This window comes from Toxorhynchites rutilus, chromosome 2 (genome assembly GCF_029784135.1).
Source record: "Toxorhynchites rutilus septentrionalis strain SRP chromosome 2, ASM2978413v1, whole genome shotgun sequence".
NCBI lineage: Eukaryota > Metazoa > Arthropoda > Insecta > Diptera > Culicidae > Toxorhynchites > Toxorhynchites rutilus.
In genome coordinates, this window is record NC_073745.1 from 110,269,209 (window position 1) to 110,341,297 (window position 72,089).

The following is a 72,089-nucleotide window of genomic DNA, read 5'->3' on the forward strand; positions in this document are numbered from 1 at the left end:
GAGTATCTTCTGGTTTAAATTATATTGAAGTAGTTGTTTTTAAAGAGCAGAATAATTGTTCGCATGAGTATCTTATGTCATCTGAATAATCTAATGTAAACAAATCTTTATTTGTTAAAACTGAAAAGTGCTGTCCAATAAGTAAAAGTCCAATAATTCTAGAGTCACATCCGACTCTAGAATTATTGGACTCAAAGCTATTCATCTGATAATGATAGGGTACTGAATTAAATGATGGAAAAAAGAATGATTTTTGTTAACCAAACAAAATTTTTGAGATAATTTTTCATTGTCACTCAATTGTGACAACAATTTCTGGAATTTAAATTGCAGAAATACTTTCAAAAAGCTTCATAATACAGAAAAAATATTAACTGGCGGCTGGACGTGTCGTCCAATGTTGAGCTACACGTTCATTCGATAGCTGATCACAAGAATAAAAACATCGTTTGAATCGTCTGAATTCATTGAAGGAAGTAATTTTTTAACCACCGCTGTTTTTTTTTACTTTTCTCATCTTCCTTTATGCCTAATTTACCCTCATTGGCCGGGCCTTTCAATTCCCCTAACCACGGTTTGTTCCACTTGCCTATCGTTCAGGCATAACATTATTTTTATAAAGCAATTATCTTGTTTAGACTCTGAAAGGCTACTGAATGCAGGCATTGAGGCTGCGAGGCTCTGTCTGCCGAGTGCGACCTGCGAAGGCCCACCAGAAGAAACCTAAGGTGAAAAGAAATCTCACGAGTCATTGCCATTCACGAGAAAATTCATTCGCCAGAGAACGCGTCTTCGGGACAGGTCCCTTCAGTCGACTTGGCGGGGCAGACGTGCTGCTGTGGGCTGGTTTGTTTGCTTTCGTCATTTTCATCATCTGGTTAAGCTAAACCAAACATACATCATCATCAGTATCGTCGTAATAGTAATGGTCCAAAGCCCAATGAGGTAGGGACCATGGAGAAGACGAAAAAAATGAAGTAGAAAATCTAGCGTTTGTTCAAATTATCACGGTGATTTTATCGGTTCGTCTAGCAGCGCATTATGGCCGTTTGATTGAATTTGATGAGCCCAATCGATTGGTGGACGGCAATAAAGATTCGGCCAAGCGAAGCATGAAATTTGAGTTTGATTGGAGGGAGTCTTTATACAAACTGATTAATTGGATAATTGGAGGTGTTGCGCGGGGGATGTTCGCTGTCTTTGGCAGGCCATCCATCTGCTGCTTCTGCAAGGTGGATTGCGTTGACTTGGAGGGCTATGAATGGTCCTGTGGTGATTTAGTGTGGGAAGTCGAATTATTGAAATGTGGTTATCGGCGGATTCTCTGTAGCTGATGATTAGAGAAGATGGCAGTCACTTTTCTCGTGATTGAATAATCACTAACTGGTGAGGATGTGATGCAATTTTTATATTAATTTTAGTTTTGCAGTCAATAGTTGTGAGTGGAATAATTGATCATTTTCATTGCTCAGCAGAAATTGTAAATGCCAACTTAATTCCAATAAAACTCAAATATAACTCGACGAGCTGATCGATTTACTCGTTGAAAAGCGATTTCAACGAATGAGTTGACCCACATTCATACTGAAGCATCGTTATTGCAAATGTCTTTTGGCTAGCCACGCATATGAAATGAACAGTATATTTATATCTCCATTCACGAAAGGGGATGTAGCTCAGTGGTAGAGCGTTCGCTTTGCATGTGAAAGGCCCCGGGTTCGATCCCCGGCATCTCCAGACTTTTTTTATTTCACAATGATTTTCGTGTATGATAAAATCAAAACTTTGAGCTTTCTGAGGCACCCTTAAATCATGCCCGATTAAGCTGAAATTTGGCACATTTTTTTGGGCCAATAAACAAAATGTACATGGTTGGCCTTTGAAATTTGACATGACCATTTTCGCGGCCACCCTAATGTACATGTTATCGTGATAACCATTACCGGGTTGTTGTAAAAAATAAAGAATGGCGTTATGGAATTTTTTCTCTGATTGAACTATTTCTAAACATTATTTTTATGGAATCTAGTTTGATTTCCAGCAGAAAATATGCAAAATTGCGCGAATCAAATTAGTACATGTATTGTTCAGCGAGAAATATATTTTGACATACAAGTTGCGACTTTTGAAGAAGCATCTCTTCCACTTCTTTCCACAGTATCGAAAAAAGTCAAACAAATTAGATAGTGTCCTATCTTATCTAAAGATATCAATATATGTCGACCTTTTCAGCGATTGTTGAAATACTTATCTGATTTTTTTTGACAATTTACTTTTGCACATAGACAGGATTAATAATTTATGGTTCCGGATTCTTTCGGTCGCTAAAACTCTTATTAACGGGTTTGTTCAATCCAGTGTTCAGTTCAATTCATATAACAAAAAATGTTTCCGGGGTAACCATTCGGAGCATTGAATGAGTTCAATTTACGGATTTCTGAACAGTTACAAAAATACAATTCAAAAGTAGTTGTCCTCAAAAATCAAAATCCTACGTCAAGCTTCCGTCCGTGCCTCTAGGCTCAAATCTTTATACTTTTTTTTTTATTTATAAGCTGGCTATTTGAGCTTTATTATTTTGTTCAGGCGAGAACCTCCTCGAGCAGCTTAAAGTGCATCCACATACAACATCCACATCACGTTCACGTTCCGTCCCGTCACGTTGCGTCAATTATTCTTCCAAGCAGTTATTATGCAAACATTCACATACACCGGCAACGGCAACTTCGACTTGCCGTTGCTGGTGTATGTGAATGCTTCAATAGGAATTGCATGGAAGAATAATTGACGCAACGTGAACGTGACGTGGATGTTGTATGTGAATCGCGCTTAAATCGTTGGGCATAAAGTGCAAACTGTTGGCAGCAGTACAGCATGCAGGAAACCGTTATCAGTATGATACGCAAGAAATAATCCAGCAGAAAAGCGCACCTGTACGTAACTACCCACAAATGATTCTGAATAGAGTAGAGAGAGTAGGGACACCCCAAACATTTGTGTCTCCAAGACTAGGGCAACCTCCCCCTATTGCCGATCCGTTGGGGTCTCCAAATATCCCTACACATTCAAACCACAGACAAGACATGACAACCTGCTCCTTACTCTTCTTTTTGCATTTTCGTCGACCTAAATAACAGGGAAGGTCGATCGTGCTAGATAACAGGGAAGCCGAGCCACGCGAGATATGAAGGCTGCCAAATGTTATAAAATTTTGGAAGATTATTTTCCCATGAGAGTGTTCTCCATCTCATGTATTTTCTGAGCTGTACAGGCAATCCTGTTTTTGGACCATTTCACATTTGTGGGATTGTTTAGGTCTGATTTTATTATTTGTAGGATTGTTTTGTGTAATTCAAGACCCGATGTCAGAATAAATTCGCACAAAAAGAGTCGCATAAACGTGGAATCAAATCGCACAAAAAAGGACCAAAATGGGACCGCACAAAAATAGGTTTTCCTGTACCATTTTTTTGTATTAATCATTGAACCGAATGTCACATATTTTGAATAATGAGTATTCTCCTGTTATGTTGGTATGCAACAAAAATATATGTGGAGGATTATGATATGTTGATATGTGATATGTATGATATGATATGTTGAATTAAATTTATGGTTCATTTCACTCATCAAGTGGCTATGTGCCTTATTCCAGTATACACTTCACGATGAAAACGATATGAACGGTTCGTCATTGAACTTCGTTATACGAGTTAGTAAAGCGTCAAAGATAATAATGAGGTTTCCAGGCAGTATGAACGTTTTTAAATAAAAATTATGAACGAAAATTCACTTCACCGTAACATGTGAAGTGTAAACTTTGTTTACTTCATGTGTTGAAATAATCTCTTACAAAAATTGTATCTTAAGGTTAAATTAGGGTACGGAAAACGAGCTTTAAGCAAATAAATATATAAAAATTTTCATTCAGAATTCAAAACTGCCTTCGGGCCGGTTAGGGAGCTGATAGGGAGTAGTAAGCCTTGTTAATATGTATTTTTTTCCATATATTTTTTTTTGTAGCCTTGGTCGTTATTTATTATTTGGTCCTTATTTGATTGCAAACTACTTTACGGTTGGAAAATGATTGAATGCTATTCTCTGCTAGACCGCTGCTATTATGCTATACTAGATGGCAGGGGAATTACAAAAAGGTGTAGGGTAGAACTTGCGATGCAATGTTCCCCTATCTTCGAAACTGAATGCAGGGAATATACTGAGAATCGATAATAGACATTTCCACTAAATTGAAATGTGAATGCAACTATTATTGAATTTTGAATATACTTGGCAACACTTTAAACATTTTGGAAAACCCATTTTTGTATATTCATCTTGGTCAATTATTTTCCTCATCAACCTATCAGGAGCCGAGTTTGGTCCGGGATGACCCTTCTATTGTCATGTCTCGTCTCAAATTCAAACTCTTTCGAGATTATTCCCCTTCGACATTCTTCTGTTGTGCCACACGTTTGTCTATCTTTCAGACGCTGCAAAAACAGATTTTGCACAACCTAGTGGAAAAAAGTTCGGGCTACCGCTACTCCCAAGGCGAAAAGACTGGAATGTCAATTCAGTTTGGGTTGGCTGTACAAAAGTCGTGCGGTCTCCTGAAAGCTGTTGGAACAGGACTCGGCAAAGTCATATTCAACTGCGGAGTGTCAGGGGACTATGAAGCGATCGGTGTTCGCATTCAATTGGAAATGACTTTCTGCTCCTTTTTACAGTTCTCCGTCGACATGAATCAACAGTCATTTGCGCCTTGTCGTTGCTAACTGTTCTAACGAAGCTCCGTGCTCATTCCATTCTTCGTGTTGAAATTATTTTTGTTTTTTTGCTTACCACTACATAAAAAACGGGTAGTAATATACACTGGAGTTGCATTTTACGCGGGGAATACGTGCCGCGTAAAAACTAAAACGTAAATTTCAAAATCCGTGAAAAAACTAAAAAACACTGAATCATTAGTTCAAAATGCAACCCATATTCTAACAATTGATCAACTGATTTTTTTTGCATGCTACAATCATGATATCTGTTTCATCTTTTATTCCTCAGCTACTAACCAGTGATACAATACATACTCATTTCGTGAAAAGTTACATACCCGCCTAAATTTTTAAATCTGCGTGAATTCCGAAATCCGCGTAAAAAACGCGTAGATTCCGAAATCCGTGTTAAAATAAACCGCGTAAATGCCTAAACCCGCGTTAAAAGCGACTTCAGTGCACCTGGTATTCTATTTAGGGGTAGTGGGGGTAATGTGGTCACGTGGGGTAAAGTGGTCACCTGCTTGTTTGATAGTATAACTATTGACTATTGATACCGTATTGATAGTCATCTTATGTTTGAAGAATTTTATGACTCACCTGTACTACAGTGGAGCTGTCGCATGTCAAGAAATAAATAAAAACAAAAAACGCTCTCTCGGAGGCTGATATACCTTATCACCTTCTGCTCCTAAAGGGGTCCCTTTTGTGGTTTTGACCCAGGAAAAATATGCAACCCCAATCAAAATCAAGCCTCATTTTGAAAAACGTTATGTGTTTCCTACTACGTTTTTGTACGTATGAGAAAATTTCAATTATGATTCTAGGTGAATAGGCCTAGCTCATTTCATACATGTACCTAACATTTTTAAATCATGATTTAAACAAATTTGGTCAAGAAAATACGCATAAATCTATCTCTTCTAGCGTGATATGTGCGAGTGACCACTTTACCTTCTCACTAAAAAAATGTTCTTTTTTTCAACCTTTTTTCAAATAAGGGGCTGTTCACATACCACGTGGACAAAAAAAAATCACGATTTTAGACTCCCCCCTCCCCCTCCGTGGACAAGCGTGGATATTTCATACCCCTACCCCCCTTTGTCCACGTGGAAATTTTTCCTTTTTTAATAATTAAGGAAATAACTGAATTGCGCCTGAATTCTATTGAAGTTTATTTTATTGCAAATTTTACTAGCTGTACCCTGCTGTACCAGCTTTGCTGTGGCTCATTGTTGTACGGTACAGAAATGTGTAGCATGACAAAGCACATGTTTCGTTGAATTTTAAAATACGTTTGAGTAAACAAGATTTTTTTTGTTTTTCCATTATCAGCGGCTATATGCAGGCTATCTAGTTTGCCAACACGGAAACTCGTAATGTAAAGTTGACCAGGTGAGGAACAATCCGCATCTGAATATAAACTACACAACTTCAAAGATAGATCTTGAGCTTTACTAATTGTGATTGCACACGCCAATCGAATAAAAAATAAGTGGGTTAAAAATTATTTTCAAATACAATTATAGTCCAGGATTTTTTCAACACTTGCAATGAAATGTGTTGATATTACATATAATACTTATATACAATAATGTTAATTTGAGATCTCAGCTTCATTTCAGAAGTGTACTTATTCCATCTGGAAATCGAATGAAAAATTATTCTTTCTTTTTGGATTATACATATTTCATGACATAACGATAGCATAGCAATCGACGGGCAGTTTTGAAATGTTCTAAACAAGCCCCAGTTATTGATTCGACAAATGCATCGTTTTATTACAGAGTTACAGCGTTCCAAAACCCACTCCAAATTTTCGATGCCGCATTCTGGTCCTATATTTTTATTGTTGAGTGCAGATTAGGGTGCCAATGAAAATGGTCATCTTGAATTTCAAAAACTTACCCCGTAAAAAATGTTCACCACCTAGAAAAAACACCCTATGCAAAATATCAGCTCAATCGGGCTTAAGGTAGAGTGGCGTAAAGCAGTCAAAGTTTGAGTTTTTCGAAAATCGAAAAATCACCCAAGGGGGGACTAAGGGAAAGCGGGGTTTTCGGAAAAAAAATTTGATGCCAAATGTCTTAAAATTGCATGTCGAGATCTAGTGTCATCTCGAAAAAAAATTGTCAAAAATCGGCACTCTGGGACTTAGTTTTTTCGGAATACGAAACGAAAAGTATGGTTTTGGGTGCCAATAAAACTAGTTACCTCGATTTTTCATTCGGAACCTGCTACGAAATGTTGATTTGTACGATAATATACCCTATGCAAAATATTAGCTCATTCGGACTTCATTTACTGGTGTAAAAAACGTTAAAATTTGAGTTTTTTGAAAAAAGAAAAATCACCGAAAATCGAGGTTTTGAAAAAACAAATTTTGATGCCAAATGTCTCAAAATTGCATTACCTCGTCGAGATTTACAGTTATCTCGATTTTTTTTTGTAAAAAAAAAGTTTTTTTGGCACTTGGTCGTTTTTTTGCCTGAAAAATCGATATTTGACAAAAAAAAATTAAGATAATTTTAAATTTCGACGTTTCATGCAATTTTAAGACATTCGGCATCAACATTTTTTTTTTTAAACCCCGATTTCCGATGATTTTTCGGTTTTCCAAAAAACTCAAATTTTAACGTTTTTGACCAGTAAATGAAGTCCGTGTGTTCCTATGGCCGAGTGGTTAGCGTCACACCTAACATGCCGGGGGTTCGAATTCGATTCCCGTTCTGGTCGGGGAAATTTCTCGTCAAAGAATTTTCCTCCGACTTGCACTGTGGTCACGCGTATTCTAGAGTTTGCCACTCAGAACGCATTAGAGGCATGTTATTTGGCATAGAAATCTCAACTAAGTACTAGTAAAAAATGACGAAAGTGATACTACGTTGAGACGCCGAAGTTTCTCTAGGAACGTTAGTGACTTTCAAGAAAGAGGAGAAATGAAGTCCAAATGAGCCAATATTTTGCATAGGGTATATTATCGTGCAAATCAACATTTCGTAGCAGGCTCCGAATGAAAAATCGAGGTAACTATTTTTATTGGCACCCAAAACCATACTTTTCGTTTCGTATTCTCAGAGTGTCGATTTTTGCCAAAAAAAAATTCGGGTTGACACTAGATCTCGGCGTTTCATGCCATTTTAAGACATCTAAAAAAAATTCGAAAACACCGATTTGCTTTACTCCCCCCTTGGGTGATTTTTTGATTTTCAAAAAACTCGCTTTGCGCCATTCTCCCTTAAGTCCGATTGAGTCCGCTTAGTGTGTTTTCTCGAGATGGTGAACATTTTTTATAGGGTAACTTTTTGAATTTTATTCTTTTGAAATTGGCACCCTAGTGCAGATCTTTGATAACGGTACTCGATGTAAACAAAAGGTTATTAGCGTGGAGAGATAAGAGGATCATAGGAAATTATGACTAGTGGTGCATGGATTATCTTACGCAAATGTAAATATTAAATCCTAGGAATCGATGAAATTCCAATACTTTGAAAACTTGTAAGTTTTCGAGAAAAGTAATACAAAAAAATGATTTTACACGTTATTCTGCATGAAGACTATGCAGACACTTTTATTCTAACACTAACTGTTCTCGAGTTAGAAAAAAAACTATAGAAAATTATATTTGATGAAAAAACCATATTCGTAATATCATGAAAACTCAACCATTATGGAATTCTTGCGTAACTTTTGATATGGTCCTATGTAACAAATGTAAACAAATAGAGTTAATGGATGCACGCTATTAGTTTTCAATCATTGAATGCATTACAAAAACAATCGTTCACGTATCTATCTTCTTCATATTTTTATCGCCGGTACAAAAAATACCTAATGTATAGATTAGGATTTTAGGCACCCGGCTGTTACTTCGGACGCCACTTTCCTCCGACGCCCGAAACGTCCGAATTAACAAAGCAGTCAAAACAACACGAAGTCGTACTTCGGTCGTTTTGAGTTTTTGTCTCTTTCAGATGTTGTTATCCATTTCAGTGCAATTCAACGAGTGATAACAATGATAATCTGTCTTTAGATCAAAATGCTGATATTTGGATTGTTGTTTAGTAGTTAGTTTCAAATTTTTGTAGTGCAACGTAATAGCACCAATGTGCAAACGCGAGCAGTCAAAACGTCCAATGAAACATTTCTCGCTCCGAGGCTTAAACTTTAATATCAAATCACGGAACAACAGTTACGATTCGTTTTTCAGAGTTATTCTTGACTGCTAGTGGTGAATGTAACGATGAAGATCGATTGCTTTTAAGACAATTCTCGGAATAATGTTCGGGTCTTCTCGAGTTGACGAAAATGTTACATTGCACAATGGTCCAGGAGATGCATTCAAGTGGAAATTAGCATTTGGAGCTTGACAGTTATTCTCTAGACAGAAACTGTCTGTTGTTACTCATGAAAGAGCGTTCGTTTTTATGTTGTCAAAAATAGGGTGACCAAAATTGTCGATTAAATAAAAAATCTAACTTTCTTATCTTTATGGATAGAGGTAAACATAGCTCGACAATGTTGTAGCTCCAATTATTTGAGACATCTTTGCAGAACAAAGTTTTCCTCTATCTCTTGAAATAACCGATATAGCGTCTTTTTTCGAAGTTACGTTAGGGTCACCATGGAAAAAACTGTTTTTTTTGCTTCAACTTTTATATTTCAAATTTTACATGCAAACTGTCTTCGGAAGACTTTTAGAGCTTACTAATACAAACATTTTTCAATGCAGAACTTGTCAATATCTCAACTTAACTTAAAGTTATTGATATTTCTTTCCAAAAAACATGCTCTTTTCATTTGTTTGTCATTCTTTCTGGGGCAAACATAGAAAATGTTTGTTGACGGAATTTGAAAGAACAGATTTCACTCTATATACGAGGGTCACTATTTATATTTCGGGAATTGGCAACACTGATGTCATGTGAGTCCATCTGACGGTTCCATCGTAAAGTTTGACATTTTTGACGATATACGTACTCAGAACATTTTGTCATACGGACGCTATTTGTTTATTTTATATTTTGTTGACAGTTTGGTCTCGGCAAAAAAATGGAACTGAATCGTGAACATTTTCGTGCGATGGTTTTTTACGACTTTCGACGTGGATTATCACAACAAGAGTGCGTCAATCAACTTAATTTGACTTTTGGCGATGAAGCTCCATCAAAAACCACTGTGTATCGCTGGTATAGTGAATTCAATCGTGGTCTTAGTTCGCTGTCCGACGAGTTTCGTGAAGGTCGTCCAAAATCGACTGTAGTGCCAGAAAACATCGATGCTGTGCACGAAATGATTAAGCAAGATCGTCATGTAACCTATTGTGAGATTGAGGCATCCCTAAGCATTAGTTCCACCAGCATATATGCGATTTTACATGAACACTTAGTTGTGCGAAAATTATGTTCACGTTGGATCCCACATAATTTGACAATCGCTCAAAAAAAAGGCTCGTGTCGATTGGAATAAATGTTTTGAAAATTGGTTTAAGCGCATACAAAAGTGTATCGATCATCCTGGCGAGTACTTTGAAAAACAATAAAAATATATTCGCAGCTAAACTATTTGTTTTTGTTCCTATTCCCGAAATATAAATAGTGACCCTCGTATTATGTGATTTTAAAAACTATGTTGTTTTTTGCGTTTGAGTAAATTAAAATTGAAATCATGAATGAAAACCTATCAATAACTTTAAGCAGGGTTAAGATATTGACATGTTCTTCATCGCAAAATGTTGGTATTGATATGCTCTAGAAGTTGTACGAAGACCATTTTGATGTAGAATTTTAAATATAAAAGTTAAAGTGAAAAACCAGTTTTTTCATAGTTACCCTATTGCAATTTAGAAAAAACCGTTATATCGATTATTTTAAACGATAGAGAAAAACTTTGTTCTACAAATTTGTTCAAAATAACTGGGGCTACAACATTGTTGAACTATGTTTATCTCTATAAGAGAACTTGTCTATATCTTAATCCTACTCAAAGTTATTGATGGTTTTTTATGGTTTAATGGTTTAATTTTAATTTACTCAAACACAAAAATAACATAGTTTTGAAAATCACACATTATGTAGAGTGAAATGTGCTCTTTCAAATGCCGCCAATAAACTTTGTTTACGTTTGTCCCAGAAAGAATGAAAAAAAAGAATTGAGTAAAGTTGAGAAATTGACAAGTTCTGCATCGAAAAATGTTTGTATTAGTAAGCTCTTAAAATCTTTCGCAGTCATTTGCATGTAAAATTTGAAACATAAAAGTTAGAGCAAAAAACAGTTTTCTTAATGGTGGCCTTAGCTTAACTTAGAAAAAAAGCGCTATATCGGTTATTTCAAGAGATACAGAAAAACTTTGTTCTACAAAGATGTCTCAAATAATTGGAGCCAACAACTCCAACATTGTCGAACTATGTTTACCTCTATCTTTAAAGATAAGAAAGTTAGATTTTTTATTTCATCGAAAATTTTGGTCACCCCATTTTTGACAACACGAAAGCGAGCGCTCAATGATGAGTAACAACTTTGTCTAAGACAGTTTTTGTCTAGAGAATAACTGTCAAACTCTAAATGCTAATTTCCACTTAAATGAATCTCCTGGACCAGTTTACGTGAGTTTTTTTTTAGAATATGGATTTCAGTGAAGAAGTCTAATGGTTTAGTAAAAATATATGAAGAACTTTCAGGCAACTCAATCAGTTTATTGATGATTACGGAATACTGAGGTTGGGCGGAGTTTTAAAATTCTTGAATACGGAACAGTTTTTATTTAATTTAGAATGTATAGGTGACTATATTTGAAAAATTATTTGTTCGTCGTGTCCATGTGAACATAGTCTATAGACCCCCCCCCCCCCTCCGGTAACAAGCGTGGACATTTTGATACCCACTACCCCCCCCCTAAAGTTGTTCACGTGGTATGTGCACAGCCCCTAATGAAAAACGTACTTTTATCAATTTTCATAATAAAAACCGCTTACTACCCTGAACTACAATAAGTTGAACTACAATCGTCTTCGAAGAACGGGAATTTTAGTGTTATGTGGACACAGGAAATGGGCATGTTCCTTGGGGTGACCACATTTCCCCTAGTTCCTCTAGTTTGTGATGATTACTTTCCCACAAAAGAGACATATGTTCTTGGTATGATATATACACAGAATCTTCGCAATCGATTGAACAGAATTTTCCATATTCGCCAATAAAAAAATGCAGTTATTCATCGTCATCGAATATAGTATATAGAGCAAGTACGTTCCGTTGAATTTCATTTTTTATTATCATGGAGAAGATCAAACATAATTAGTTAGTTTGAACGATTTTAGGATTCGACCGAAGGGACCCAAAAAAATTAGTTTATTATTCAAACTAGATGAATATCACAGATGATTTACACTGAAATGGGTAAATTTGACAATGATCACTAATAAAGTTATGAAATATCGCAGCAATTTTTATCACAATGTGATGAGGTCATTATATGATAATAGAATCCGACAGAATGCTAAATACCACGCTATCTGGTTAGAGAACTATTAAATTAGAAATTTCACAAACGTATGCAATAGATTACTCATCAGCTGCAGATTAGGACGTTAGTAATCCGTATCGGTCAACTCATGTGAAAACGCGCGGTTCGATGTGAATACGTTCAGAGCAATTGCTAATTCATTCAATAAATTACCACTCAAATTGTTAATGTAAAGCTCATTATTTCAAACACGTTTCCGAAGCGTTCGAACGATCCCACAGAATGGCGTGATCCGCACCACCCAGCTGACCACTTGCTGTGCTTATGGGCGCGTTGTAAGTCTTTCCGCGTCCCGAGGAACGTCTCCAATTACCCTCACTGCCGTTCGAATCTCAGCCAATACATTTCTCCGTCGAAGCTCGTGGTATGAAACTGGAGAGGAATTAATTTCAATAACGTATGACCAGCACAGTGGTCAATCACGGCGGATAAATGCAAATTCCGCGCCAACCAAGGAACCAAGGTCCGAGTCGATGGCGAAAGATTCCAGCGAATTATTGGGCAAAGAAACGACACAAAACACGTCCGAGGGGCGATAAGTCTGCGACATCGATTGTTGCTCAAATTACTTTCCCTCATCCCTCCGCCCAACCCCCCTGTTGCTGATGGTGGAAGAAGTCATGCGATAAAAATAAGCTTCCAATGGTGTTTGAAATTCAATAAAACAATCGTAAAATATGCGTTAATTTAGATTTATTGGCAAGAGGCGCGCCAACGCCCGGTTGGTTCACCGTCGGTGGTTTGGATTACGATTCGATGAGTACCAGTGGGACCGATTCTGGAAAATTGCTGGTTCACTAAATATCACGGGCAGCAATTATTCGGCTAATGGTGATCGGATATGGTTGTTTAATTAATAACCTAATTAGTGTTATTACTTCATCCACAGCGTGATGCTTGCGGTGTAAACGGTGTGCTCCGAGGTGAGCTGTTTCGTTTCACAGCTCTGTTGTCGTCCTGTTTAATTTATAAGCCCAAAGCTATTTGAATTTTTGATCAAATTTAAGTCCATGTCTGTAGTAAATCCTTCCTCGACAACACTATGAGGAAGCGGATCCGTCGCAGTTCATTCGTTTACGAGTGTTTAGCTAACAGCTCAACATATTATTGGGGTTTTTTTTTACCACACAAACCCAAAAACATCTTCAATGAAGGGTTATCTCCTCGTGAAAGCAATCGAGGAAGATAAACATGTGAGGAGAGATCCTCGAGAGGTTGCCTCTTCAGATCTTAAATTCTGCTTGATTTCCTTAAGTGTGGCGGCTCATTCATGAGTCGGGTAAATACTTTACCTTATCCTTTCTAAAAAAACACTGTTTCTCTGCACAAAAGGAATTATACTTGGTATATTAATTGTGGAAACCCATCCTGCTACGAAAATAGGACTGAAATTCCTCTCGTATAGGGATGACCGTTATAAATTACTTAATGTTCCTAGCGAACATTCGAACATTGTTCCTGAAAGATCAAAAGTACATCGCATCCCATGTTTTCTCATACACTTTTTCATCTCGTTGCTGCGATACGAAATGGAAAGCACAAACCATGAACTTGTGAACAACGTACAACGTACAACGTTCATTCCAACAAATAAGTTTTGTCTACATTTTGTATCGTATAAGACCTATTTAATCGACAAGTAAGCAATTTTGTGATACGGTGATAAAAAAAAACTTTCGAAATAGCGAGCGTCCGGATGCTGTTTTTACAACATAATTATTCTGAAATAGTGTGATACTTTCTCGTTAGAAAACCGAATAAGATTTGGTTAGCAGCGTCCAGATAGGACTCAACGAGTGATATACAGTAGAGTGCCAATGAAAATGGCCAACTCGAATTTTCAAAGCGAAACTTGATTGAAAATGTTGATTCCCAAAATTCCAAAAATTTGACTTTTCAGACAAAAAAACGACCAAGTGCCGAAAAGTGCCGAAATTTTTTTCGAGATAACAGTAATCTCGACGTTTCATGCAATTCTTAGACATCTGGCATAAACATTTTTTTTTCAAAAACCCCGATTACCTTTACTCCCTCCTTGGGTGATTTTTCGATTTTCAGAAAACCTAAATTTTGAGATCTGCGACAATAGTAAATGAAGTCCGTATGAGCTAATATTTTGCATTTTGCAGAGGGTATTTTATCGTGCGAATCAATATTTCGTAGGGAGTCCCGTATGAAAAATCGATATGACGATTTTCATTGGCACCCAAAACGTTTTTCCTCGTACTCCGAAAAAACGATGAAGTCTCAGAGTGTCGATTTTTTACAAAAAACATTTTTCGAGATGACAGTAGATCTCGACGTTTCATGCAATTTGAAGACAATTGGCATCAAAATATTTTTTTCGAAAACCTCGATTTCCTTTACTCCCCTCTTGGGTGATTTCTCGGTTTTCAAAAAACTCAAACTTTGACCGCTGTGTGACACTAGTAAATGAAGACCGAGCTGATATTTTGCATAGGGTAGTTTTTCGTGGGAATCAACATTTTTAATCAAGTTCGCTTTGAAAATTCGAGGGTCACTCTTTTCCCACACATCCATTGGTACTCTAATATACAGTGATTGACAGAATAAAGTGCCCACTCATCTCTTCATTTGTCTAATTAAAAAACAAATAAACACATCTTGAACATCGTATTCGTAATGTTATTTATTATGTACTTTTAATGTGTCACTCATTTTGCATTAAGAAAAACAAGAGTTTATTAGATAGAAATGATAGAAAAACAAAAAAAACAGTTTGTATTCCAAATATATTTTCGATAAGTTTCCATCGAAAGACCCCTCGACTGTATATTTTTTGAATATTTTGACGTTTAGAAACTGGCTTGGCCTTGAAGTATTTTTACACGTGTTTACAATTGGTGAAGTGGAGAAAAGTGGAGAGCCCAGTTATTTGAAAATACTTTGTGATTCGAAAATTGGTCGTTCGAGTTCTTGGCGGCTGGGAAGAAGTACGACATCAGCAAGACAGCGGTCGGAAAAATTCTTAACAAGCTTAACACTTTCGGATCGGTGGTAGATTACCCAGCCACATGAAATAAACCCAAACCAGATGCCTGAACAGACAAGAATACCATTCGGGAAGTGCAAAAAAACACAGGAGGGTTGTATCCGAGACACGATCGCATAGTTGACGTAGGATTCCGTTAGGCTATCTGTTACATGCTGATTTTGGATATGTTTGAAAAATTACATTGTTAAACTCTTCGATAGGGATTGGTGGCCCTGAAATGGGCCGTTTTGTCTGGTTGTTAGGTATTGTTTGTTCACTCCACCACAATGTCCATGATAATGATAGAAAGGTGGTGATTAGTAATTTGATGGTGCGTATCACGATAGAAGATGAAGTGAAATGAGATGAAAGCCGCCCTCTGTGGTCCTGGACGAGGTGGCTCCTGTGTTATGTATGGATGAAAAAAAAAGAAAACAGAAAAAAAAACCTCATCAATGTAATATAAAATAATTATCATTATCGAACACAATTATCAAGTTTTCTCATCAGCAAAAAAAAAGTTTTATGTTTTCAATAGAGAAAATATATTTGAAATGGAAAAGGTAATTTCATTTATAATTCTTACTTTCTGAGCGTTTACTCAACCCATTTTCATTTTCGCTTTAAATTCTTATTGGAACGAAAATAAAAAGAAAACACTCATTCATCGCTCCCTACTTATTCGCCAGCACGTATGCAATCAGCAATGCCCACGCTAGTTACAATGAGCACTATCCATTTGTGCGCGTCGTTAGTTAAACTATCGACCACGAGGTTATCTACATGCTGATTTCCCCCAGACACCTTGGATTTGAAATCTCTGTTAGGGAATACATGTCGGTGGAAACAAAAGCTCCCCCTACTTTCATGTAATTGCAATGCCGATTTCCCCCAGGCAGCTTGGTTTTCATGTCTCTGTTAAGGAATACATTTCGGTGGGAACAAAAGCTCCCCCTACTTTCATGTATTTGCAATGCCGATTTCCCCCAGGCAGTTTGGTCTAGATGTCTCTGTTAGGGAATACACTTCAGTGGGAACGAAAGTTTCCTCTACTTTGATGTGCCGATTTCTCCGTATCTTCATTTTCGACCAATCAGAACGAGGTATTTCCGTTTGGGGATTTTTTTGATTGTTTGCTAGTTAGTTTCATATGATATTAATATATTATCAATTGTGATGAATTGTTATGGAGTGCTCTGATCGATTGAAGCAAATGTCTCGTAAATCCATCAGGAAATAACTGACCAATAATTGTAAGTACACGAGCCGCTGCATGTGTCGTCAATTTCGACCAATCAGAAGTGGGTATTTCCGTTGGGATAGGGGTTGAGATTTTCCAATTTTTCGTTGGTTAGTTTCATGACATATATAATTTTATTCAATGTAAAAATTGTTATGGAGCGCCGAAATAGATTGACACAAAAATCTCAACAATCCATCATGAAATGACTGAGCAATAAGCATTTGAAATTGGACAATTTTCACGATGTGCTCGATTTTCGATTTTCAATTTGTATCACAATATGTTCCCGAAAGACGTAATCCTACGTCAAAAAATCCATTCGGCAGATCCAGGAAGAGCTTCAGCTTTCGGTTTCGCATCAAACTGTCCGTCGTCGCATCGAAGCGCATGGGTTCAGCATCACGATGGCTTTGAAACGGCCTTATATTAACAAGGCGAACAAGACCAAACTGCTCTAATTCGCCTAGGAGCTCGTTGATAAGCCTTTGGATTACTGGAGAGCGATGCTGTGGACAGACGAATCCAATTTTTTTAGATGATGATGATGGTCCCACCTCATTTCCCTACCTAGGTTTGAGCGGGACGAATTATCTTATTGCTAATAATTTATTTTTGTATTTATTTTGTGTCATCACACTAACCAGTAACCAAATTAAATTATAATAAAAAACTGGTTATCTCGCAGAAATTGATTACTGATCGAAAGAACAACTTAAGCCTTTATCTAAGGTATTCATTCCATAGCATGTCGAGAGAATCTCCAACCCGGGAAGACCCTAGACCGATCGGGAATTGAACCTATGCCAGTATTAGCTAAGAATTGCAATTGCGATCGTTTCCGAGCTCTAGCAGCTGAGCAAACCCAAGCCTAATCCTATCCAATAAATCAGGCTCATTACTTATTCCAATGCATGTCAAGAAAATTTTCAACCCGAAAAATATTTGAGCGATCAGGAATTGAACCCAACACCTATGTCAGCATTAGCCTTGAACTTACAAAAGAATGCCCGCATTACTAGATGCCCTACAACGGTCTGCTAATACCATGTAAACGTATCAACCTGAATCTGAATTCGATCTTTCGAGGGGTGAAGTGGTCAGCTTGGTGAAGATTGATGGAATCAGAGTCGTAATGTAACATTCTGAGTGGAAATTTCGAGATCTCCCTCATCAAGATGGACCCTGAAGAGCGCTCCGTTTTTCAGCAGGATAGCGATCCAAAGCACACGGCAAAGCGAAAAAAGATGAGTGAGCACTTTATTTTGCTAATCACTGTATATCTAGGGGAAGTGTGGACCTAATAGTCACCCTACAGAGTATGCCTATTTTCAGCGTCCACATACCGCTTCAATCCCCCTCTGTTTCAGAATATTGTAGTTCATCTTATTGTTGTTGAAGATAGCAAACGGTTTGTACTATAAACAATTAAAATAATAAATTTATCATTACTAGAAAAAAAGTAGAAAAATCGAATATTGATGTGGAAGTAAAGTGGTAATGTGGTCGCACATATCATGCTAAATGGGATTGATTTATGCATTTTTTATCCAAATTTGTTCAAATTATTATTTAAAAAGTAGATACATGTATGAAATAAGCTTGGTCTATTCAAGAAGAGTAATTAAAATTTTTTCATACAGACGAGGGCAGTCCGACAGTACTTAGCAAACAAAAAAAAATTCGGAAAAGTGGCGATTTATTTCTCAACATAGTCTCTTTTTAGCACGATAAACTTGACCCAGCAATGCTCCAACTTCTTTAAGCCATCTGAAAAATACGTTTTTCGAGGTCTGCAAAGTAGGCCTTCGTGGCGGCGATGACCTCCTCATTCGACTGAAATTTCTGCCCGGCGAGTGACTTTTTCAAGTTTGGAAACAAAAAAAGTTGCACGGGGCAAAATCTGGAGAATACGGTGGATGGGGCAGCAGTTCGTAGTGCAATTCCGCGGACACGCCCGCTTCCACACAGGGTCAAAACAAAACTACGAGTCCGATTCGGCAGAAATAATGACAGTTGCCATTTACGAGAATGTACTACATGATAAGTAATCTCTCTTGCGATACTGACACCATCAGGCGATGAGGCTAAGTACTTATCGGACCGCCCTCGTACATAAACGTATTGAGAAGCACTTAAAGTTTCACATAATTTGGTTTGGTTTAGTTGGTGTGGCATATTTTCTGAGGGTCAAAACCAAAAAAGGGACTCCTTCAAGAAGGGATTGTAATTAGGTATATCAGCTTTAGTAAACAGAACATTGTAAGTCATTATCCACCACTGACCACTTTGCCCTCAAACATCAAAGTAATTTCTATGTGAATTAATAGCTGTTATTCAACAAAATTTATATTCACCTCTAGTAAACATGAATAACATGAAATATAAGGTCAAATAAACTAAACTTCACGAGAAATTCCTCAAATACGATGCGCACAAAACATCGGCCGAATTGTTACCGAGAGAGCGATTTCTGTTTTTATTTATATTTTGACATGCGACAGCTCTACTGGAGTACAGGGTGACAAAAGCCACGAAAATCTTCAAACATAAGGTGACCATTAATACGGCATCAACAGTCAATAGTTGTACTACCAAACAAGCAGGTGGCATCTTTGCCCCCACTATCCCTTCTTCTTCTTCAATGGCACTAACGCTCCTAGAGGAACTTCGCCGTCTCAACGTAGTATTACTTGCGTCATTTTTTATTAGTACTTAGTTGAGATTTCTATGCCAAATAACACGCCTTGAATGCATTCTGAGTGGCAAGCTCTAGAATACGCGTGATCACAGTGCAAGTCGGAGGAAATTTCTTTGACGAAAAATTCCCCCGACCAGAACGGGAATCGAACCCGAACACCCGGCATGTTAGTTATGACGCTAACCACTCGGCCAAGGGAGCACCCCACTATCCCTACGGATATCTTTCAATGGATTGGACGGAAACAAGAACGATTACTTTTCTATCGTGACGCGCTGGAGAAGAGTTCTTATTTTTAGACCAAATGTTTATTCAGCAGCAGTCCCATAATAAAGGATGAGTGGATCCTATAAGGTGTTTCAACAAGAGGTGTAGGGTCCAAAAGGCCTTGCCAGATGTTGACAGTTTTCATCCATAAACATAGAAAATCTATCAGATGTATGCATAGAAAATCTGAATATTTCTTTAAAAATACATGTCCATCGATCTTGAATGATAAAAAACAATACTAAAGGTAATGGCTATTTGAAGCTACCCATTTTTTAATAATTAAAGTGCTGTTCAAGGAGTGCCTCACGCATCGATGAGAATAAATGGTATTCGAAAGGTGCAAAGTCTGGTGAGAATTAGCTATAGCTCATCCCAATTGAGTTCTGCCGTTTCCCTGGCAGGTCTTGCTAGGTGTGACGGGACGTTGACATTGAGAAAAATCACTTTGTATTGTCTTTCCTGATAGTCCGGTGGTCGTTTCAAGAACAAAGCACGGCTCAATTCGATTGATTGTTATGAAAGGGTTAATTGTGTTAACGTTCACTATTATTAGTTTCGTCGGTTTTCAAAGGGTCGTACCATATTACATCTTGTTGATCCCAAAAAATAAACAACATCGTTGTCTTTCCGAAGCGATCTAGCCTTACGATCGATGTAACCGTAGTCAACAAATGGGGTCTTATTCCCGTATACACAGTGAAAATGAAAAGAATGGCATGCCTCTGAACTACATTTTACGAGTTAGTGAAGTGTCAAAAATAATACAGGTCGGACTCGATTATAAACAGACTCGATTATATGTGATTCGATTATATACAATTTGGACTCGATTATATACAGTTTGAGATTTTTTTTATGTTTCAAATATAGATTATTTCACGAAAAAATATCACTTTTCAACGTTAAGGTGAAATTTAAGTGGCTTTTATATGTACAGTGGAGTGAAAATCGTGTTTTTTGAAGATTTTGCTTGAATTTTCACCAAGAATTGTTTATATCGATATTATAGCGAAATTAAGATAGACAGAAGTTGGGTATCAAAAATAAATTGTAGAGCGGTTAGAAAGCTTTAATTCAATTGTTAGAAACAATCGAGTTCAAAATGAATATTTAGGATAAAATTAATATTCACACATTCAAAATTAGTAACTTTGAAGTTTTCCGCTTCCAAAATGTCATTTAAATCCAAATGTGCCACAACTATACTGCCGTTCTACGCATAGTTGTCCCATGTTACTTTTTGACAATTTCCATATTTCTTCATAAAACGATTTTTTATGCCTAATCTTCTGGAAAAACAAAAAAAGTTGTTGTTTGTTCCCAGATTTAAAAAAAACAATATCAAGCTCAATTGTCCCATGTTGATATTCTATGCATATCTGTCCCGCCATGTATTTTTTGTAGATCGACAATAAATGAATCGGTTCAAGTACAAGAATTTTACTTCACGCTTTCAGCAGAGCTAAAGCACTCATTTATGGGTTGGAAGAACGAACTAATTCTTAAACAAATAAATTTTTTTTAACAGAACACGTGCACAGCTTGTTAGCGAATGCCTAGTAACAATTAAATTTTATATTATGCATAATCGTTCAGAAAAACAAAAAAAAACTTATTGTTTGTTCCCAGTATTCCAATAAACAACATCAAGTTCAATTGCCCCATGTTGATATTCCAGGCATAACAGTCCCACCATGAGTTCTTAAACTTATAATCAAGCTTGATTGATTTAAGTGAGGGGAGCTTTGCACATTTCATTAGACAATAGTTTACTGCTCATGAAAAACCCAGTTTATTGCTAAACTGAAATGTTTGAAGCTTCTGGTAGGCAAATATGCTAGAAAACTTTGACTGAGTTTTTCTCAGATGCTGATTTTGGAACATGGGACAACTATGCGTAGAACGGCAGTATATCCCGTACTAAATTTTCTCATCTTTCGTCTTCTGTAGCGTACTTTTTAATGTAGCGCCAGTTTGTGGCAACAGAGTCCGAAACAAAATATAATGCATAATTAACGATTTAAAAAAAGAGCTTTGGAGTTTTATTTTTCTATACCATTAACCCTTCTTTGCATAATGGTAGAAATTTCCATCATAACATTGAACGCCCAAAAATTATTTTAAAAAATGGGTGGGTTATGTCTATGATATAACCGCAAGGTTGACGTGAGACTTCCTTAGCTTAGCAATCCTTTGTTTGTATTGATTTAATTTTTGATTGAATGAAACAATTTCCGAATTCAATTGAATTCAATATCAATACCAATTCCCCCACGCTCCTTGGATTTAAAGTCTGTGTTGGAGAAACACATTTCAGTCGGAAGAAAAATACACTCGACCTGCATGAATTTGCAATGCAATTTTCCCAGACACCTTGGTTCTGAAGTTTGTGTTGGGGAAACACATTTCAGCCGGAACAAAAATGCCCCCGACTTGCATGTTTTTGCAATACCAATTTCCCCACGCTCCATGGATTCGAAGTTTGTGTTATGGAAACACATTTCAGTCGGAATAAAAATACCCCCAACTTGCATGTATTTGCAATGCTAATTTCCGCACGCTCCATGGATTTGAAGTTTGTGTTAGGGAACATATTTCAGTCGGAACAAAAACACCCCCGACTTTCATATATTTGCAAAGCGGATTCCCCCAGGCGCATTGATTTAGAAGTCCGTGTTAGGGAAACACAGCTCGGTTGGAAAATAATACCCCCTACTTGCATGTATATTTGCTAAGCGGATTCCCATAGGTACATTGATTTGAAGTCGGTTTTCCGGAAACCATAAATCGGGCCGCTATAACGCTATCCGCTATAACGTTTTATTAAAAATTAGCAAAAAAAAAGTTTCCAAAAATTTTAACCAATACTTCGGACAACAATCATTTCAGTGTTTTGTGAACACAAAATTTGGAAGGAATACAAGTTTAAAGTGGCGTGCCAATGGACGTGAATTATTGTGAAATGTCTGATTTGATTTCGGATGGGTCAACAAACGATTGAGTCACCTATTTTTTTTTTGACGTGAAACGGAATTGGGGTGTGCAGTATTTGCATATTCCGTTGAAATGTTTTCAGTAAATGTTTCTTCAATAGAAACTCTACGTTTGTGATAAATGAAGATAGAATAAATATAGAATTTTTATTATTGGAAATATTCTTTTCAGGCAAACTAATTTTCTGAACACGTCTTCAGACTTTATAAATTGCCAAATAAGTTTGAAAATTTTTATTAACCATTTAAGGACGTAACGACATCAATTGGTATAGCAAAAATTGCTACCACATCCTGGGAAGCGAAATCATGTTCCGCAGCGCAAATTATTCCAATTACTTATGCGCGCAAATATTTCCATTCCCAGCACGTGGAAGTCCCTGAAAAACAAACAGAAGCACGCCAAATTATGCAGAAACCAAAGGTCCAAAAAGGGAAAAATAAATACCTCCAACGAGGCGCAGTGGTGGTGGCGGCGGTGCTGATAGGCGGCACCAGCTGCAAGGAGAGAACAGCCCATCATACCATCATGCTAAACATCGAAAGTCATCAGCATGGATTCAGAGATCTGTGGTGGACCCTCATGAATAGGCAGCAGAAACCTCGAAAATTGATAATTATTATTATTAATTTTAAATAAACGTTTCGTGAGCGCAACCAATTACCTCTCCGCAATTCGGAGATAATTGTGTTCATCTTTGAAGATGGTTGGTCCGTCATGGACTCGGTGGTGGATTCTTGTTTTGGTTGCTTTAGCCGGGCCATCTGGCTGTTTCGGGTGGATGAAATTAGTTTCGAAGTTGTGATCGGAGTTCGCAAAATCGCTTGCGTGCAAATTTGGTGTGGATCAATTTAATGAGGGGGGCGTTTCGTCAAGTTTTTTTTTGTATGAATCCTACGATTTGCATCGCCTGAGAGACGGATTATACTATCGATGGTGTTGACCTAGAGCGTCTAGTCAGGCAGACTCTAATTGCTTAAATGCTCAGGGCTTGGAGGAGCTGTAAGCTTGTCACTGAATGATAGCCGTCGTACAAGTTTCCTTCCACCGTTCCCGCTGTTTGTCGTTGAACAGCGGTTCAATATTTTTACCGTCTCAAGCCGTCGCTATATGAATTTTAATTGATCGATGAATATTTATTAGGCGCCTAGCGAGTTTGCAATAAAACTGTTTTGCCACATGTTGTCTTATCGGAAACGGCGTGTGGTGAGATGATGTACGTTTTGGCTCGCCAGAGTTGCACCGCAACGGTTCTACGAACGAGGAACGGGTATTGCCAATCAAGTCTGCAGTCGGGAGACAAGCTAGATTGACGGCTTGGATTTGTCTTTGAAAAGCAATTTATTCTTTCGATTTTCGAATAAGTAGAGCTGTGTATTTCAAACAAATTAGACACTGCGCTCCTTTTGGACGCAACAAAGTTTGTTTGGTGATATCCAAATAACACACATATTCATAGTTATCATAAGTACTTCATGAAAAGCAATCTATTCAATATTACACAACGGAAATAAACACAGTTGTAAAGTTCTTCTCACAAGCACGTTCTTTGGTCATTTCATTTGCTGCTTCAATTCGGCCGGAAATCGAATTGTACTCCAAAGCGTGCACAATTTGGCACCAAATCCAACTGCCAACAACCGCCACCAGAAGCAGCGAATCCAATTCAAAGTTCAATTACTGCAGTAGCACCACGGTACGGGATGATCACGAATATCTCACTCCCATCACTCCCTTCCATTCTCACAGTCACCCAGCCGATCGTAAACTGCGCTTCATAAATCTAAATCAAATCATAACGCGAATTTACCACCCGCGATGCATAATGATCCTGAAGTGGCCACCACTGGCGAACGAATCACTTTCCCTCGCGCCGTTCCCGCATTCGGATATGCGCTCTTCAAGCCCGGGATTAGGGGTGACAAGAGATGCAGCACACTCATCGCATCGCAGTTATTCGTACAAATAACAACGCGTCCGGCCGAGGCGTTTCATACAGCTACAGCATCCTTGATTCCGGGGAGGCATCGTTAGCTGAGCCGTCAGATACCGATTTCCTACCTTGTAACGTTGTAATGAGCGTGTTGAACGAAGCCAAAAAACGAAAGAGCAAATCATGTTCCGCGTCGAGAGAGCGATCCATTATTCATACCATCTGCGAATGTGCGACGGATTGAATGATTTCGGAAGTAGCGATCTGCACACAGATACACACACACACACACACACACGACACACACCCATTCCCACTCATATCCGTCAGCCAGGCGGCACCTCATGCCGATTTATGCACGCGTGACCCCTTTTATGGTCTAACGAGCGATTTGTGTTCGCATCCACTTCGGAGGAAGATATTACACGGAATTACTGGGTAAATTGCTGGGACAGAGCGCTCGAAGAGTTTGTTTGTTGGGCGAAATTATAGAAAAAAAGAATTCTGGTCTTACGCAGGACGGCCAGGGGAGTGTTATAAGTGATTGTTGAATATCTTCTGCAAATAAAGGCGGAAAGCATAAAATTTCGGGGAGGGGAATAGCATTGCTTCAAGTGTGAAAGGTTCAAATAACATTTGATATGGTCTGATGCGTGTTAACTAAACTGAAAGTGATGGAATCGTAATTAAGACAGGAAAATGCAATCAGTGATTTACCCTTTACCATTTTACGACTGCAAAATTTCAAAAAGAAGAGGGATTATTGATCGAACAGGGAATGATTCATCAGAACGGCTACCATTGTCTGAAGAAGATTGGCGAATGAAATCGATTCTTTCGCGATTACAGTGAAAACTCTCTATAGCGACATCGCAAGGGACCGTCGTTATAGAGCAGGGGTTTCTAGATTTTTTTTGAAGCAGAGCACTTTTTATAGCAAAATTATTTGATGGAGCACCTGAAATTTTTAATCAATAAAACAAATCGTGTTTACATTGACCCAACCCAACTGAAACAACTCTATTTCAGTTGCATGTCGCAGTTACACGACATCTGACCCGGAGTAAACAAGATAAATCGCCTGGTGAAATTAGATTAAAAAATGTTTTTTTTTCAAGGTGGGTTTTCAAGCGGGAGCATTTGCTATAACTTCGCGGAGCACAAATTTCCCGCGGAGCACCATTTGAAAACCCCTGTTATAGAAAATTGTTGCTATAAAAGATGGTCGTTATAGAGAGCTCAAATGTCGCTATAAGGAGAGAAACGCTCAATCTCACGCAAAACATTCAAATCCTATCAGAAACAAAAGTGCAGTCACCCCACAGTTATGAATCAATATTGACCTTAAATATAATTTTATGCAACAATTACCATCAAATTTCATCATGTTTATTTTTTCAGTACAGATCAGTTATCAATGCTCCAGCATAAACAATCCAACATATGTTGACAAGCTGCACAAGCTTCACGAAATGCCAAAAACATCCGGTGCACTTTACCTCTTGGTTTGATTGTGTTTTTGTGGCTCGCGCAACGGAGGTGCTAGGTGTTCATAAAGTGTTTTTTTAGTGATTGAGTGCTTGCATATTTATAATAACAACAAATTTCATCGTTTAAAGGTATGATTCATCAACATATAGAACTGCATCAACGAATTTTATAAAATAAATGCCGAATTTATGCGAGTTGAATATGATCCATATATGTAGGCAAAAAAAATGAAATGGTCACAATAGTGGATCATGAAAATTGTCTTGGTTTTGTATTGAATTAAAGCCCGGAGCTTACCTGCTTTCTCAATTTGCAAGAATGAAGACCTCCCAGATCCGGAAACAGTACGATATGCAAACCATTGAAAAGACTGTCTGCGAAGCAATAAGATTCAATAATATTCGGGAAGCATCAAAGAAATTCAACGTTCCGTTTACAACACTTTATAGGCGCGTAAAAACCGAAAAGAGGAAGTCAAGGCCAGGTCCTGACCCGATCCAGCTTCCAGAAGAAGAGGAACGCATCAAAAGCTAGGTCATTCTTTGCTAAGGCAGGCTAAGGCAGGCTTTCCCATTTGTGAGGTTGATCTTACGCACACCGTACGTGATTACTCGGACAAAATCAGAAAAAATCGCAGCAATCCTCAAACTTTTCCAAGTAAGAAATGTGTATTATTGATTCATTAAACAATTACTGGTGTATGTACTTCAATGTTATAGGCAAGAATTAGAGCCACCGGTATTTAGCAAGACATCCGGATATTAAGAAAAAGCTGGTAAACAATCTTTAGAAGGCTGGTGCGTCGTTGACAAAAACTCAGTTGCGGAATTGGTTCAGAGAAGTGGAAGATTTGCTTCATACGGATTGCATCAACATGGCTATTTTTGATGACCCTGACCGTATTCTCAACTTTGACGAATCAGGGTTTCAATTAGAACCAAAGCGTTACAAAGCATTGTGCCCAGATGTAGAGAATACTTATCTTGTGACAACTAACTCAGAAAAAGAAGGCTACACTGCATTATTAGGGAGTACTGCTGTAGGCGATTTGACACCACCCATAATTCTGTACCCTGGAGAACGCATAAGCAGAAAAATGGTTGAAAGCATACCAAAAGGTCGGTCGGTTGGTGTATCCGACGAAGGGTGGCAGACCTCGAAAACTTTCTATGAGTACATTGCAAACGATTTGTACAAATGGCTAGAGGACAGAGGTACTCAATTTCAGGTTCTTATTTTCGTGGATGTTCATAAAAGTCATGTGAGCATCGAGTTAGTGAAATTATGTGCTAAAAAAGGACTGATTCTCATTTCCCTCTACCCAAATGCGACACGGATTTTGCAGCCACTTGACAGGGTTTCCAGCCATGGAATGTCGATGCCATCGATTTTAGTGCGTTGCCAACCAATGCTAATGAATCGACGCGAAGTTCTGATACAACACTTGTTGAGGAAACAGCAATTGACTATGGGAACAACTTTACTTTGTCGAAATGGGTTTGGACCAAAACCAGCTTTTTCAGTTTCTCGAGAATAGGAACAAGGATTTTTGGTACGGCTCATATGATCGACTTGCACTTTTCAACTTCTGCAAAGTAATCAAAGATAAATCTGAAGGACTTATGTTCACAAGGCCGTTGGATCAGTACATATCAATGACAACGTTTAACTTCACAGTGAATGAGTCGACACAATCCGTTTCGATAGTACCGGAAAATGTCTCCACAGAACATGATTGGTAATTTAACATGTGCCTATTCAGCATTTTTTATTTTGCTTCTGATTTACAGATACTGTATCCTTAGAGTGTGAGGCGACATCTCGCAATCCTGCAGGACAAAAAGCGGAATCCATTGATATCGACGTCAATGATGTTTCGATGTCTTTCGATGACACCACCGTAGATCATGATGATCATGATGGTTAATATTACTTTTGTAGATAAAATCATTTCAAATTATTAACTATTACCTTCATTAACAGATGTTACATTTGACGAGAACCAATTATCATTGAACCATACGGAACAAGAAACTGAAGAAGCTACTATTTCACCGAAAGATAACGAAATAGATCCATTTGCTGATGTTCTGATTTGGCCTAAGATTATCAATGTGAGCGGAGGAGATCCTAAAAAGAAGATCGAACACATTCCCTCTGTTGCCACAAGCAGCAAATGGTTGAAGTGGCATGACAGAAAGGAAAATGAAAAAAAGAGAAAGAAGATGCTAAGCTTGCTCGGATGGAAAAAACGCCGAATGCAGAAGGAGGAAAAACTGCAGAAGCAAAAGGAAAAAACCACGAAGAAAAACAAACGTAAAACTTTACGATTTCCATCTGGAAAAAAATGAAATTCTTTCCATTTCGATCACTGTTCATTCATTTTCGATCATATATATATTTTTTAAATATATTTTTTTACGTCTATTTAGACACGTCTTAGCTGATTCATAACTGCGGGTGACTGTAATTCATGTCTAACCTTCTTGCAACTAAAAACATTAAACAATGAATATGAAATTCAGCTCATTCGTCCGGTAATATGTAATTGATTTTTTTTGTTAATAAACCAGCATAGATAATCTGGAAAGCACCTGCTTGCTGGTTTTGAGAGGGTGGGCTCATAGTTTCATTGTTGAATGCTCCATCAGTCCCTGATTTAATAAATGATTGATTTTTTTAGTTCATCGCTAAATAAAATATACCAAAATTTTAGTGTTAAAGCTTCTCGTGTATTTCAACTAATTTTGGGCAGTGAATGTTTTCGTAGTGACAAACAAACGATACCTCAAGTGATTGCCAGATTTCGATATTAAAAGCTTTGTCCATAAAACAATCGCCTAAACAATACATTCATTTTCAAATGTGCTGCAAAATACAATTTGTTCTTTTGCTCTAGGACTTCTACAACAATGCTTCGATTTATTTGTTTTTGTTTTTGTAAGTATCTGAAAATTTAAATCAGTTGGGCGTGAACAAATGTTCACAGTTGATTCAATTTTATAATACACAACATAGACTATTTACGTTCGTAGGCACTGACTTTGACACACACACTATGAGTGGAGTGAAATTGAAAGTTGTCGCAATAGAGGATGTTATGTATTAGTAAATAGAAGCGATAATGTGTCGTTATAGGGAAGGTCGTTATAGAGAAATGTCGCAATAAAAAAAAGAATTTCTATGCGATTTTGAAGGGACATTCGTTATAGAGAGCTTTGACTGTATTTAATTCTAAAGGTCTAACATATTTTCTAATGTATGTATTCTTCTAATGTATTTTCCAATACAAGAAAATATATTATCATTATCACTGCTCTAAATTTTGCTACATGATTTCTACAGAATGTATAACAACTGAGGACTTTTGCCTCCTGTCAACTCGTCTTTGTAGGGTAAAGAAATAAGAAATCTTTATTGTTGAAAAGTAGCAACTATTTCTTACACGATATTTCATTTAATTTTTAACAAGCATTAAACCTGTTTCAGCTGCTCTTCGTTTATAATCAAACCAGAAAATTCTTCCCGCACATTTAAATAGTGCAGATTTGTAGTGTGTGGTCTCCTCTACTGTTTAAAACTGATCCATTTTTCTAACTCTTATACTCCCAAATTGAGTGGACCGACACTACAAAAAATAAAGATATGAAAAACATATTTTTGAATTTATTTGTGATATTACACGAAAGAATCAATTCTTTTCTAGTGCATCATATTCTCTGTTATTAGAATGTGATAAATAGTCCATTCGCGATTTCAAATCACAATCTTGCGCCAGCTAGCGAGCAGACAACAGTCTTTCTTCATTCTGATATCACACAAAGTTTGGGGGGTTTGTGGGTTTGGCTCTAAACAAAAGAAGAATGGATGTGAAGAACCAAAACGAAACATTGCATCTCAAGAAGGTAAGCAAAACGTTGTATCGCAAGCCCCACCCATGTGTGATTCTCCAGCCTGTCAGTAGGTATAAAAATAACTGCCCTGCAACGGAGCAGTTGAAGGGGAAGAATAACCTCCAGGCTCCATAAAAAAATCAAAACAGAACGAAGCAATTAGTCATTTTTTAACCGTGAAATAGTTAAAATCATCAAGCAAGATTCATCAGTCATCCAGCTAGTGATTCAACGGCAGCAGCAGTGAGACTTTCCAAATGACATATTTCAAGGTTATTCAAATTCAAAGTTATTCAATATATTCCAAATTATTTTTATTAAGGCTAGAGGCGAATTAACTAAGAAAGTTCAAGCCACTGTAAAACAATACAGCATAATTATCTGCCGCACACCTGTCACAACGTTTTTCATTCCACTGATTACCACAACTATTATTCCGAAAGAGCTTCCGCTGTGAACTCGCGACTTCAAACGTTAAGAGTCACGTTTCACCAGAAAACTGTGCGTCACCCGACCAGAACCTTCGCTCTCATGCTATCGATCCTGCACACACAGTGGTGCAATTTTGTTCGGTGGATATACCGTGTCGATTTTCATGTTGTATGGTGGAGAGTACTTCTGTATTTTTGATTCACGCGCACACGTGATTGTTGGTTTTGGTCATTACCAAAGGTGGTTTGAAGTGGTTAAAAATGTAAGTTTTTAATATTCAGGTGTATTACATAGTTTCATACTTATTTGTTAGTTGTTTGAATTTATTTCCCTCGTAGTTATTTTTGAGATTTCCATGTTCATTGCAGATTGCATTGCAGACAACTCAAAATACATTTATAAAGAACAGCGTAGGCAGTTCCGAGGACATTCCTTAACAGTATTCCTCGTGAAAATCGTTGTGACAAACCCAGCCAGGAATTTTCAAATATTTGTTTATTGTAAATATTATTTTTAAGACTGAAGTATTGCCCGAAGCACAGTGGTTTGGCCCGAAGCGAAGTTCGAGAGCAAAGTCGCTTCGGAGGGTCGATAGTGTGTTGTGAATGAAAGACAGCAAGCACCGCGGTGCGATTTTGACCGCGATATCGAATCCAAAGTAAGGGCCCGATGAAATGATACACCGCGTCAATTTTCTATCGTCCGGTGAAGAGTGCTTAGGCTTTTTTCAACCACTTCCTACAGCAACACACATACTTCAGGAGTCATTTTGAAAGTGGTTCATAACATTGAGCTTCTTGATAGAAGTATTTTAAAATAGATGAATGCAATTTGACAAATTAACCAAGTTCCCGTACTATTTATGCAGACGCACTTACCCCAATATTCGATACCTGATCAAATATTCAATGTCAGGAGCATGTTGTGCCCATTATTGACTGGCCTTCCTGAACCTTCAATAACCTGGGTAATCTCGTTGGGTAAAGTTTTTCAAAATATTCGGTACGATCTTCGCCACGCTTCATGGATGGTCATCTAAGCTCAACAATGGTTTTGTTTTACCTCTCAGCCCCTGCAACAAATTTATTTTCTGGGTATTTAGTGCTGAAGTTTTCTTCTGGGTGTGAATGCTAACGTTTTCTTGTTGAAATATGTACTTTTTGGAGCGATAAATTGTTCTAAATGAGGTCAAGCTGTCTTTCATAACATGAATGTAATCTAACAAATTCATCTTGGGTTAGATTTTCTCTACAGCTAAGCTTGATTTGAGGTTTACATCCTACCTCAAATCAAGCTTAGCTGTAGAAAAAATCTAACCCAAACTATCCACAAGTAACACGGATAGAAGTGGAGAAAATCAGGGTAAAACCGAAACCCCTGACTTTTCCAGTTAAAAGCATTTTTTGAAAATTTTCCGTGTCCCTTGTACACAGTTGTCATTTCTTACGTTTAGAGTTACGGGAGTCGCTTTGTTGTCAAAACAACTATCGAAACAAAATCGGTCGGCAAAAAGCCGTGTAAAATTCCGTTATTGCAATTCAAATATTTTTATCGGAATGTTATGAAAAATGCGATACTTTTATGAGCCCAATTTATCTTAGATCACTGTTCAGTGTATTTTGTGCGATGGTTGGTGGTTTTGTTGCTTATCAATGCTCGAAATGTTGTGTTTTAGCGATAGGTAAAATGTGTCCTTTCTTGTAGATGTTTGGAAGACTAAACGGCGGAGCTGAAAAACATTCAGAACCAACGTTGAGTAGGGCATTACAACAAAAAAGGCTCATCAAGCTAAGATCAAAACTATTTACTTCGGATAAAGAACAGGATTTTGTCCGTCATCAGCTCGATATTGAGAACCGTTTATATGAGATACTTATTACCGATATCCGTCGTCTGGCTTTTGAATTGGCAAAAAAAACTACGTGAAACAATAAGAAAAGAATTACAATAAGAAAAAGATAATTGCAATCCAATTACTTATCATCTGCTACTATTCCTCTTCCCCATCATCTTAAAATGTCCACATAGTATATGGAAAGCCCCTTAGTACTTTGAAATTATTGTAACATGTTTTAATTCGTTCCTCTAAAGGAGTTAGATCTACCCCGACAGAGTTTCGATCTTACCCCATTTGTTTCACCTAAAAATATCATTTTTTGTATGCTATCCAAATGATCAACGGATACTGTAGAGTGATTCATGTAGAGTTCAAGATAGGTTCTGTAACGATTTGAAGTTAATGAAACCTGGGAGGTCTTGGAAATATGTGGAAATCCTCACGGTGTCGGTTTTACCCTGATTTCCCCTACTCCGTTTTCTTCTGTTGATCTCACTAGTATTCTGTAAACCCATCGGGGCCATTCGAATTGAACTTTTTCTACCGGCAATATGTAGAGGAAATTAGGGAAAAACCCTCTGATTTTTTCAGTTAAAAGCAATTTTTTGAAACTTTTCCGATGTCCCCTGTACATACTTGTCATTTCTTACGTTTCGAGTCACCTCACAGCAGCGGAAGTCCCTTTGCTGCCAAAACAAACAACAAAACAGAACCGGTTAGCAAACAGGGAATTGTCCATGTAAAATTTCGCTCGTGGAATTTAAGTGTTTAAGTCGGAAAATTTTGGAAAAATCGATACTTTTATGAGTTTAATTCAACGTAGATCATTGTTCAGTGTAGTTTGTGAAACGGTAGGTGGTTTTGCTGCTCGATAACATTGTGTTGAAATTTCGAGTCCATTCGGGATAATACCGACACTTTCAGTAAGGGTACAACCGACACCTGGTTTGTGTTTCTCATACAGGAAAAATGCGTTCATACTTTTTGCGCATACCTCGTGTTTATATTCGAAAAAAAAGGTTGAGCTGAACTGATAGAACAGCCAAAACCAACGTTGAATCGGGCGTGTCAACAAAAAAGCCAGACAGGGCTCATGGTATCCCTTCGTTCAACGTTCGTCGGCACATTTCACGTGGATGTGCACTTAAGCTGGGATATTGAAGTGTCCACATAGTATATAGATTGTAACGTTCTGTGTGTTAGGACGGCTAAATAATCTCAAAATTATACGCACGTGAAGAATAGCTAGTCCCGTACTGTTCCTGCCCCTGGGCTAAACCACTCCGCTTAAGCGCCAACGACCCTCGAAGAGGATCGATGCGAAGTAGCGTGTTACTTTGCCCGCTAGCTCTCTCAGGGCAGGTTAAGTGGTAACGCAAAACCACTTCTAGCACAACTCAAAGGCTTACCTAAACGATTAATTCCCACACTAGTGGCCAATCATGCCGAAACTTAACGAAATCGAAAATTCAAATATCTAAACAAATCGCAACTCTAAACTACTCAAAATTCATCAACGATAAATTAATTCAATGAACAATTCAATAATTTATACATAATCAAATATATGTGCATATAATATAATAGGACGAACAAATTCAAGTAAGGCTAACCTTTCTTTACTGCTGACAACCAGGTGGCGTTGTTGGCGTTGGTTTTAGGCATCATGATGGCCAATTAACAGAGCGCTCTGCGATGTCGGGTCGATTGCTGTAGTGTGCGTAGTAGGTGTGCGACGAGAAGTCCAAAGATGACTCGAGATGGTGATAGTCGATGATGAACGATCACTTCCGGTTAGCTGGGTGTTTACAGCAGGATGATATTTTCGATACGCAATGATGGCTGCTAGCGATGATCGCGTTGTCACGAACTTTCTGGTGAAGGATTTCTGATCCTCTGGATAGGCGACGAATTTCTGCTCCTTTGAATAGGCCACGAATGGTTGCAACCTTGAAATAGGCGACAACCCTATGAACAACCGTCGAAAAAGTTGTCCACTGACTCAGGGCTTGTGGCTGGGGCCCCTATAGACGAACACGACGAACCAGCAAGCAGCTGGTTACCAAACGGTTGTGTCCACTGACTCACGGATGATGGCTTTGATCCCCTACGGACTTTATTCCAAACACGTGTGTCACCGTTGCTAGCGAACCACCGTCAAGCGGTGGTTCGCTAGCAATCGCTCAACGAAAGATGTAAGCGTCACGCGCTAGATCGCGTTCAGGCTGCACATATCGCAAATGATCTTGATAACGTGGTCAGTCACTTACACGTGGGAATCTATCTGGTTACACCAAAGAAAAATAGACCCAAAAGAAAAAAAAAACTTCGTTTGAAAGTTATAGCCTTCAAACGAACACAATGATTAAATTGACCCATTTACAGCCTACCTGAGTTTGTTCGATTAATCGCGGTTCAACTCTTCACCAAAGAGAACTAAATGATGTGTGGAACACTTTTCCAAATTGAAATGGCATTTACATTCTACTGTACGTAAATGATTACTTTGACTTACTTTTCAAGTCTGCTAATCCTAGCACACACGTTGATTTATAATTGAAAATATTATAAGCAAATATTCTCCAACTCTGACTGTTCCACTTGGAGGTCACTTTGTAAAGAGACTTGATATTACTCAATGTGGCACAAAAAGCCTCAAATCGTACCGCGAAACAATAGATATTAATCGTTCATTTCACACAAATATATCTGCGTGTGAATGTTGTGTTGCGCTACAAAAAGATGCGTCTCGCGCGACAAAATCGTAACGCATAACAGTGCCTTGGTTAAACTTTCCGTACGATCATTGAAATGTTACAAGATAACCTCTTAATAGTTTGAAATTATTGTAACAAGTTTTCATTCTTTTTTTCAAAGGTGTCGGTTGTACCCGACAGGGTGTCAATCTCACCCACACTCCCATTTATTTCACCTGAGAACATCTATTTTTGTGTAACCTATCAACATTCGAGTTCTACTCAAAAAATGATCAACAGATACTATAGAGTGGTTCATAAACAGTTGAAGAGAGGTTCTGTAACGATTTAAAGTCGAAGACTCATGGTATATCTTGGGAATACGTGGAAATCCTTAGGGTGTCGGTTTTACCCTGATTTCCCCTAATCATCAGTGTTTGTCAGCTGTGAAATGACTGCCGCGATAACTGCTGCAAGTAATTCTCTGTATGTAACATCAGCCTCACAAGGTTAGGAGAGAGTTGTTTTTTATATCCCAATTTGGCTTTTTTAACGCTAGGCCATTGTCTCACGAAGGAAGATTTCATCCTTCTGCCTTTTTTTTGCCATCTTCAGCTGTTTCTAGAAAATCACGCAAACCATCGACTCTTTTCAAGGCCTCTAAAAATTTACACTGAATTTTTGTTCCGCAAAAAAAACTGTAGTGATAAACAAACGGAATAGATAAAATAATCTCGTAGTCCAACGTCAACAATACGGTCGTGCCTTGGACACAACTCTCTATATTTTTTTGTTTTCACTATTTTAGTTTTTTTTTAATTTCAAATTGTAAACTTCTTCTCAGGCAACACCATAACAAAATATTTAAAGATTGTTAAAAACGAGAAAATCATTGGATAAAACAATTCAATGGAACAATGCGAGAACGATCCATCGCAATAGGATGTTTCTACTTTGAATAACCCACGTGTTTTATAATTCTACGACGAAATAAAATTCTAGTTGGCCACTGGTAAATTACACTGATGAAGAAGCTTCTGCAAAACAATGTATTTTCTGGAGAATATCGCCACGTACCCTTCAATCAATAATGAAAAACGTCTGTTGAAATAATAGCTCATAATAACGGCCCAAAGTTTCCCCGAAAACAAGAACAAGTCCAAGGAAGCATTCAACATTCATATTCTGATCCAGTTGTGAAGAAAATCGGTCTTAACCGCAACAAATAAAGATTAGTTCGAGGTGTTATAAAATAAACATATGGGAAAGCTGCTTATCAGATTTGTCTTGAAACTTTTACGGTGCGATCCTTTTGAAGTTATTTTGCTGGTTATTTGCGTTGTGTACATAGATTATTTATTGGAAAAGCCTCCGACCCGTCATCTTTTGTTCCTCACGATGGAACTTTTACACTCCAATCCCCTCCCATGTCAACAAAACTTTCCCCCAAAAATCCAATTAATTTTAATCCTCAAATGGGACATAATTCTAATTACTGCAGGTTTTAAATATTATATCCGAATCACATAAGCTTTTCTTCACCTTGTCTGCGGCTTTTGGTTCGTTTCGTAGCAAAACAAATTGCTAATATTTTGACTTGCTTCATTTGATACTGTCCCTTCGGTGGTGGTCTGCTCATTCCGAGCTCCTCTGTCGGGGTTTTATTTGTCCTCGCCGAATCACCAGATTGCGTCTATGTACGTATTGCCATTTTCTCATATGTATCCATTTCGTCATCAAATCTACAGGAAATTTGTTTGCCTAAAAGTGGTGGTTTTGTTGCAAGGCCGTAAACTGTCCCGGGGTACGAAGATCGACAGCAAACGATAAGCCAAAACCATCTGATTTGAGTATTTCACCTTTATTTGCTATGCCCTTCCTCGGAGGATTCCAAACCATTTCATTGGATTCTAGGTAGCAAACAACATCGAGCTCTCGGTGTCGTAAAATTCTTCCGGTGCAGAAGTTATCAGTCCACACGAATCTTGAGCATCCAGAGACCTATTGGATTCTCGTTTTGGCATCGGAACAGCAAAATGCTATCTGGTGACAGATGTAATCCGGGTTCACCTGAATGGGTACGCGTATGTGTGCACTGTTGCCTGTTGTCCTCCATTACAATTGAAGGCTGGTGAGGTGTTAAATTTGGCCTTCTTCCAAGAATTATACGGCGAAGCCAAGAATTTCCAACGATAGAGAGTGTGCGAAAAAAAACAAGCTAGGCATCGTTTTCCACGTCTCTGTTTTGTCTCCTATTTTCAATGTTCACTGATGCGTTTGAAAAGGTGTGAAATGTGCACGGAGAAATCGGGTCGACTTTTTCATACCTGGATTAGAAAACATAAATACATTAAAATGCGACACGGCTGGTGATAACAACAATAGAAAATTCTGCTCCTTTTCGGATGAATTTGGGCATAGCAGCGATTTGCGGAAATAATGGAAAAGCAGCTTTCTAGCTGTTATGGGGTGCGTGAGCCGAATCCTGGAATAATGAGATGTAATTCAATTTCCGCAAACAAATGGCTTTGTAGCAGCAGTTGAAAAACATTATTTGAAGGTATACGAACATAGTTAATTACAGTATTTTTTCATGGAAATTAACAATAACAACAAACACCTTAGAGTTGTGTTTGTTCAATGGATACGAAAGTAGTTTAAAGCCTACTAACTCGAACACTTTATCGGACAGCCAGCCGAATTGGACGCTGAAACAAGCATTGAACAGTTCAATTTATTTCAATAAATTTTCAATCGAATTGCGAGCGTAAATATCACAATTTTAAACACGTGTAAACCCCCATCTTGCAGAGCGATATTATTCGCACCACTCAATTGGTCACTTGCTGGGTTATGAGCGGGGCTGGCACTACTCGTGAGTCTCTGGGTGATGTCCAACGACCTCCAGTTACCCGATGCAGTTCGATCCGTTACCATACCCCCCGGGGGGGACGAGCTACGGCTCTGTACTCTGTGAATGTGAAACCAGAGAAGAATTAATTTCAATAAAATGTGACCGCTGCGTTGGCGAACCGGTTCGAGAGAAACCAACCGTTCAATAAATCGTAGCGATTTCTGAATGTACTGAGAAATACACGCAAGGAGCTACATACAAATAGACAAACTAATAAGTACGCAAAACAAATTGTCCATCCAAATAGCTTCCCTCCGTCAATTGATGGGTGCTCAAAAATTTACGAAATGGTGTTTGGAAAACAATAAAACAATTCGTGAAATGTGCGTTAATTCGAATTTATTGCCGGGGAAGCCGGCAGATGGTTGGCAGAAATGGAATTTTAGGTTGATGGTGGTCTGATTCTGTGAAACAATTTGTGGAGATGAACGTGATAAAGTGCGATTTGTCTTTCCGCATTTCCGCAACTTCTATCATTAAATTTGTATCATATTTGTATATTTTTCACACTGAACTGGTCTTGAAAATATGATGTATATTCATGAATTTTCCACTTCCAACAAAATCTGTTAAACTTTCGATATACATTTTTATTACTAACTAGCTGACCCGGCAAACTTCGTCCCGCCTAAAATTTGTTTTTGTCCTCACGTTTTCTTACCAAGCGCAAGTTCACGAGTTCAATCGCAGAACTGTTCATTGATTGATTTTCTAATCGATCCCGTTGAATTTACCTTTTACTTTAAAATTTCTAGTACTTCTACCAAAACTCGTCATTATAATATCAGATTATTTTCAGACACAATTCTCGTTCAAGATTTATCAACCACTTGCAAATAACATGGAAACTGTATCGGGCCCATAAACTGCACTAATTTTATTGGCAGCTTGAGATACATTTTTGCCTTTGTCATAGTAGTACTGTAAAATATGTCGGATTTTCTCTTTATTTTGCTCCATATTTGCGACACTGTAACTCACGAACGACTTAACCAAACAAAACACTGTCAAGGACTAGAGGGCGCTATATTTTTTTAATATTTTTTCTTGAAAGCTGAGGATTTTTACATAACATATCTCGATATATGATTTTTCAAATTTAACAGTCTTCGTTCAACATTCCTATGTGACTAGACTAGACCTATGCGACTAGAATCCGGTCTTCCCGTACGTGTGATATTTTTTCAAAGAAGGTCAGCTTATTAGCTTTAATTTAATATCGGTTAATCTAAATCGGTTCAGTAGTTCAAATGTTATGAATTTTTGCAAAAAGTCATTTTTGGATAAAAGAGGTAAAATCATTATTTGGACCACCGATCAACTTTTAAAAATCATATCTCAAATATCGGGATATGTTATGTAAAAAATCCTCAGCCTTCAAGGAAGAATATAAAAAATATATAGTGCCCTCTAGCCCAAAGCCATGAAAACAACAAAAAACAACTTCAATCAATAGTTACGAAAACAAAATCCATTGTTTTTGCAAGTTCAATATTTCTTAACAAAAGGCTAGCTCATTGGATTCAATTTAATATCATCTAAATCGTTTCAGTGATCCAAAAGTTATGAATTTTTGAAAAAAGGTATTTTTGGGAAAAAGTTGAAAAAATTGATTTTTTGGACCACTCTGAAAAATGGAAATTGTCACCCTAAGGAAAAAATACGGGTCTAATGTTTTGTGATAAAGAACAAAAGAAAAAAAACTTATCAAGAAATTTGAGAACCACTATATCGGTTTGGCATGGAATGGTTGTATTATTCCAAATATTTTGCACTACTTGGTGTAAACAGGAAGAGATATTCTTCTTATTGATACCTTGTTAACATTTGCTATCACTTTCGGATAATAATTCAAGTCGGAAAACTAACAGAGTTTTCTCCGAGAGCGAGTTTTTCGGATGCTTGGACAGCATCCAAAATCGGAGGTGACTACACGAAGAACTTTTTACCAAACGTGTTTTCATTTACTCCCGCTACTTAAGGAGCGAACACGAAATTATTGCGACACCGAAAATGTCATGTCAATTCTCTTGTAATGTTTAGAATCAAACCAAAATTTTAGGGTAGTTTTATACATATATTTACTTCAAAAATCAAAAGAAAAGTTAATCTATGGAGCCGTGAGTGTAAAATTGAACGCATTTTCGCTTGATTCCCTCCATCAAAGTCTTTACAGTGTCATCCGGTACCAGTTTCTCAGTTTTTTTTTCCATTTTCCTAACATGTCCTTCTCGTCTTTGACTGTCTTATTGCTCTTCCGAAGTTCCCGCTACATTATTGCCCAGTACTGCTCCACCGGGCGCAGCTCCGGACAGTTTGGCGGGTTTATGTCCTTTGGAACAAAATGGACAGAATTGGCCTCATACCACTCCAGGACACTTTTAGAATAGTGGCATGATGCCAAATCTGGCCAAAACAGCGGAGCTTCGTCGTGCTGCTGTAAAAACGGCAAAAGGCGCTTCTCGAGGCACTCAAATTTGTAGATCTCGCCATTTACTGTGCCCTTTGTCACGAAAGGCTCACTCCTCAGTCCGCAAGAGCAGATGGCCTGCCAAACGAGATATTTGGAGGCGAACTTCGACATTTTCTTCTTCTTAAATTTGTCGTCCACATCAAACTTGCTCTTGCCGGTGAAAAACTCCAACCCCGGAATTTGCTTAAAATCGGCTTTTATATACGTTTCGTCGTCCATCACACAGCAGCCATATTTTGACAGCATCTTCTCGTAGAGCTTCCGTGCCCGAGTTTTAGCCGTCGATTGTTGCCGCTCATCGCGGTTTGGGAAGTTCTGTACATTGTATGTATGTAGTCCAGCTCTCTTCTTTGCATTCTGGACGTAGCTCTGCGACATGCCGATCTTTTTAGCCAAAGCTTGAGACGTTGGGATTTGCTTTAATCATCCGCTTCACCCTTTCCCTCCGTCTTTTTGTTCTCCGGTCCCGGTTTTCTTCCAGCTCCTTTGCCGTGGTCTAACGTCAACCGCTCCTGGAATCGCTTCAACACTCTGGAGACGGTTGAATGGTGAATGTTCAACATTTTTCCCAACTGCCGGTGCGACAGGTCAGGAAATTCCAGGTGTTTGGAAAGAATTTGTTCTCTCGACTCGCGTTGGTTCACCTCCATTTCCGTTGAATCGAAAAACACGACTTCGAGTTTGACAGCATGTAGACAATACACATCAATGAGAAAGTGTGCAAAAATTCTTCGATTTTTACCCAATGGTAAAAAAGTTATGCCCTATTGAATGTGTCGTAATAATTTCGTGTTCGCCCTTTATGACATATCCTACTCAAAGTTGTCAATATTTTTCTCCAAAAATACGCCCTTTTCATTTGTTTGTCGTTCTCTCTGGTGAAAAAATTAAAAAAAAGTTCATTGACGGCATTTGAAGAGCATATTTGACTTTATATACTATACTAGCTGTCCCGGAAATCTTCGTCCCGCCCAAAATTTATTTTTCGTTATCACATCCACGTTTTCTTACTAAGCGCACTTAAAGAGAGGGGTGGGGTGTCTAACCGCCATAGAAACATTTATTGCACCCTAAAACCTCCATATGCCTAATTTGGTTTTATTTGCTTGATTAATTTCCGAGTAATGCAGAAATTTGTGTTTCATTTGTATGGCAGAAAATCTAAATTTTCTTATTCATATTTCTGAAATTTGAACATTCGTGAACATAACCTAGAAAGAACTTTTCGAAAATCCATTATTTACCGAGTTATAGCCATTTTAGTGATGTACGTACGGCCTTGACACAAAACTTCAAAGCTATTTTCTCGAAACTAGTTTTTCAAAACTTGCATACACAATATCTCAATTCTACTGAACCGGTTTATGTTGAATTTATATGAATATAGTCTGTATACATCTCTTTAACGCATGAACCAATAGAAAATCACTATTTTCTTATATCACTATTTTAAAAAAAATGAAGTTGCCATAAAAAAACGTAAAGGAGCTTTTTTTCAATCGGCCGCCATTTTGTTAAAACATTTTGACGTAGGATTACGTATTTTGGGAGCATATTGGGGTACAAATTGAAAATCGAAAATCGAACACATCGTTAAAATTGTCCAATTTCAAAAGCTTATTGCTTAATCATTTCATGATGGATTGGTGAAATTTTTGCGTCAATCGATTCCGACACTCCATAACAATTTTTTATATTGAAGGAAATAATATATGTCATGAAACTAACTATCGAACAATTGAAAAATCTCAACCCCTATCCTAACGGAAATACCCACTTCTAATTGGTCGAAATTAACGAAACATGCGGCGGTTCCCTAACAGAGACATCTAAACCAAGCTGCCTGGGGGGAATCGCCATTGCAAATACATGAGAGTAGGGGGAACTTTTGTTCCTACCTAAATGTGTTCCCTAACAGAGACATCAAAACCAATGTGCCCTAGGGAAGTCGGCATTGCAAATATATGCTTGTCGGGGGCATTCTTATATTGCAAGTAGGGTGTGTGATACGATTAATTCTAGCAAATAAAATTTAAATTTGAAACATTAATATTGATTATTTGGTGAAATTTAATACCAATGACTTATCTTGTATTGTGAAAAATTTATCACAAGTGTAATTGTAAAATTGTATATGGTAGCAGTTGTGTTAAAAATTACTTGATATATGAAACGTATTGGGGGTCAACGTAGCCACATTGGTTGCGCGTTCGCTTAGTAAGTGATTGATCGTGAGTTCAAAACTCAGGGCTCTCATTGACCATCTTTGTGTTGTTACAGAATAACTACGTCCATGCAACAATCATCAGCGATGGAGCGATGGTCTTATTTCCACGGTCGAAATAAGATCGATTCATCCATACAACTGCTCTGCTCTGCAAGAAACATCGGGATGCTATTCTATTTATAACTCAACAATGCTCATATCAACTGTCTCCGCTATCCGGTCTAACTGGACAATGGAACAGAACGAACATTTTTACGCCTAAATGGCTACTGTGAAATGTAATGTACCATTTGCAATGGTGTAGAAGGAATGCTATTACGCCGAAAAATGGCAACTGTGTAATGTGCTAATTATAGATATGATAAACATGTGACATGTACACGATCAAAATTCGGCTCCGTTACAGCTACAATGCTAATGAGCCTGAAATAAACAAATGGGATAAAAAAATGAATCGTATTATTTCAATATTCATAAATAAGAACCAAGGTGTGTTCCCGTTCGAGAACGGGTCGTTAGGTTGAGGCTGTCTGATTTGTTGTGTTCATTTTCACCCATGGAAAGTTCATGCGGCGAGGAAAAATTGGAAAAGTGAAGAAATATTCGGAAAAGTGATTTCCCATATGCTCTACATATAGTATTGTTGTTAGTCCAATTAAAATTTGCATTGGGTTGAATAAACCCTCAGAAAGTAAAAATTATAAAACACAATTACCCTTTCCATTTCAAATATGTTTTCTCTATATTAAAGTAACATGTTTTTACTGATGAGAAAAATTGATAATTGTGTTCGGTAATTATCTTATATTTCATTTTAAGAGTTTTTTCTCTTTATTTCATCCATACATAACACAGGAGGCATCTCGTCTAGGGTCACAGAGAGCGGTTTTCATCATATCTCATTCCACATCGGCATCTCCTATCTGATACGCACCACCCAACGACTGTTTACCATAGTTTTGTCATCATTACTTGGTAAACACTGGTGGAGTGAACCTAACAACAAAACAAAAATGCTCTTTTCAGGGCTACCAAATCATTATCAAAGAGTTTAACGATGTAATTCTTCAAGCATGTCCAAAATCAACAGATAGCCTAACGGAATCCTAGGTCAACTATGCGGTCGTGTCTCGGACACAACCCTCCTGTGACTTTTTTTTTATTTGTTCGAAATTAGCAGCATCTTTACTAATTCAGGATCTGTTCGATTTTTCGTTTCCGATAACCAGAAGGGCTGGTTATGTAAGTCATGACAAATTTTTTTTGAACCCTCTCACTTCACTTGTAGAATTCGAATTTAGAATTATTTTTCTCCGTTTAGTTCTTGTTATATTGTTAAAAGATAAAGAAACAAATAATGAAATAATGGATGGTAAAAATATTCTTTGTTTTATTTGTTCAGAGCTCGACATAATGTCCGAAATTGATGCCTCTACACTACCTAGTATAGTCATAAATTCTGGTACGGGGTATATTGGCCATCAAATCATCTTTTTATAAAATTTCTTTCAAAGTTTTATTCAGCTACTCAACAGCTACAAATTACACAAACAAGTTATTCGAAATGACCTACATTCACCTTCTAGCATAGGTGGAGACGATCTGACCATTTATCGATTGCAGCACGCACTACTTCCATAGGAAAGTTGTTCAATGCATGGGTGAGGGTGTACTTGAGCGACTCAGTATAAGGGGGATGAGTAGAACAAACCATAGCCTCTAACCAGCTCGATACACGAAATTGCGGGTGAATCCAAGTGGTTGCAAAGTGCGATAGATATCACCATTATCCATGCCACATTTTTCGAGCCCAACTATCACAATACGATTTTCGACGTGTTCCCACATGATTGTACACAACTGATACTACAAATTTATTGCGAAATAATGAACTTAAAGTAACAACTGTCAAATACCCGAAGAGAAGGATTAGATACGTCTATTACTGTTTGCGTGTAGAATACGTTTATTCATGTACCAGTATTTATGACTATACTATGTAGAATACCTCATTAACTATTTAGGAAAAATAACTTTTGAAATACACCGTTAAAAATCAAAAATGGCAATTAATATCAAAAATGTTTATATCTCAAAACATGACCCCTCCGAGGTTTTTTAAAATATTTTTATTGGAAAACCCTGTCAATTTAACACAATTTAACGCATACTGGTGCCGTGTCAGACCCTCGACCCTCGTCGAGGTGTTACAAGTTTTAGATAATGAAGATCATATTCATGAAACAATACAAAATACACACCACTGCTGGACAATATACTTAAGGTTCCGACATCATGTAGAAATTTTACAAACACTATTTTCATTATTTAAAATTTTTTATATCTCGAGAACGGTTAGTCCTAGAATGAAAATTTACCCACAATTTTTCATGTAAAATCGAATGTAGATTTAATTTTTTATATTACTTTTCCGAAATTCTTACGATTTCGCAGAGTATTTAAATGTCACGTATTTAAAAAAATCCATCCGACACCACACCACTATATATCAAACATTGTCCAATTGAACGAGTTTCCTAATAAAAATATCTTGAAAAATATCGAAGGGGTCATGTTTTGAGCTATAAACATTTTTAATATTTAACTAAATTTTTGAGTATTTTCGGTCGGTCAGTATTTTAGTGCAATATTTGACTTTCAGATATTTCCAAAAGTGCTCTGAAAATACTTCTTGTATTATTCCAAGTAACTTTGTATCGAATGTTATTATTCCATTTATCAAAGTCGGATGAAAATGAGTTTTGATTAAATTAATTATTCGGTCTTTGATAGTGGTGATAACGCTTCTCTTTCTTCCTGGGAAAGTGGTTTTAGTGGTTATGTGTTCCATTGTTCCAGATTGTAGAATAATTTGATTCCGAAAAATATTTAAAGGTGCATGGGTAGTCTGGATGGTAGCTTTCGATATACGCACTCCATCTCCTAAGTCTTGGATTATCATTGCGGCTAGATAATGCAAAAGTTAATTGTTGATGGTCGGTGTTTATTTGTAATTCTTGAAGGTTTATATAATTTCTAAATATCTTGAGTGCCCAAAATATGGCATACATTTCTTTTTCAATTGTGCTGTAACTTTCTTCTGTTGAGTTTAAGGATTTTGAAGCGAATTGTATTGGTCTTTCTTTCCCATCTTCTTGGTTTTGGGAAATTACTGCTCCTATAGCAAAATTTGAAGCATCTGTGGTAAGAATTACGGATTTGTTGGGAATTGGGTAAACTAGTACATCCTCTGAAGTTAAAATGGTTTTTAGTTTTTCGAATGCGGCTAAGGCATCTTTGGTTAATTCGACTTTTTCTTTTTTGTTGTGTCTAGTTATATTGTTCTCCCTCCCTCTTAAGAGATTTGTAAGAGGTTTAGCAATTTTTGCGTAGTCTCGAAAAAATCTTCGATAATATCCTGTCATTCCTAGGAATGATTTTCTGTAATGTTTTCTGGGGGTTTGTAGTGATCTAATGCGTGGAGTTTTTTCGGGTTAGGTTTTAATCCTTCTGCTGTAATAACATGTCCAAGGTATTCGACTTCTTTTTTTTAAGAATTCTGTTTTGTCCGGTTGTATCTTAAAGTTGGCTTTGTCTAAGGTTGCCATGACGAGCTTTAGATTTTCTGGGTGTTCGTCAAGGGTTGTTTCATAAACTATTACGTCGTCGATGTATACAAAGCATCGTACTCCAATGTGTTCTCGGAGAGTATCATCAACTGCTCTTTGAAATACGGATGGGGCGTTTTTCAGTCCGAATGGCCGAATGGAATTCGTAAATATTCGTATTTTCCGTTGTTGATCGAAAAGGCTGTCTTATGGACATCTTTTGGATGCATTTTAACTTGATGAAATCCTGAAGCTAGATCAATAGTGGTAAAGTATTGTTGATCACGTAATTGTTCTAGCATAGTATTAATTTCTGGAATGGGATATTTATCATTTAGGGTTTTAGTGTTTAAAGCTCGATAGTCGATAACCATTCTATATTTCTTTTCTCCTGAAGCATCTTCTTTTTTGGGTATTATCCAAACGGGTGAATTATAAGATGATCTAGAGGGTTGAATTATTCCATCTTCAAGTAATTTGTCAATTTGTTTTTCAACTTCTTTCTTATATTCCGGTGGGTATGGGTAAGTATATGAAAAGACTGAATCTTCGTTAGTAGTTTGAATCTCACACATTACTTTTATAGTATAAGATAATTTGTTTTCTGGTTTTTTAAAGACATTTGGGAAATTGTCCAATAAATTTTTTAGTTTGGTTTTCTGGGCTTGATCCAAATGCTCAGTTCTAATGATTGTATTCAAGGTTTTCTTTTCTGTATAGGTGTGAAGGGGGAATTTTTTCGTTAGTCCATTGTCTGTCAATATGAGGATCTTGCTGTTTAAATCAATATTTGCTTTTAGTGTGTGCCTATTATTCCATCAAAATATGTATGAAATTTATTCAAGTGTAGTTTAACTGTTGGGGAGAAACATGGGTAAAATGGTACTTCAATTGCATGATTTAATTGAATGTTTCCATTTGCGGTTTGAACGTTAATCGGGTTAACTGTAAGAATTGGGTAACCTGATAATTTGGCTAATTCGGGGGTAATCAAACTTATGTTTGCTCCGGTGTCCAATAAAAATTTAAATTTTTCCTTATCCCAAGCTATCTGGATGTAGAATAATGTTTTGGGCCTATCCCTAAAAAAGAGACTGAAGCTTCTTGTAATTCCATTTCTTCCTCGAAATTGATTTCTTCTTCATTTTGTTGCTGTTCCATGTATTCTCCATATTGCTGACAATACTCATCATATTCCTCTTGTGTTTGAAATTCTAAGTTTGGGGTTTCAAATTCTTGAGTAACTGGATGGGCAAATATTTTGACTGAAACCTGTCCTGATATTCCGGTATTCCTTTCAGGAATACTTTTGTTTGTATTTTGGTATTCTGTTCCGTCAACTGGCATTGGCGTTGGGGGTTTTGGTGCAAATCGTAGTTTTGGTAGAGGACGTTTGAAGGTCTCTAGACGTTGACTGTTTATCCTGCTAGGCAGCTATTGATGATAACGATCTGCTGGTATTTTCCCACGATGAAGTGTTTGACAAGCAGATGGTTCTCTGACGTTGATAATGGTACGACGTAGTTCCAGGAAAGTTTCGCGTTCTTTCCGTTGATTTTGGCACGTACTTGCAGGGGGATTGGCATGTACAGATGGCGTGATTGTGCCCTGACTGCGATCCTTGTAAACTGGTTTACATCGTCTTAAATACTAGTTTCTTATCTTTAGTTTCTGAGCTGACATCATCTCCCTTGCTTCTCATTCGTTGGCCGTTCCCTGCCTGGTTGGAGATAAGGCAGTTTGTTTTATATATAATGTATATATATATATATATATATATATATATATATACACAAATAATTTTATAGTAAAATGTAATTTTAAAGAGTCGATAAGAAGATCAATCAATGAACAGTTCTACGATTGGACCCATGAACGTTCGCTTAGCAAGAGAACTTGAATGTTTGAAGGTTTTGATAACAGAAAATACATTTTGGGCGGGACGAAGTTTGCCGGGTTAGTTAGTGTATGCTAAATGTCACCAAATTTAAAAAAATAAAAACTCATTCTTGAACGATACTAGCGTTTCCAAAGGATCTTTTTCCGTCTCAACGTAGGTTAATATCTGCTTGCGTCATTTATAATACTTACTGAGAGTTCTAATGCCAAATATGACACCTTGAATGTATGCATGTAATTATTACGGAAAAAAAAATCTTTAACAAAAAATCCCCCGGTCAGAACAGGAATCGAACCCAAACACTCGGCATGGTAATGTGTAACGCTAACCACACCAAAAGCTTCATCGTTGAAAGAGATTCCGGTTTTTTATTTTTGGGAATTGGGAACAATTTTGAATTTCTAGAATTCGATTGGAATTCGAGCAGAACAATTTTCCTAGTATATTTGTGAAATGCTTGTTTGTCATACAAACACTTGCGATGATACATTTTAGATCTCTAACGATACCGGCTCAAACAGGATCTGGAACAAGCAACTTTACATTCACCGATTCATAGTAACGGTATGAGGGCTTCTTTTTTTAAACCGCGTGATAAGATTTTGTTTTAATTTAACTCGACCAATATTTACCATCGGTCTGCCGGCCGCAACGATTAATAGAATGTTTAACTTATCTAGAATGTAAATTTCGGTAAATTCGCTTTATTACAGCTTACCGAGAGTTTATTTTTTTCGCTGTTCAACAATAGGTCATTCTATCTCAGCGGCTTATTCCGAATGCTTCGCATTGTTTGGCTAGTTTCACAAACATCCAACAACGTAATCAGCCCGTAGCTCGCGCCAAACAAGCTGGCAAACAGTCACAGTTCATATCGCGGACAACATCAAAAAGTCGTTGGGCGAAAGCCACCCTTTTTTCGGTGCTGCCGCTGTTTTTCTTTTCCCGAGCAGATGGGGGGGGGGGCGGCTGCCGCCACCGGCAGAGGTTCAAATGAAGGTGCAATATTTGCTCAAGTAGCTTTCAACTTGCCGGTCGGAGGCTCGCTACAATTGTCTTTTATGTTCATCGTCGCCTGCAAAAGATACCCGGCGAGAAAACGGCAGCATCACTCCCCCTCCCCTGATTTTCCCGAGCTCTTGCTCTTATGCGGATACGCAAACGGTTGCACCTACGAACGCAACGGCTGGTGACATAAAGAAAAAGCTTAGCGAAAAATCGTCCGGCGCCTCGCGAGCGGTGACGCGCAAGGCGACGTTGGCGGCGATGCATAAAAAGAAAAAGGGCGAAAACACCGCAGCATCAAAGGGAAAAATCTCGTATCGAAGTCGTTGAGCCGTATGTTATCTTTTTTACTTGTTTATTCTGTTTTTTTTTTGCTTCTTCAAAGAGTTGACTTCTTCAGAGACGCCCGTATTGTCATTCGGCTGCAGGTGAAGTGCGCTTATTAGTGGCTGTTGGGCACAAATGAGAGCACTGCTTTCATCTGTACCTCCCGCCTTTGATAAGCTCACTAATTTAGGGAGTCAAACAGAACTGATACTTGAGGTGTGTTTCCTTTCAATCTATCAGTAATGGGATACTTTTGTTTGTTCAATCTTTGAAGTATTTGAAAATGTGGGGAAACTGCAAACGATATTGTTTAAATGCGCGAGTGGAAAGAATAAATCCACCCAAATGAATCTGAAATTGTTGTGCGAATTTATCCACCGTAATTCGAATCAGCTCGCAAAAGTGTTCTAACTAAATCGCACCCATTTGTTCTCGTTCGCATCCAAAATTGATTTTCGAGGCACGAAAAATCAGTATTCATCCCAACGCCTCAGCGGACACACTCGGTTTACACACGACAAAAGTTACCTCTGTCGAGATTGGCAGGCAGTCATGCTGACAGTGCCCTTTTCAGCAGTTTTTTATTCGTGCCAATTCAATAATCATAGAATTTCCAACATTGAACCAAATGCTCGCTTTGTGGAATACAAATGAGGAAGAAGGGGTTTTCATGGGGGTTCAACACGAAATGAAGTGCCCTCTTTCCTTGTGGAGAGACAAGTGGTTCGATTCCGTCGGGAGGATCACAATGGCGTCCTAATGAGAAGATTCAGCTCCATAGCACTGGATTTCAGATGTTTATTCAATTATTGGAGGAAATGGTTTCGAAACCCACAAAATGATTCGATGCCAAATTGTGGAGCACAGAGAGAATCCCAAACACAGGAAGCTTCCTGCAGTGGAGCGGCAATTATCTGACTCATTTCGAATCAATTCACACCTCGAGTCAATGGGGGTAATTCCGAAAACCAGATGCCCCCATCGGTTGATCAGTAATCATCGCCAATTCATTCAACGTTCGGATTGAGTCATTCCGATTCTCGGACTCTTTTGCATTCGGACGAAATTATTGACTAATATTAGACTAACAAACAGTGCCTTATTTATTTTTATAAATTCACTTCACACATTGAATTCATATTATTTTCAAATATTTTCGGATTAAATGGTTCTCTGTTTGACGCTAGTCGGACTTGTCTACTGTTCGGACCAGTGTTTTCACACTTCCCGCACGAAATTGCTGCGGCTTAGCTGTCGATGGGAAGCCAAGAAGTGATATTAATTCGCAGAGCTTTATCGACGAATATACATAATTTGCTGATGAGAGGGAGGCTCAATTATCATACTGATCGGATCACATCCCCGTTCGAGCGATATCGCTCAATTTCAATCACACCGCGAACCGAGCGCAACTTTCTGCAGCACATTTCGACAGGTGGACCAGAAACAGGTTTCCGAAGGGTAAGCGGTAGCATATCAACGCGACCGATTAGCGTTAGTTAAACGTTCGGAACGGAAGGTTTTGTTCCGACGGCTGGTGCCGATGCCACTGAAATATAGTGACAATCAACGATGCGTCCGGACTGTCCCCGAGCTCCGTTTTCCAAAATGTGAATGCGCGTTTTCGAAGCGAATAAAACGAAATCGAATTATCATCAATAGCTCATTTGGAAATTGGATTATGAGAGGGGTGGTTTTAACCCGAATACGTGCCACCCGTTGACCGTTGGACGGTTCGATCCCTCGGATCGTATCACTCGCGTGGATGATCGAGTGATGTCATCAAAATCGAATCAACTCCAAATTGATTCTATTTCACATGACTGCATCGGTTGCGCTTTGATTTGTTATCTAAATTATAGCGAGCGTTAAAGCATTAATGGTTCTTCTGTATATTGTCAGTGACTGTCAGTCAGAAACCAATATATTTCATCTTGTTTTCAGTTCACTGTTACGTATCGTTTATTCAAAGTTTTGGTGACGAGAAAAGTCAGTCGGAGCAACAAGTGATTTGTTTAAGAAGGCAAATGTGAGAAATGTTTGAATTGAACTGTATATAAAATAATATGTTATATTTAAAAAAAATCATATCTTTGAATTAAAGTTTCAAGAGTTTCGTTTTCCAAGAGTATGTTTAAGGATACATACATTAAAGTTTCAATTCCTCGAAGTATTATATTAATAAAATACAAAAAAGTCGTGAAAAGTGTTCTAGGATAAAGCAAAACCAGAAATTAATTTGGAAGAATTTTTTCAATGCACATTTATTTTATTTTTGCATGAATAGTATTTTCATTCAACTTTCTGAGTAACACCATCATTTTTGAGATATTTTTTTTGAAATATAATCCAATAGTTTTTTTTAATGAAAATACAACTTTTCCAAAAAGTTAGTAGTAGATAGATGAAAATATTCTAAAGACGTTTTAGTGAAGGTGAACACTGAAAATAATGTTTGAATAATTTGAAAAGCGGATCCGCGAAGCCCGTCGCGGGCTTGGGCTGTAGAGGGTTAGGCGGCTCACAGACGTTCAATATTATTGCGCAATATGTTGGTTTGTACAGTAGAATTGTGTCGTTTAGTTGCAAAACTGGCCAACTCCAAAAATAAAAATTTTACAGGGATGACTATTTTCCGTAGCATCCTGGTACCGGTTTTGCAGTACATCATTATTATTTTTTTAGGGAACTGATCGATATTGGTGCTGTTTCTCACAACCAATAAGTAGAAAAATGTATGTAAGGTCTAAAAAACCGAAAAAACGGATTTCTCAAACTTGTGCAGTTGACCGGTTTTGCAACTAGGCGACACAATTGTTCGTCTTGGGGCTTCAATATTGCCCCTAGACGAACAATTATATTGCGCAAACCAAAATGTTGCGCAATAATAATGAACGTCCTAGGGTCGCTTTAGCAGAACAAGTTGCACAATATCGTAGGTGGTAGGAATTCAGAACTTTCAAGTTAAAAGCACGCCTCCGTCCGTTGATGCCGCCAAGTAATATATTTAGGTAAAGATATGCTTCCTCCAATAGTTAAGAGTTGTCTTGGTCACGTCCTTGCAACTGCTAAGAAATGGGAAGGATTGTTAATTGGACATTTACTTAAGAGAGTTGCAGAGAACTCTACAACCTCTCATAAATATCTCGGGAATTAGGGAAATGTGTTAGTAGGGTATTTAATAAATGTGTTATGTTAGTAGAAGGTAATCCATAGGATACACTCATTCGGTGTTATTGAAGAAGGTAGAAAAATGTTACATAGTGAAAAGATATCAGCTGCCGGAATGCTTAGTATAATTATATGATACTAAATTCTAGAATGTTTGAATGCACTGATTGTAAGTATGACTGACCACAATATTTAACAAAATTGTTAAGTCATAAGATATAGGGGTAGTGGGGGTGATGTGGTCACGTGGGGTAAAGTGGTCACCTGCTTGTTTGGTAGTATAACTATTGACTATTGACACCGTATTGATAGTCATCTTATGTTTGAAGAATTTCATGACTTTTGAGTGGAGCTGTCGCATGTCAAGAAATAAATAAAAACAAAAAACGCTCGCTCGGTAGCCATTCGGCCGCAGTTTTGTGCGTTTCGAATTTAAGGAATTTCTAGCGAAATTTAGTTTATTTGACCTGATATTTGCGACAAATCAACAGTTTGGACGACTGTTCACATATTTTAGGGGAGGTGAACAGATATCTTGTTCAATTTCAACGATTATTTCGCATTTTTCGCATTTTGTTGTTTGGGGGGCAAAGTGGTAAGAAGTGAATTATTACTGACAATGTTCTGTTCCTAAAGTGGTCCCTTTTGTGGTTTTGACCCAGGAAAAATATTCCACCCCAACCAAAACCAAGCCTCATTTTGAAAAACGTTATGTTTTTCCTACTATGGTGCGCCACGAACTGTATGGTTATAAATCCATTAAAATGTTCCACGATATCCTTCTCTAGGAAAAAAGAACCGATCACGTTCGAATACGTTCTCTCTGGTGTTCCCATTCCACGAGTTATGAAGATCAAAGATCTTGGAGTAATACTGGATTCGAGACTGTCGTACAAAGAACATGTATCGTATGTTGTAGATAAAGCATCTAGAAACTTGGGATTCATTATGCGGGTTTCAAAAACTTTCACGGACGTACATTGTCTCAAATCCCTGTATTGCGCTCTAGTTCGGCCTGTTCTGGAATACTGCAGTATCGTTTGGAATCCGCACTATCAAACTGGCATTACGAGAATCGAGTCCGTTCAGAGAAGATTCATTCGGTACGCACTTCGCCTGCTTCCATGGCGCAATCCTCATCAGCTCCCTAGTTACGAAACCCGATGCTTGTTGATCCATCTGGATTCACTGCACTGCAGAAGAAAGCTAGCTAAGTCTTTGTTTATAACGGATACACTCACTGGTCGCGTCGATTCTCCAGAAATTTTAAGCCACCTAAATCTCAACGTACCACCTCGACGGTTGCGGAGAGTTCCTTTTCTGCGGACCATACTTCGGCGAACGAATTATGGCATGTACACAGCAATAGCAAGCCTTCAGCGTGCATTCAACACAGTTTCTACGGCGTTTGATTTTAACATTTCGCGTGTTACATTGAAACAACGGTTTTTAGAATTAATTAGAGTTAGATAATTGTATCATTTGGACCACTGTAGTCTGTTGATGCCAGAACAAATAAACAAATAAACAAATAAACTACGTTTTTGTACGCATGAGAAAATTTCAATTACGATTCTAGGTGAATATACCTACCTCATTTCAAACATGTACCTACTATTTTAATAATGACTTAAACAAATTTGGCCAAGAAAACACGCATAAATCTATCTCTTCTAGTGTGATATGTGCGAATGGCCACCTTGTCCAGGTGACATCTTTACCTCCTCACTAAAAAAATGTTCGATTTTTCAACATTTTTTCTAATAATGAAAAATGTACTATTTTCAATTTTCATAATAAAAACCGCTTATTATCTTGAACTACAATAAGTTGAGCTACAATATTCTTCAAAGAAAGGATTTGAAAATGAAATAAACACGGGCTTTGGAATATTTTTTTTGAAAATTAACCAGGTAACTTTATCATGAAAAATTATGAAAGCATAAATGGCCTAGAGATGTGAAAAGAATTGGTAGGAAAAAACATGGTACTTTCATATTAACGCCACCGTGCGCAATTTTTGTTGTGAATTTATTCTTTCACTAGCTGACCCGGCAAACTTCGTCCTGCCCAACATTTATTTTTCGTTATCACATCCACGTTTTCTTACTAAGCTCACGTTCATTCCTAAGAGAGGGGGCAGGAGTATCTAACAACCATAGAATCATTTATTGCACCCTTAAACCTCCACATGCTAAATTTGGCTCTATTTGCTTGATTAGTTCTCGAGTAATGCAGAAATTTGTGTTTCTAAGAGAGGAGGGAGGAGTATCTATCCACCATATAATCATTTATTGCACCCTACAACCATCACATGCCAAATTTCGTTTCATTTGCTTGATCAATTCTCGAGTAATGCAGAAATTTGTGTCTCATTTGTATGACTTTTCCGTTTACTATTTTTGACAGCAGAGGCAGCCGTGACAGTGTTCTGAGCTCTGCAATACAATTTTCTTAACCAATGTTAAAGTTGCTAAAACATACATTATTGACCCATTAAACGTAGAAATAATAATTTTATTGATACCAACACAATTTTATTTTATTGGTTTTCATGACATGAAACGCTATGACTCAGGAATTACATTTTATTGAGTGGTTTATTTAGCTCTTTCGATGATGTTGTCCGGAATTAGTGTCGAAAAAATTACGATACTTTCACCAAAAATTTAACTTTCAGAGCACTTGCTCGAGTTTTTCTTTAAACATTGCGAAGGCAGATGAAAATCTAATATCTTGTGAGTAATCGATTAGAGTTTGGTTGATATTACTTGATGGGAAGCGTGCGAAAACGATCATTTTCTACACACTGTTTCGCAAAATTTTTGAATTACGGCGAGGGATGAGGAAGGGAGGTGAGAGAAATGAGCGCCATTGTGGCAGCCATTTGTGGAGTCCTTCCACCTTCACCTTAAAGGAGGAATCCAATATTTAATTCAGGGCAAATTCCTTCCATTTTCTTATTGTCAGAAAACCTTGGGTTCTCTCTAGTCGCTATGGTCGTGTGCATTTTGTTTACTCTTACCGCACACTATTGACGAATTTCATGCCAACTCGTCTTAGGAGTTGGCCGCATCATCTCAGGTAGCAGTGAAACGTTGTGGGTGTAAAGATATTGGTCATTTAAGCAACTTTGCATACTTGAAATGTTCAAAACAGAATTATACCACTTTTTGGAGAAGGCAGAAAAGGTTCTTCATATTTTACAGAAAAAAATACTAAAAAAACTATGATACCTACAAAAATCTGATCAAAGGAAGAATTGTAGGAATTTTAAAATTTCATAAAAAATACCAGTTTTTTTTCAATTTTCAGAAAAAACTATTACTTAAAAAATTTAAATTCATTTATCTCAAAGAAGTATTTACAGGGAAAAACTTTTTCTAACAACAACTTTTTCATGGGGTGGTCTGAAAAATCCCTTTTTAATTTTTTTTTCCCAAAATGACTTTCCTCAAATATTCATAACTTTTGAACAACTAGACCGGTTCTAATGGTTGATATATCAGATTGAAGTCCATTACCACGTCTTTTTAGAAAAAAATACTTCAGTTCGCAGAACATTTAAATTTTGTTTCCTTTATTATTGTATTTGTTATTGTTCCGTTATTATATTGTATTTATTTTTTATGGTTTTCATTGTCTCGGGACCAAATATATTTTTTATATTTTTTTCACATAACATATTCAAAAATCAGACATGTATTCTTTTCTGTTTTTAAGTCATGATTTTTCAAATTTAACATGTTTTTAGTCTTCGTTCAATATTTCTTTGGGGCTATACTGGATCTATGCAACTAGAATCCAATGTATTCGCTAGTGCGGTATATAAAAACTAGCTAAAGTGCTTTAATTTGGTATATCAATTATCTGAACAGTAGTAAGTAATAAATTTTTTGAAAAAGTAATTTTTGGGACATAAAAACGAAAAACACAAAAACACAACACATAACACATTTCTAGAAAAAAAAACATAAAAAAATATAGTACTCTTGGTCCCGAGACCATGAAAACCATAAAAAATTCAATCAATAATAACGAGAACAAAATTTAAATTTTCTGCAACTGAAGTATTTTTTCTAGAAAGAGGTAATTGGCTTGAATTTGATACGTCGATCACTGAATAATCATTAGGTGACGGAGGTCTGCATAAATTTCCGCATATCTCAAGAACTAATTAAACAAACGGAACCAGATTTGGCAAGTGAAGGCTTTAGGGGGCAAGGAACGTTTCTAGATATTTCTAGGATATTCCGAAACTTGAAATTTATTTTTCTTGAAAACATACGTTTATAAAATTCTGGAAAAATTGATATGAATAGCCCATACAATTTCCAACATGTCACCCATACATCGGAAGATGGGCACTTTTACAGGGAAAAAGTGTTTCGAACAACAACTTGATCATGTTTTTCTTTGAAAAATGACTAGAAATGTCCAATTTGTAGCATTTTCATGTATAATTTTTGCAATTCACATGCTCTGCAAACTTTTTTAAATTTAGAAACATGTCAAACGTGTCAAACGCGAGAATTTACACATAAAAATATTACGAGTAAAACTTTTTTTTTTCAGAAGTATCCATACAAAAATGCCTTATATTCCAGAAACTATAAAAGTTAGAAAGATTACGTTTTCGACGAAATTTTATATTTTAATTTATATATTAACAACAAACAAAATTATATATATATATATATATATATATATATATATATATATATATATATATATATATATATATATAAATGGAGTGATGTCTGTCTGTCTGTCTGATTCTTATAGACTCGGAAACTACTGAACCGATCGACATGAAAATTGGTATGTAGGGGTTTTTGGGGCCGGGGAAGGTTTTCGTGATATTTTGAGACCCCTTCCCCCCTCTCTAAGGGGGGGCTGCCATACAAATGAAACACAATTTTTTGCAATTTTTTGAAATTAATCAATCAAACGAAACCAAAGTTGGCATGTGAAAGTTTTAGGGTGCAATAAATGTTTCTATGATGGTTAGACAGTCCTTCCCCCACTCAAAGGGGGGGCTGCCATACAAATGAAACACAAATTTCTGCATTACTCGAGAATTAATCAAGCAAATGAAACCAAATTTGGCATGTGGAGGTTTTAGGATGCAATAAATGTTTCTATGGTGTTAAGATACTCCTTCCCCCTCTCTTAGAGGGGGCTACCGTACAAATGAAACACAAATGTTTGCATTACCCGAGAATTAATCAAGCAAATTAAACCAAATTAGGCATATGGAAACTTTAGGGTGCAATGAATGTTTCTATGGTGGTTAGATACCCCTCCCCCCTCTCTTAGGGGTGGCTGCCATACAAATAAAACACAAATTTCTGCATTACTCGAGAATTAATCAAGTAAATGGGCGGGACGAAGTTTGCCGGGTTAGCTAGTTAGATATAAAACGAACACACTAAATCGCTATCTTGACCTTAAACAAAATTAGGAATGTTATTTTTTCAAAGAAAACATGAAAGAGTTGTTGTTAGAAAAACTTGTTCCCGGTGAAAGTGCCCATCTTTCGATGTATGAACGACTTGTTGGATATTGTAAGGGCTATTCATTTTTTTTTGAGAATTTTAAAAAATACGTTTTTGAGAAAAATGAATTTAAATTTTAAAAATAACTGTTTGCAATATAAGTGTGATCCAATGAAAATAGAATGTAGGTTAAGAAAGTCTTGATTGTTTGCTACTATAGCCTCATTTTGTCTTATTTTGTTACTGAGTCCGGTCTGACTGAACACCGACCATATTATCTTAAGAATATGTTCTGGTCTAAGATCATTAAACGTTAAGAAAATTTTTGTTGAAAAAAAAAGCAGAAAGCGTTGGTTTGGAAACTTTTTAGCGTAAAAATTTCAAAACAAAGCTTTGGGGGGGAATTGATCAATCTATTCATTCATCATTTTTTAGGGTAATATGCACAAAAGTGTATATTCACTGTTTTCTTTGTTAAGGGGGTATTCTAGTGTAGCGACACGAATTTCGGACGTTTTTTCGAGATCCGTATAAGTAAAACAAATAGTATTTTTACAATCCGTTATATCATTATTTTTTAATCTATCTTTTGACATTAAAACAAAAACTGAACGGAGAAAAAATATTCGTAACTAGAAAAGTTCCAAGCTGATGAAATGAAGGGGGTCAAAAAAAAGTTGTGCCATGGCGTACACGATTCCAGCCCTTCTGGTTGTCTGAAACAAAAAAATCGAACAGATTCTGAATCAGTAAAGATGCTGCTATCGCATGAACCTCGGACAAGTCAAAAACATCTTTTTTTTTTTTTTTGACAAAATGGCATCCGGTTGAAAAACAAAACGCGATTTAAAACGTTTTTTTCTTACGTTTCCCGATTTTTAAAAATTAATTAATTGAAAAAATATTATCTTTTGGAGGTCCATGCGATAGAGAGATATCTGCAGATTATATCCATATAAATTCGACATGAATCGGTATAGTAGAACTTGAGATATCGTGTACGTCAGTTTGGAAAAACTAGTTCCTTGAAAAACGCATTTGAAATTCATTGTCATGGCCGTACCAGGCTAGACACCGCATCACGAAAATGGCTCTAACTCGGTAAATAATGGGATTTTCGATAAGTTCTTTCAAGAGTATATTCTTGAATGCCTAAACTACAGAAATATGAAGAAAAAAAATTTGATTTATTTCTAGACTAGAATACTCTCCTTAAATGACAGTAGATAATTTAATGGTTCTAAGACACAAAATTCTGTTTTAATCTACCTAGAGATGTAGTCACCCCTTTCTCATATCTCGATCTAAAGTTGACCTGGTTTAACTTTCTCCGTATTACCATTCATTTTAAACATTGAGTTTTTCGTTCCAATTCACGCATTGAGAGCAGCCGTTCAGCGGCGGAATGGAAAGGTCAAATGCGTCTATCAATATTATTTTCTTTTGTTGATAATATGTTTCTTTATCATGCTCAAAAATGGAAACGAGAATCCTATTCAGAAAAATAATAATTTTTATGTAATTCAATAAGCGGTTTGCCGAGAGTCGTTGAAGAAAAGAACCTGCAGATGATTGTTGAACGTATCCTATAAAAAGTTTTAAATTTAATCACATAATACCTCCTAATATATTTCTTTTGACTAGTACGCTAAAAGTGGACACTATGGAGCAAATTCCGTAGCGTAGCGTAGATATTTAGAACGGAATTGCAGAACAAGTCAGAACAAGTGAAGGTTAATTTCTAGAGAAAGATAACAGAACTCCCTCAAAAACCAGAATATGTGAAATTTTCTACCTCTGCTACATAATGTAAAATAACATAAAGGGTAAAATTCTTCAGTTGAAATCAGATAAAAGTATGGGAATGAATATAAATAGTATATTTTTAACGTAAAGGGTGTGTCACATCAAATTGCATCACGGAAAAAACGCTGTAGAAATTTAATTTTTAGGAATTGTATCTTCAGCTTTCGCTTATAATCAGATAAGAGTGTATAGATCACGTTGGCCATGCTTCACTGTCAATTTTTCGTAAATTTGGAAAAATGTCGTCGAACGAAAAAGAGCATCGTGAATTAATCCTGTGCACTCATTTCGAGAATCCGGAGTTGTCACATCGGGACATCGGTAAGATGCTGGGAATCGTCCAATCCACGGTCAGCAGAGTACTAAAACGATACTTTGAGAACCTAACCATCGACCGGAAGGTGAAGAACGGCAAAAACGGATGCTCCGTCAGTGAAAAAGATCACAAGCGCGTAGTTAAGCAGTTTAGACGTGATCCGAGAAGTTCGGTCCGGGATGTCCCCAATAAGCTGAATTTGTCAAGTTCATTCGTCCAGCGGACCAAGCAGCGGGAGGGCCTGCGTACATACAAGGTTCAGAAGGCTCCTAACCGCGACGAAAGGTAAAACATGGTGGGGAAGACGCGAGCCCGGAAGCTGTACACCGAAATGCTGACGAAGCCGCATTGCCTGGTAATGGACGACGAAACTTACGTCAAAGCGGGCTTTCGTCAGCTGCCGGGTCTGTTGTTCTTCTCCGCAGAGGACAAATTCAGCGTTCCGGAGGAGATTCGCAAGCAGAAACTATCCAAGTTTGCCAAAAAGTACATGGTGTGGCAAGCGATCTGCTCTTGCGGAAAGCGGAGCGCCCCCTTCGTGATGACCGGCACGGTAAACGGGCAGATTTACCTTAAGGAGTGCCTACAGAAGCGCTTACTACCACTATTGAAGCAGCACGAGGACCCGACCATCTTCTGGCCGGATCTCGTTTCATGCCACTATTCAAAGGACGTGTTGGAGTGGTACGAAGCCAACGGGGTCACCTTCGTGCCAAAGGAAATGAACCCGCCCAACGTGCCGGAGCTTCGCCCAATAAAGAGATATTGGGCGATTATGAAGCAGGCCCACCGAAAGAACTCAAAAGTTGTCAAATCGGAGGCGGACTCAAAGAGAAAATGGATTTCTGTTCAAAAAAAACTACAACCTGACGTTGTACAGAACCTTATGGACGGGGTAAAGAGGAAGGTGCGAGCATACGGGCTTGGGCTCGAAGTATGAATAAAAAGAAAATGCCAAAAGTTGTTTAATAGTTTTTATTTTACTGTCTAAAATTTTCAAAAGGATCGGTCTACTGGGCGAATTTCTACAGCGTTTTTTCCGTGATGCAATTTGATGTGACACACCCTTTAATAGGTACAGATATTTTAGAACACCTTAATGCACACATTGATCTTGGAATTTTGTATATACAAAAGGAATTCGAAACATTGACAATTCCTTTTCTTCAATATTGCCCAACAGAAAATGTTTCTAACAGCCTATTCAGAACTTCACATTTATCTTCAAATGAAAAAGACAAACTGCATATAGTGCTTGAAGCCAATAAATCAGTTTTCCACGAAATCAACTCAAAATTAACTTGTTCAACAAAAGTTGAATGTTCTATAAATACAACCGACAATATTCCGGTACACCAGCGAGTTTACCCATATCCGGCTGCCTACACTGAAGAGGTCAACAAACAAATCAATAAACTACTTGCTGATAGTATTATCAGACCTTCACGTTCCGCTTGGACAGCTCCTGTTTGGATAGTTCCAAAGAAAGAAACGGATGTGTCTGGTGAGAAAAAATTCAGGATGGTCATTGATTATAGGAAAATCAATTAAAAGACAATTGCCGACAAGTATCCAATGCCCGAAATTAAATATGTTATAGACCAGTTGAAAGGGCAAAAATATTTTTCTACTCTTGATTTGGCATCTGGCTTTCACCAGATCAGGATGAAAGAAAGCGACATTGATAAAACAGATTTATGGGAAATTCGAATTTACTAGAATGCCGTTTGGGAAAAATTTGAATACAGTTTTGACGCTTTTGAATGAAGCCAATTCGAAAGTTCAACTTGATAAATCCGAGTTTTTGCGGACTGAAACAGAATTTTTGGGTTATATTATTTCATCCGATGGAATAAAACCTAACAGTAAAAAAATTGAAGTTGTTAATAAATATCCCGAACCTAAGCCAATGAATAACTGAACGTGAGAAGCAATGTTTTTATGAAAATGAAAAAAAATACTATCTTCAGATGATATTCTTATCTACCCCGATTATAATAAACCGTTTACTCTGACGACTGATGCCTCAGATTATGCCATAGGAGCAGTATTATCACAAGGTGAGGTCGGAAAATATTTGCCAATACATTTTGCTTTGCAATCTTTATCCAGAACAGAAGAAAAATATTCAGTTCCGGAGAAAGAGATGCTAGCAATATTTTGGGCTCTTCAAACGTTTAGGAATTACTTATATGGTGCTAAATTCAAAATTTTAACTCGCGCGGACTGCAGTAGAATTTATTCGATTCGCTCTCCCTCATAATAAAACAAACCTTTGAAAGAATCGCTCTGAGAATATATAAAGAAAAAGACGGGTGGGTAATGTCGGGGACATAACCGGAGTGACGTAGGACTATACAAAGGGGACAGCTCTTGTTAAATATATATTTCAAATATATTGTTTTATTTTCTTCTCCTACGTCAATATCTACCTATCTACCTGAAAAATGGATTAGTGTACTGTTTACTCTTTATGAACATGTTGGTGGTTCTGAAAAGAACCTTTGGTGTTGTGTTTTTGCGTTTTTTGGTTTCCCTTTCCGACAGTCCCCTCTGGGCTGGTTTTATTGTGGCTCTCCACTGGGCTAGAGGCGAATGAACTTCAAAGTTTAAAGCCTCTTAAAAAGAAAGAAAGAAAGAAAAATACATTCATTACGATTTGTTCGCTCGTTGGATTCACATGCACTCACTCACTTATCACTCGATATCCCCATCTTGTTCGGCTAAACCTTTCTGTTTAGCGATTTGTTGTCACTCGCCACAGCTTTCACAGGTGGAAAATTTCTTCCCATCCAGCTTGTGACATATTTTACAGTAAATTACATTCAATGGCACGTCGCATTACCACCACTCAGTATCGGATTGTAGGTAATTTTAACCTGTAATTGAACATTTGCGATGACAGTGGTACAGTGTCGACTTTCAATGTGGGGTCATAATTTGGATCTCTATGTTTACAAAAATGTCCAACTAAATATGTCACATTACATGTCCGTCCTATTTACTAAATGTCGAACTAATTGTAAATTACTGTACTTTCAATCTGGAAACAATTTAAGAATTGGTGAAAATTGAATTTTCAGGAAAGTCCCCAACTATCAATAAGCTCAGAACAACTGCCAAATTCACATACTCATCAGATCCTGGCAAACAAATTATGAAAAAATCAATTTGTGTTTTATTATTATTTTGGATATTATTTTAGAAAGCATTGAACTGTATTTCGTAAACTTTTTTTTGAAAGGTTTAATGGCCCTGATAAGCGCCGTGTTTTATGGAATGGTTCCAATTCAGAAAACTTAGTACTCGTGGTTTTGACAAAAACCATTTCGAACGCCCTCGATGCCGCCTTGTTCTGGATTTTGTACAAAGAACAAACTTTTTTCTTCTGCTACCAGCTGCCGTTTTGCGATTGCGTTTGCCACTCGCCATTCGCTGCAACTGCCTGTTGTCTTGATGTCCATCGAACCGAATGTATTCTGTTACGAAAGCGGGTTTTCTTATCGTCGCGAGCAGCTTTGCCAGCTAACTCGATCACTTCGGCGGCCGAAACTATATAACGCCGGCTAGGTGGACTGGTGCACTGGTACTAACGGCTCGGCGCTAGCTACCCTTGCGGGGAACTCCAGATCAACACGGTTCGAGTGGGATTTTGCCTTTCCCTTCACTTTTCCTCCTTCACCATGTCCAGACGTGGCTGCTTGGGTTGGTTTGTTGATGTGTTGTGATGCGAACCGATATTGTGTACGGTTTGGATGAGAATGATCGTTACGGAAGGTAGGAAGGTATTGTATTATAGAGACTTTAAACTTTTGCAGTTCATTCGTCTCTAGCCTTGAGAAAGGCCCTTTGAAAACTCTACTCTATTCTACTCCAGCGCTACCACCTCCGCCCTCTTGCCTTGAGAAAGGCACTCGATCCCTCGCCGTCCAGCCCGTCCAGCAACAATGTTGTCCAGTCGGTGTCCACACAAAGAATGGATCGTTACGGCAGCGGAGCGAGGATTTTTAAGCTGACTGGCTGGCTCGAGAATTACGTAGTGTGAGACTGCGACCAATGTTTCGTTCCTTTTTTTTTTCTTTTTCCTTTCCAATCGTGCTTCATTCTATTTCGCTGCTGCTCTGGTTGTCCGTTTTGGTCGGTTCGATTTGAGGAGCACAAAATGGACCAATCAAAAATGGGCACATAGTGCATTTGGACAATGCTTGATATTTCACAATTATTCAATTATTTATCTCAAGAAAAATGAAATGTTATTCGTTATGATAGATGCATAGATATATTTCCTATCAATTGATGCAAAAACCTTTGCGATCTATTGAGAAATGCTCGAGTTATAAGCGTTCCAAATCTTACATTTTTTCCTACTTGTTCAGTGCCTAGATTTCCATTTCACCCTCTATATCTTCCGGTTAGACGTAGTCCTACGTCAAAAATGAAATAATGTTCGAAATTGATTGATACAGCATCAGATTCACTTGTTAACATGATTCATGTGGCAGTTTTTATCGCTATATTTTATTTATTGCTTCCCAAATTCTACGATATACATTGGGAAACTCTGCTCTCGTTTCCTGTCGTTCGGTGTACTGATTCCTTGATACAGCAACCCGTATCTATCTATCTTGCCACAAATATTTTATTCAACAAACACCGGATAGTGTAACAATAAATTCCTGCATCGATGTGTCGGAAACAGTAGTTGTTTTACTGTTGATTTAATGCTGAACAGAGCCATTTGATATACGAGGATGGGTTTTATACCTGACTTGTTTCGATTAAGCAGCACAATAAATTCCGCTTATTTTAACAGCAGATCTACCTCACCCATTTGAATGCAGGTATTGAAGCTCTACAGAAACAAACTTCCATTTCCCACAACAGTATAATGCTTTCATCGAAGGCTTTTTTTTTCCTGTCAATACAAAAATGCCAAAGGGGCATATGTTTACCATCCGGAATATCATTCGCACCGTAAATATTTAGAGCAGTTCCAATGCGCGACCGACTTTGTGGCCATGTTTATACAACTAATTAACAATCTTATTGCTTGTTTACAAACAAAGTGCACAAAGTCGCTTTGGATATATTATCTCGCACTCATTATCATGTTTGCCGCTATCGAAAACGGGATTGCAGAACTTAGTTTAATTTATGGTGTATTCGATGTTATGGTTTAAAAAATCGCCATAAATTTTCTGAGTGTCATTTTGGGTATACAGAGTTAATGGAATGAGTGGAAGATGCAATCAGCACTTTTTCACTTGATAAAACCAAACACATCTAAAAAAAGAAACCATTGGGAGTTGTCTCCCCATGGGTCCACCAATTCGTTCCACAAGACAGGTACCATCCGATTATGAATATAATTTACGCATTTTATGAAGGTACATATCTAACGCGCAAGGGAAAACATATTTTATGTATGTCACATCGCCTACAACGTCTTATCTGGGACGTGAAATCGAAGAAGCTCGTATTTCTCGTGTATCGCTGGTGCTGCTGCTGAAGAACTTCACTCTCTTCCGTTCCCCTGCCCGATGAGATTCCAAAAAAAAAAGTATCAATTTGAATATGTTTTTTGTCGTGCTCTTGTACTGTCGTGTGTTCGTTTATCTTGTCGTGTCCTTTTGTGGTTGTGACATCCATAAACAAATTTGTTTCGTGGGTTCACACGTGACACACGTGCTTTTACACGCTATTTCCTGTACGCATTGATATGTTGATATGTTACAAAACGCCGTCGAAACAAATCAAGCGAATGGGTTACACGCAATGAATAAGTTTTACTAATCAAACATATGTATCAATCGTACAGGCCTCAGATGAAATGAATCAAATCAGTGCTTCGTTCAATTTGAGTGAACAAAACCAGTCATGGAGGTAGCATCCATCCGTTCAAGTTCGAACACCACTGACAACGCCTGTCCCCCATGGTTCTTCCTCATCGGGTGTAATAGCAAAACAAACATTTTATTAGTTCTCCGTAGGTCTCCACACATGGCCATTTCAGGCGATGAAACGGATGGCCTGAGACCGGAGAGCGAGTTTTTATTTATATTTCGTTATAACCAAACGTAATGGATGGTTATCATTTCAGGAGCCACGTCGAGTTTCGGTCGTTCTTCAGCAGTGAGTAGGCTTCTCCGATTACGGTTGACCGCCCCTCGGTATCACTCGGATGCGATCGATGTTTAGTTTTTGTGTTTTTTTTGTTGTTGCTTTTATTTGTTTTCGGTTTTGTTTTATGGGCTATCATTAATTGTCGAACCGTTCGAACCGGAGAGTGGCTTGGGTTATTAAATGCTACAAATTTAAACTTGTTTTGACTGCTTTTGGGACAATCAGCAATCTGTTTCCAGCTTTGTGTTTGACACGCAGAAGCTATCGTATGAATATGTGATGGCTGGGGCGTATCTGCTATAGGTTAGAGTTTCAACAAGTTATCGAATTAATTATGAAATATAATTAATGTATCATGTTAATTTTGATAATGGTTAAGCTTGAACATTTGTGTTTTTTTAATATAACGATAGAATTACAATATATACAGAAAGCTTTTGATTTATGGTAATCATAACATATATTAAAGTGAAAAAAAGAAAGGGTTGAGCGTTACAACATTATAATCCAGTGTCTTAACGATCAATATTATTTTAAAGGCCTGAAGAAAACTCATTCTAAACACAATTGAATGGGAATTATTGCAATTCATTATGCATTATTGCAATGTATTACTCAAACTTACAATATTATTCTAAATAGTAAGTAGCTGCAGCAGGTAGCAAATATAATTGAACGTATTCATATTCTCTAAATGGAATGAAACGAGAATGGAAATGAAACTCGAGCGCCCGACATGATAATGTGTGGCGCTAACCACTCGACCGCGGGAGCACTTCTTTTCGATCCAAGAACCATATTTTTTACAAGTTTATGCAACTTCATAAATTTCCTTGATGATATTCACACTAATCTCTTAGTAAACTCACCTAAGTCGGATAGGTTACGTAACATGGTATTTACTCATTCGGTACAATGCTTGGGCAGCGAGCCAACTCTTTTCCATAGGAACGGTGAATCTCTGTTGCACCTGATTTTGACCAACGATGATTCTAAAGTTTTGAGATTCAACCAGATAGAAGTTCCCGTATTGTCCAACCACGATCTTGTGTTTGCATCGCTTGATTTCAATCTTTATATATCTCCAAGGAACATTCAGTTTCGTGACTATAATGCCATACAGGTTGACTCATTGATAAATGTTTTTCACTCAGCAGAACGGAGTTATTTTTACAATACAAATGACTCCAACCAAAAATTTGAGTTTTTCAATAATTTGTTAACGGATTTACACGATATATTCGTTCCTATTCGTACAATCCATTCTTATAAAAAGGTCAATCATTGGTTCAATTCTACCATAAGTAAAGAAATTGTTAATCGCAATTTGTTATACAGGGTCTTCCAGATTAAACGCTCACGCAAAAAAAAATTGAATAGCTTCTTATAAAAAAATTTCCGCTCCGCCGATGGTAACACTTCGGGAAAAGGTCAATCATTGGTTCAATTCTACCATAAGTAGAGAAATTGTTAATCGCAATTTGTTATACAGGGTCTTCCAGATTAAACGCTCACGCAAAAAAAAAATTGAATAGCTTCTTATAAAAAAATTTCCGCTCCGTCGATGGTAACACTTCGGCTATTCGTTCAGTCTGATCTGATGGTTTTTAGTGTCAAGGTATACAATTTACAAGAACGTGTATTTTTAGAGAAATCGTATTACTTGAGCAACCGAAGCCTTAATGAAACTTCGTCCTCTTAGGATAAGAATTTTAATATTTCTCGTCGTCGCTTACTTCCTCTGGGGGTACGTGAAGGACCGTTGCTATGTTAATAAGCCTCAAAATTTGAAGGAACTTAAAGAAGAAATAACTCGGATTTTCAACAGCATCGAAGTCGTAATGTTAGAGTTGTACAGGAAGAATTTTGACGTAGGACTACGTCTTTCATTTCTGTACCGGGGTGTAAGTTCAAAGTTTCAAAAATGAGAGAGTGACGCTGGAGTGCAAGGTTTTGCACGTTAATACCTCTTTACCGGCAGAATGAAGCGGTATAATAATCTCTTCATCCGAAAGAGAAAATGTCAACGAGTTATATGATTGTCACTTATTGGTCCAAAGAATCTTTTCAATAGCTTAAAACTTGCTTTGAAAGCAAGCTATTGAAATCATCATTGCTAATTGATGATGATTGGTGTTCACAATGTGTTCCCGAACACGGACGCAAAATCTTGGCACGTGGAGAAACCGTCATAGTGAATACGTGCAAGTTGTAACTTCTTTTGCTCTCTTGCATTGGGAAACAGAAGTTCTGCTTTCGCATAGAACAGTCATGAAAAATTGTGTGCGTGTGAATGCGTCGAAACGAACGAATATTCGCATTTGCACATTCGACTTGGTGTTCCCGTGATGCAATCCAATTGACGAATTTACGCAAAGCTGGATCAGCTCATGCGACACCTACATTAGAGTTCAGAACCACAAAAGTGAGGATGTTTGTTTATTCTACGCACTGAAAAGCAAGATTCGGTCGTGATTATTCATTTTGTTTCTATTTAGATTTATGTCAACCATTAAATGTCTTCAGTATATGATAAGAAAGTTAGGGCTTTGTATATTTACGATGATTTCAACAAGCGATTGGACCAAAGTCATTGATAATCTTCGAAAATTTTGAGTTTGATAATGCATGCAGGTAATAAATACTGTGGATAATGGTGATGAAATCAATATCATATTAAGTTGGATTATATCATTGATAATGTAAGGCCGATACAAGAAGCATTTGCAGTATGTTCAGCGCAACACATGCTACTCATCGTTTATCTAGTTGAAAAAAATTAAAGTTACTACACTTATACCAAGCCATTCTTTAAAATACACATACCACATTGTAAAATGGCGATTTTCTAACCTTTTTAGCGTAGAAAGAATACGTGAAACCGGGATATTTGAAGATAAATTCTGATTTAAAAAAAAAAATTGAACGACAAAAAAAAACAAAACATCATTTTACTCGCTGCGCCATTTGGTTGAAAATCTAACGTAAATTCATCAATAGCATCAGTTTCTGTTCTGCATTCGCATGGACCAATCATGAAAAATTGCCACATCACAACAAAAAAGAAATGAATTTTATGCAAGGTTATATAGACTTTATTTCGTTTTCACAGTGAAGTGGCGCCCTCAGTTTCTTTTCTGCGCATGGAGTGATCATGAAAAATCTCGTGTTATTCTCACGAAAACAAAAATGAATCATGTATCAAACATCTTCTGTTGCTTTTACACGGCCACTCAAATTCCATCGGTTCTTTTCGGGACCACCAACAAGTTCGAAAGAGTTGATAGTTGAGATCACAGATATAACCCACTTCTTGTTTTTTTCACCGTTTGAAACGCGATATCAAAAAAGGGTCAGCTGCATCCCAATAGGAAGTATCCCGTGTCGGGCACAGGTACAGAGCATTGGAGACAGCAACATCACAATTACGAAAACACTTGTAATACTAACCTCGAGCCAACCGCGAGTAATCGGTTACATATTACTAACATAGTTATAAGGCAACCATTGTCGAAATATTGAACTCCCGGCCCCGTCAGGTTGACGCCATATGAGCCTTAATAAAAATATATATTTTGGATAAAAAAAAATCAAAAAAGGGGTGGCAAATCAAAACCTCATAAAATAAGCTTTATTTTCGTTTTTTTGAAAATAAAAATCGATTCACTTTTGTAGAAATTATTTTGTGCTTTTAGTTGCATGCCAAAACGTGATGCTGTTAGATATCATGTCAAGCAAAAACTTAGAAAAACTAAGAGCAGGGGTTTTAAATGGTGCTCCGCGGGAAATTTGTGCTCCGCTTGAAACCCACCTTGAAAAAAACATTCTTCAAATTAATTTCACTGAGCATTTAGTGAATTATCTTGTTTATTTCGAGTCAGATGTCGTGTAACTGCGACACGCTTAACTGCGACACGTTACCAATTGGGTGACGTCAATTAAATAGGACTCGTTTTATTGATTTAAAGACGTAAGTGTTCCGTCAAATATTTTTGCTATAAAAAGTGCTCTGCCATAAAAAATCTGAAAACCCCTGACTTAGAGCATTTGATGGGAGGAGGGGAATGATTTTAGAAGTGGATAATTGAGACGCAGATATGCTTTTTTCGCATTGAAATGCATATAAACCATCGAAAAAAACTAAATGGACGATAACTTCGTCAAATGTGCTTCTTTTCAAATACCGCACAAAAAAACCGCACAAAAAAATAGCACACAAAAAAAAATTCGCACAAAAAAAACTGTACAAAAACAGGTTTTACTGTGCCTATGAAGAGAAAAAAAACCAATTGAGCTCAAAATATTCGATGATATACCTAGTTCTTTTAGATTTTTCTGAAGCATGAAGCTGAAGCATCTCATGAAATACTGTGGCACAAATTTTTTTTTTAATTTTTCAAATTTTTAAATCATGCAGTTAACTTTATTAAATTGTATTGAACCTTAAACCTTATTAGATCGCAGGTGGTTTGAAATAGTTTTTTTTAAGTTTGTTCGTCATTTATCTCAATAACATCAGGAGTTCCTCGGGGTCCAATATTAGGACCTATTTTATTCTCCTTTTACATAAATGACCTCCTTTGTGTAATTCAGAATGGTGAAATTCGTCTCTTCGCCGATCATGCACAAATACATAACAATTGTTTAGGAAAATATGCAATTGAAATATTTCAGGAATGCGAAAATAAATGAATGGGCATGCGAAAATAAATTAGCACTAAATGCTTAAAAACAAATGCAATTTTTATTTGTGGTTCTTTAAGGGGGTAGTCTAGTGTAGAGCAATTCCAAATGAAATCGATAAATGACAAAACATGAGTATTTTTGATTCGAATGAAAGTTTGTATTCCGTTTGGGTTGGAGGAAATATGAGTTTTTCACAGCATTTGGGATTTTTTTGACTAAAGTGTTAATTTTGCAAAAGGCGTATCGATTTTAGTAAGAGAAATCAATGATAATTTATATCTCAAAAACTATGAGTTCTACCGAAATACTGTCTTAGAAAAAGATATAGAGTATTGATGTCCAAATGTGAAAAAAAATACATTGAGAAAAAAAATAGTACTCATTTCTTTATTTACAAAAAAAACTTTAATTTGCAATATCTAAAATACCTATTTCTTATTTTTTTGAATTTGTCATATAAAATAGAAGTCATGTAGAAAATTTAAAGAATGGGTACAAGATGGTAAAACTATTTTTGACGAACTTTGTGGAACATCAAATTTTTATGAGTTTTCGAAACATGGAATTTTTGTTTGTTAACAATCATTTTTAGCCACAAATTATGAATTCTGATGTGATTTAAAACAAAAAAAGCTTTTTAAAAGCTAAAATCGATACGCCCTTTTGGAGAGTTACACTTGAGTCAAAAAGTTCCCAATTGTTGTGGAAAACTCATATTTCCTCCAACCCAAACAGAATACAGGGAAACTTCGATATAACGTACCCTCGTTATAACGTACCCTCGATATAACGTCACTCGATATAACATTTTACCTCGATAAAACGTACACATTTCCAAAGTGTAAAGGAAATTTTATTTTCAATATTTTTTTGACGTAGGACTACGTCTTTCATTTCTATACCGGGGTGTAAAACCAAAGTTTCGAGAACGAAAGCGTTACGCTGGAGACCGAGATTTTGAGCGTTAATAGCTCTTAAACAACTGAACGAAATGGTATGATAAACACTTCATTTGAAAGATAAAATGTCTACGCGTCATATACTTGTTATTTTTTCATCCAAAAACTTGTTTCAATAGTCTTAAAATTGCTTTCAAAACAGGCTATTGAAATCACCAATCGGTATATAAGCGAGCGCCGCTCGTAAACCCACTCAGTTATGATTGAACAGCGATTGGAGCATGTTGTCGCTGTTGTTGTGAAGCTAATTTCATTTATCATGAAAACGCTGATGAACGGTGTCACCAAGAGCCTGTTTGT

The 72,089-nt window shown here is 37.3% G+C and overlaps 1 non-coding gene and 1 pseudogene across 1 annotated transcript; both read left to right on the plus strand.

Annotated features, from left to right (window-relative positions):
- Nucleotides 1-1,665: 1,665 nt before the first annotated feature.
- On the plus strand, nt 1,666-1,737 carry Trnaa-ugc (transfer RNA alanine (anticodon UGC)). The gene has a single exon. It is a non-coding gene; the product is annotated as a tRNA-Ala (tRNA).
- A 24,499-nt stretch (nt 1,738-26,236) lies between these two features.
- On the plus strand, nt 26,237-37,776 carry LOC129766044 (uncharacterized; annotated as a pseudogene).
- Nucleotides 37,777-72,089: the final 34,313 nt, after the last annotated feature.